This window comes from Corythoichthys intestinalis, chromosome 8 (assembly GCF_030265065.1).
Source record: "Corythoichthys intestinalis isolate RoL2023-P3 chromosome 8, ASM3026506v1, whole genome shotgun sequence".
NCBI classification, from domain to species: Eukaryota; Metazoa; Chordata; class Actinopteri; order Syngnathiformes; family Syngnathidae; genus Corythoichthys; species Corythoichthys intestinalis.
Genome location: NC_080402.1, coordinates 20,271,615 through 20,343,703, shown reverse-complemented (window position 1 = coordinate 20,343,703; position 72,089 = coordinate 20,271,615). Strand labels below are relative to the sequence as shown.

The 72,089-nt window shown below is 39.0% G+C and overlaps 2 protein-coding genes across 2 annotated transcripts; one reads left to right on the top strand and one right to left on the bottom strand.

The window, feature by feature from the left end:
- The first annotated feature begins 43,522 nt into the window (after nt 1–43,522).
- On the top strand, nt 43,523–63,596 carry adra1d (adrenoceptor alpha 1D). Its single transcript, XM_057843972.1, has 2 exons — nt 43,523–44,675; nt 62,661–63,596. Exons 1-2 carry the CDS (start codon nt 43,736–43,738, stop codon nt 63,185–63,187), a joined length of 1,467 nt encoding a protein of 488 aa, XP_057699955.1. The 5' UTR covers nt 43,523–43,735; the 3' UTR covers nt 63,188–63,596.
- Nucleotides 63,597–69,464: 5,868 nt separating this feature from the next.
- Nucleotides 69,465–70,520, bottom strand: LOC130920784 (trace amine-associated receptor 3). Its single transcript, XM_057844245.1, has one exon. The coding sequence runs from the start codon at nt 70,518–70,520 to the stop codon at nt 69,465–69,467; it is 1,056 nt and encodes a 351-aa protein (XP_057700228.1).
- Nucleotides 70,521–72,089: the final 1,569 nt, after the last annotated feature.

The following is a 72,089-nucleotide window of genomic DNA, read 5'->3' as shown; positions in this document are numbered from 1 at the left end:
TGACTCGCCACTTTTGGCTGCATTTGTGACACATGAAAAGTGTCGAATCATGTACTACCGTGTGACAGATAATTTTAGTGGTTTTGAAACCGCGACGTTTTCATACCATGGTAAACCATGACATCGGAAACCGGCACATGCCTACTCCCCCCCCCTTTAAAAAGTTTCGCCTCGGATCTACACGATTCACGTAGGTCACCCTTTTTTACTTCAGGACGGCGAATTTCGCCGAAAGGTGAGAGATTATGGAGGACCAAAGCTGCCAAAATTCAAAAGATTTTCATGCCTGAATAATAATAATACATTGTATTTCTAGAGCGCTTTTCAAGCCACACAAAGACGCTTCACAAGAGAGATGGAATCATAATACCAGCAAAACAATCATAAAAAAATTAGAAGCATAATGTCCATGGTATGAATGTTATAACAACAATTTAAAATTATTTAGGCTATACTCTGCACAGCACGGGCAATTGTCCACATAACCACAGGTGGGACTTAAAGGCAGCAATTAGTTTCTCAACAGGTCCAACTTGTAAAACATAAAAAAAAGATTGGCACGGCGGCCTATTTAGCTTACCATATTTAGTTGTCCAAAACATTCCTTGTTGTCATTGTTGCATTTTCTGACTACCGTTTGATCCTAATTTTTTTTTCGAATTCATGTTAGGGGCTGATTTGTTGGTGCAGCTTTTGAACGTATCAACAAATCTCTGACTCTTTCAAATGACGTAACATTGTTACCAGCATCTCCAAGGGGCCGCTGTCCCGTTTCAGTGTGACCGGCATTGCCAATTTGGCGTAGAAGAAGAAGTGGGTGAGCGTATGGGGGAGAGAAAGGAAGACATTGACTTTTACTATGGTTCGGAGTTGAAAGCACCGCTAACCAAAAGTGCAGATTGGAAACAACATGTAATTCTTGTGATATGTTCTATACATGTATCTATGCATCTTAATATTTTATCCCCGCGACCCGATCCCGGAGCAAACGGAAGATGATGGATGGACGGATTGACATTTTTTAAAAACGTTTTTATATTGTAGCATCACCGGGGCTGTCGCCGGCACGGTAATTCATGCGTCAACGCGGGGCTCCTATTGGTGCGCCAGCGCGACGCTCCGATTGGTGGAGTGCATAGCCGCCCGCCAGTGACTTGTTGTTTGTTTTGCATTAGGGTGGCGGAAAGAAGAATAAAATGAGGGGGTAAAAACCGTCAAGGTTTCTGTGTTATTTTGCTGCCAAGCTTTACTGAGCAAGTGTTACAATTTAAAGTGACTGATTTCTGCAAAGCCCAAATGCTTGATGAAAAGTTTGGGCAACCATGACTTTGAGTGGTGGTTTCCAGTGTTAATCGATGTGTGCTCCCATTAAGATAACGCATAGGTCCGTGGCGTCATGTATAGTAGGGGCGTCAGTGTGGCAATTAATGATAATGAGTTCATTGAACTCACCGCCTTACATTTACCTTGTTTCTGTGTAGCGCTCGGCACTATATTATATTGTTAATATTAGATCATAAGAATTGCTGGATTGGACTAATTAAGTTCCGGAGCACGTAGAATTCAAAATCAAGAGGTGCCGGAATATGTTCCGGCATGATCCGGCTCATATTAAGCCCTGATCTTAATCAATTTCTAGTCATCTCAAAATTTTATTGTCTTCGTCTAGTTTACTCAACTAATTTCATTTAGTTTTAGTCGACCTTTACTAAAAATGTTTTAGTCTGTAAAATCAAAAAAATATACTCGAAAAAAGTAAATGAATAAAGGTTTCCAACTATTTCAAAAATGAACATTGACAGACAAGCACATATTGTAGCATCTACAAGGGCAACAGCAACTTGGTGATAATACACACTCAGCTGGAAAACAGTGCATTATTTTCCAATTAATTATACCCACCTGGAAGCCACGAATGGCACATAAAAAGTTGTCTGAATGTTTAAGAGGATGCTAACCGTTAGCATTAGCCCAATGCTAACGTGCACGCAAATGCTACGCTAAGGCTACAAGTTTCATTTAGTGTGTAATGATCACTCAGCACACCGTGTGCGTGTGTACCTGGAGTCTCAGGACACTGGTGAATTGGGGGGGAGGGGAGTGCAGCACGTCACATGAGGACACAACCACACACTGCTACGATGCAGGCTAACTACACATGAAATGTCACACATTGGCTATGTTCATAGTGCAGGTCTTATGGCACAAATCCGATTTTTTTTGTCATATCTGGTTTTTTGGCGTACCCGTACAGACCGCTTTTGTCCATTGAGCCCGTTTAAGTATTACGCATGCACACTAATTCGCAGTCCGACACGCGTTGAGCAAACTGACTTGGATGCGCAGAAGCATTAGAGCAACACACGCCACGACACATGCTGGCTGTCAGCCATCATTCTAGGGTGATCATATTTTGATTTCCAAAAGGAGGACACAAGTAACAGACATTAATAATCCCCGTTTAGTCTTATATTCAAAGTTTATGTGGATTGATAGAACGCATGCACACGTGTGCATAAGGCACACATAAGCCTTATGTGTGTGCGTAAATTTGCCTTGACTCGGCCATGTAAGCAATACTTAATATTGCTTGTTTGGCGCACATAGAGAAAACCGAGCATAATCAGGCTCATCTTTTACTTCATTTTATTTTTTTTTATAACTGTGGTCAATCTTGCCTCCTGCATAGAGGCTGAGTCCAAGCTAGGCGCTGTGGTGCTACCGCTAATGCACAGCTATTGCTGCATTCCTGCCTGCTGCGCTTGCTGTTTGCTGACGTAATTGCTGCATGAATTCCGATTTGGGAGACTTGACAGTTCAGACCGCCGTGACATTCTGGAAAAAATGTGGCCCAGATTGGATTTAAAACACATACGAAAGTTAGCCAAATCGGATTTGAAATGGTCCACTTCTACGCGACTTGTCCCGTTCAGACCGTCAAGTTAATGCCTCACTCGAGTCGGAAAAACACGAAAAAATCGGATTCGTGCATTAAGACCTGCAGTATGAACCTAGCCATTGTGAACATGTGACGGAAACTATTGCGCATTTTCATTTCGTCAGACGAAAACTGGCATTGGTCTCCCTACACTCTTTTTTTAACACGTTATCGTCTCGGCATCGTCATGAAAAAAATTGTTGAAAAAATATTTTTCATCATTTACAAATAAAACACTGGAAGCAACTTTACCTTCTGTTTACCAAGAAGCAAAATTATTTAATTCATGTGGTTTTGGTGGGCCCCCAAATGAGTAGTAACAGCCTGGGCTGAGTCATTTCTGATCAACTCATACTGTAGTCTAGTTTTGGGTAACCGTAGTAATGGGAAAAAAAAGCAAACTGATTAAAGTAATTGGTCCTGTCCTTGACATACAGTAGGTAAAAAAATAAAGGCATTGTTGATAAACACCTCTATCTAATATTTTGTAAATGCATGGCATTGGATCTTATTTTGTGCTAGTGTGCCTAATATTTTGACCCATAGTGAATGTAGATTAAAAAAGGAACAGCCAAGTGCTCTTTCACGTATATGGATATGAGGTGGAGGCATTTTATGCCCCCGCAGCACAGATCTTCCTGGAATATCAATCAATTCCTGCCCATCACTTATTTAAACCTTACCTGCAGCATCAGGCACAACGCAGAAAGACAATGCACTGCACTGTCTGCAAAACACAAGGTTAGTGCTACAGAAAAGACTTCTCATAGTTAGGATCATTACACCTCCAGAGGGCTCAAAATTATTGAACAATGAGAAGAGCTTCGGGGTGGCGGCCAAAAATTGAGTTACTCAAACTCATGGGGCACAAAGTTAGTGCAGTAGAACAGGCTTCTCTCTGACAGTTGTCTTTGTCAAGGTCAATGGCAAATCAAAAGTTGGAATCATGCTGAAACAAGGGTGGAAGAACGATTCTTCTGACATTTTTGACATAGGCTACATTCAGATCGCAGCTTGAATTGGCCCAAATCTGATCTTTTTGCCTTTAATTGACTATCTTGAGATTCTTTCATTATTATCTCAAGTTTTATTCAACTAAATATTATTAATACAGCAAGTTAAGAGTAACATAAGCAACACTCTATACGAATATAACTCCAGACAATATATCTTAACGTAATTTAGGACGCATCCATCCATCCATCCATCCATCCATCCATCCATCCATCCATCCATCCATCCATCCATCCATCCATCCATCCATCCATCCATCCATCCATCCATCCATCCATCCATCCTTAGTAGATCAAGTAGGAAAACACACTTCCTTCTCACCAGCCACTTCAACCAGGTCTTCCAGCGGGATCCCAGGGCGTTTTTAAGCCAGCGGTGAGACGTAGTCTCTTCAGCGTGTCCTGGGTCGTCCCTGGGGCCTCCCCCCGGTGGGACATGCCCAGAACACCTCTCCAGGGAGGCGTCCAGGAGGCATCTTAACCAGATGCCCAAGCCACCTCAGCTGGCTTCTCTCAACGCGGAGGAGTAGCGGCTCAATGACCGAGCGTCTCACCCTATCTCTAAGGGAGAGACCGGACACTAGGGGTGTGACAAAATATCGAAATGGTGATATATTGTTATACTTTGTATCCCAAAAGGTTATCGATTCAATTCGATGTCATTTAAAAAAAAAAAAATAAATAAATAATCCATTTAGACTGGGAACGTTCGTTCTTTCAAAATCAGAGCATTCACAGTCATTCGGTCCGATTTTCAGGGCATTTACAGGTCACTTTCTGTTCATTTTAGGGCCTTTACAGGTCATCTCCTGTTGAGTTTGAGTCACTGCCTATTCATTTGGGTCATTCCCAGGTCACTTCCTGTTCTGTAACGCAAAATAAACTGCAGGTGACCCATAAATCAACAGGAAGTAACTGAAAATCAACAGGTAAATGACCCTAAATGGCCCAAAATTACTCATTGCCTGGCATTGGCTGCCACTGACGGCCATAGACGTTCAATCCGTTTGAAGCAGTTCAAACGGATTGGACGTCTACTAGTGATAAACTCATTCCAATTCACAGCAGAAGCTTGTTTTTCTGTTTATTAGTTTTTTTTTATAGAATATCCTAGAATGATTTCCTGACCAATGTATCGATAATCGATGTATCGCTATATCGTCATCATTATCGCGAGCTTTGTATCGCAAATCGTATCGTATCGTGAGGTACCAAGAGGTTCCCACTCCTACCGGACACCCTGCGGAGGAAACTCATTTCAACCGCTTGTATCCGTGATCTTGTTCTTTCGGTCACGACCCACAGCTGGTGACCATAGGTGAGGGTAGGAATCTAGATCGACTGGTAAATCGAGAGCTTCGCCTATTTGCTCAGCTCCTTCTTCACCACAACGGACAGGTACAGAGTCCGCATCATTGCAGACGCTGCACCATTCCACCTGTCGATCTCCCGCTCCCTCCTACCCTCACTCGTGAACAAGACCCTAAAATACTTGAACTCCTCTACTTGGGGAAGGATCTCATTCCCGACCCGGAGAGAGCATGCCACTCTTTTTGGACTAAGGACTATGGCCTTGGACTTGGAGGTGCTGATGTTCTTCCCAACAGCTTCACACTTGGCTGCGAACCGCCCCAGTGCGAGTTGGAGATCACAGCTAGATGAAGCCAACAGAACCACATCATCTGGGAAAATAAAAGATGCAATGCAGAGGCCACCAAACCAGACCCCTTCAACAGTTCGGCTGCGCCTTGAAATTCTGTCCATAAAAGTTATGAACAGAATTACTGACAAAGGGCAACCTTCGCAGAGTCCAACCCTCACTCGGAATGAATCACGACTTACTGCCGGCTATGTGGACCAAACTCTGGCACCGGTAGTAGAGGGACCGAACAGCCCTTATCAGGGGGCTTGGTACCACATACTCCCGAAGCACCCCCCACAAGACTCCCCGAGAGACACGGTCGAACGTCTTCTCCAAATCCACAAAACACATCTAGACCGGTTGGGCAAAGTCCCATACACCCTCGTGGACCCTGCCGAAGGTGTAGAGCTTTTCCACTGTTTCACGGCCGGGACGAAAACCACACAGCTCCTCCTGCATCCGAGATTCGACTTCCCGATGGACGCACCTCTCCAGCACCCAGATTAGACTTTACAGGGAGGCTGAGGAGTGTGACCCCTCAATTGGGATCAATTTAGACGCAAAACAAAGTAAAACAGAATAATTAATGAATGAATGGATGAAGAGCAAACAACATAAATAACCTTTTGCCTTTGTGTCTTTTAAAATCTAGTTAATGATAAGTCTTGAAATGTTTTGTGGGCTGCAGTTATTCAAAACTTGACATGCCTGATGAGGGAAAGCATCTTTGGAACATAACTGTTACAGGACTGAACAGTTTTCTGATCTATGAGCTTTGTTTTTGCCTCGGTAAACATAGATCTTATGTTAATTGCCACATAGTTCTGGTTTAGTCTTTAATCATCTAACAGAAGGGTACCGACAAAATTGTCCACCTGCGTATACAAATTTCCCAAACGATAGAGTGGGTCATAAAATCTGTTTACTGCAGGAAGTTTTACATTGTGATTTATTTGCATCGGAAGTGCTAAACATTTTTTGTAGAAATGTGAATTGGACCAGTATGCCAAGATAGGAAAGAACAACATTTTCATCAGAACCTCTTTTATTAAGGAGCAACACTGTGGACTTGAAAGTTTATTGTTTTCAGTGTAGCTATTTTGTCTCAACTGGGTACATCTAATTATACAAAGTGCTATTTCATTAGAATTTCTGAAGAAATGAAATGGACTCCTCTACCTGCCCATTATGGCTGGAAGTGTGCCTGCTGGAATCTCAATGACCTGGTCTATTTTTAGTTTCACTCATTTGGAGGGATTCGTCTTTGCTGCTAAACCGTTTCAGAGAAGCTATTTGGAAAAAAAGGAGGTGTGTGGACCATATTTGTCACTTTCAGATAAGAAAGAAAGAAAGAGAGAGAGCGAGAGAGAGAAAGAGAGAAAAAGAGAGAGAGAGAGAGAGAAAGAGAAAAACAGAAAGAGAAAAAGAGAGAGAAAAAGAGGAAAAGAGAAAGAGAAAAAGAAACAAACAAACACAAAAAGAAACAGACAAAGAAAGAAAAGGCATAGACTTCATAACCTATTGACATGACACGGGAAATGGGGCCGATTCGTAGGGGGCCTATTTTCAAAAACTTCAAATTCAGATATTTACAAAACCAAAGCTGCTACCAACCTAAAACCAAAACAGGCACCTACTTAGCCATATGTGAGTCTCCATGAGCAACGGCATAAAAGAATTCACAGTGGTTCCTTTATAAAATCCCGATTAATTATTTTTAATATAAGTATAACACAACTTAAAATGGCTATAAAAGTCTCAGATTTTACACCAGATGTACAAAAATGACCAAATACAGAGATAATCACCTATATTTTCAGGATCAATAGCAATATTTAACATATCAATGAAATTTTTGACCAAAATAGCAACTTTTTTTTTTTTTTTTTTACTGCAAGTTTTCAACAGCTAATAAATCACTCAATTTAACATCAGAAACTTAATACGTGAGGAAAACATGCAGACTCAATTATAAATAATGTGTAGATAGATTATTAATAAATTCTATATACAATCACAACTTATTATAGAATAGAATAGCCCTTTATTATCCTTATAAGCTATATACTGTTAGCGAATGAGGCTAGCGGCCGCCTGGCTGGCGTAACAGGAGCTTTTCTGGCTCAAGTTCTTGTGAATAAATGCTTAAATCCCCGAATTCTTCATTGATATGGACGTAAAACAGTCTCGATTCTTGGTTAAAAGCAAAGAAACCGTGCAGTTAGCATTTATGTTACGTATATTGACGAAGTACAATGCTACTATGGTCGCGAATGAGGCTAGCGGCCGCCTGGCGTAACACGAGCTTTTCTGGCAAAAATTCTTGTGAATTAATGCTTAAATCCCCGAATTCTTCATAAAGATGGACGTAAAACAGTCTCGATTCTTGCTTAAAAGCAAAGAAACTGTGTAGTTAGTGTTTATTTTTACGTATATTGACGAAGTACAATGCTACTATGTTAGCTAATTAGGCTAGCGGCCGCCTGGCATGAAAGGAGCTTTTCTGGTGAAAGTTCTTGTGAATAAATGCTTAAATCCCCAAAATTTTCATAGATATGGACGTAAATCAGTCTCGATTCTTGGTTAAGAGCAAAGAAACCTTGCAGTTAGTGTTTATTTTACGTACATTGTCAAAGTACAATGCTACTATGTTAGCGAATGAGGCTAGCAGCCGCCTGGAGTAAAAGGAGATTCTCTGGTGAAAATCCTTGTGAATAAATGCTTAAATCCCTGAATTCTTCATAGATATGGACGTAAAACAGTCTTGATTTTTGGTTAAAAGCAAAGAAACCGTGCAGTTAGCGTTTATTTTATGTATATTGACGAAGTACAATGCTACTATGTTAAGCGAATGAGGCTAACGGCCGCCTGGCATAAACAGAGCTTTTGTGGCAAAAAAATTCTTGTGAATAAATGCTTAAATCCCCGAATTCTTCATAGATATGGACGTAAAACAGTCTCGATTCTTGATTAAAAGAAAACTATGAGGCTAGTCAGTTACGAAAATTAGCCGGCTCCATGTGTAAACAAAGAAGAAAATGCCTGCGAATAAATGCTTCAATCATGCATGCATGGTACAAAAAAAATAATATTTACCTTAAATCCTCGAAAAAAATCACTCCAGAGACAATCCTTCCTCTTTTTATGTGGTACAGCTTTTGTAGTTAAATCCAATCGTAAGTAAATCCAAGCTTGACTCCGACATGAGCGTGTGCCATCTTCAGCTATAACTAAATGAAGCTCGGACCCCTCTGATAAGGCGTCGCGCAAAGAATGACGAAGTGACATGTCAGTAGTAATGATGTCTATGGAAAAGGACAATATTCTTTAAGCATTGTGAAGCCCAAAAAAGAGGTTATGTGAAAGACACCAGGGGCCTCAAACACTTTCTTATACTCCATTGCAAGATGATGTCGTGGTGGATAATTAGTATTCATTGTGCTTAATAGTGCACGGTATATACATGGAAATACGACGAGGGGTGGTGGGATGATCATGCAGTTTGTTTTAGAAAGTGTTCATCATATAGCTAAATTACATAAAAAACTGTATTACACATCACTGCTGAATGCTTATCAAACCAATATGTCACATGATGTATTTTAAACAGCCCAAAATGTTTATTACTTTCGTTTTGAATCGACTGTTTAAAAAGCTAAAATGTTCAGAGCCGTTCATCTTTAGAGTATCTTTTATGATGACTTTTTAGAAGAGTTAAATCCTGCTGAAGTGTATGGTTTGTTGCTAATCTCCTAAACACATACATTAATTGGTGAGTCGTATGTTTGCATTCTTATTCATGATAATGAGCAATATGGCATTGGTTGAGTCCACATTTTTCACTCTGGAAAAAAATAGTGTGAAATGCATAAATTTCAAAATTGTCTGGAAGTTAGTAAAAATGTGTTTACAAAGTCAATCAGTTTTGTAGCAAAGTACTCACAAGAATTAAAAATAGTTTAGTAAATAAAAATACCAATCTTAAAATGTTGCAGATGGTGCCAAAACCTGTCGGGGACATTTTTTACAATAAAGATAGAGGCGATTTTTTTGGTTGATAGACTTGTCTTTTGGTCATTAATAATTGGTCATAAATAAATATTGTGAATAAAGAACAAAATTTCCGTCGCTCTTATCCTCTCGAAAGTCTAACTATGGGTAGGAGGCAGAGTACACCCTGAACTGGGTACTTTCACACTCACAATCACGTCTGTGGAGAATTTGGAGTGTCCAATCATCCTTCCATGCATGTTTTCGGGATGTGGGAGGAAACCCACGCAGGCACAGGGAGAACATGCAGACTCCATATAAGAAGGACAGCGTCCGGGATTAAATCCTTAATCCACGGACTTCCTAATGGTATTGACGGGGCGCGGGGCCGATTAATAAGGGCCCTATATCTGTCAAAGCTGACCAAGTGGAAACAAAGACAAAGAGCTTTTTATGTTTAAAATTCTTGTGAATGAATGCTTAAATCCCTGAATTCTTTATAGATATGGGGGTAAAACAGTCTCGATTCTTGGTTAAAAGCAAAAAAAACGCGCAGTTAGCATTTATTTTACATAAATATGTCGAATGTGTTGCTAGTCTTCAAGCCACTGTGGCGCCGCCTTATCACCACAAAGAGCTTTTTACGTTGAAATTCTTATGAATTAATGCTTAAATCCTTGAATTCTTCATAGATATGGATGTAAAACAGTCTCGATTATTGGTTAAAAGCAAAAACAAACGGGCAGTATTATTTATTTTACGTAAATAGGTCGAATGTGCTTGTTTGATTTTAAGATATGTTTATGTACACCTAGCTTGGCTAAAAAGAACACGCAAGTCGATGTAGCTTTTGTGGAGGTTAGTAGCTGCTCCGCCCAGCTGCTGTGATCGCAGCCTTCTTTATTTAGGGGCAAACAATAGGATGGGAGGGGTCAGGAAGGCAACATGGGACATTGAGTAGACTACATGGGGGCCACATTGCCCAGAACAAAAGAAAGGCTAACTAGACAGAGGTTATCCTATCTGGTAACTAACTATAAGGAAAGCATAAATGTTAACTGTATGCACAACAATTCCAACAGTGTTGCTCGTCTTTAAGTACTGTGGCGCCGCCTTACCACAACAAAGAGCTTTTTACGTTGAAATTCTTGTGAATAAATGCTTAAATCCCTTAATTATTTATAGATATGGATGTAAAACAGTCTTGATTCTATGTTAAAAGAGCAAATAACCGGGCAGTTAGCAAATATTTTACATAAATATTGCGAACTATGATGCCAGTGCTGTAGCGGCTAATCTCTCCCAATGATTTTTTTCACGTTTCAAAATGCATGCATAGTACGGAAAATATAATAATTACCTTGAATCCTCGAACAAATCACTCTTTTGTATTTTTATCCTAAATCCGGCGTTGAATCGCTGCATGTTTCGCTGTGACCGACTGCGACTAACTAAAGTGGATTTTGGGATGGGCCCCCTGCTTGATGGTGTTGCGCAGTGGCTGGCCGAATTGACCCGTCAATACAATTATGAAGTCTATGCTTAATCTCAGAGCTGTGAAGTGGATGTGCTAACCAGTGGCGGATCCTGGTCTTCCAATGAGTGGAATCTCAAAGTGTGTCCGCTTGTGAGCGCTATGTCAAATTGGAGGGGCTCAGCGGCATGCGCTGCTCAGTAGTGAAAGAAAATACAGAGCTAGAAGTCAAGTCTCCAAATGCAAGCAGCTATAATAATAAAAAAATGATAATAATTTAAAGAAAAAAGAAACCCACCAAAAAAAGAAGCTCAATTTTTCGCCAGGCATTGTCAACAAAGTAAGTGTCACTCGTATGATATGAGTCTCTGGTTCAACTCAGAACAACTGAATGAAAATTGAAAAGCGCCTCTTGTCGATGTTAATACGACAAGATCACTGATTCGCTCAGTTTGCTGTCAATCTAAAAGGGATTCAGCCAAACGTGGAGTTTTTTTTTTTTTTTTTTGGGGGGGGGGGGGGCAATGCAAGTTATTTTTTATTTTATTTATTTTTATTTATTATTTTTTTAAACCTGTCCTGTTCAGCTGTTTGACACGGAGAATGGAAGTCAAGTCTGAGTGTCCGGTTGATCTGAACATTTTTAATGTTTCACATTGGAGTATGATGTACTCCCATTGTGATCATTCAACATATCTCGTTTATTAAAACAAAGCAGCGATCAGGAAGGGGTTATGGGGGAACAGAAGAAAAGAAGGAGAGAAAGAAGAAACACAAACAACAATAATAAGTACATTGAATGCCTACACTAACTCTGAATATGTTGGTGTTATCGTCAGCTAGATGTATTTCCGGTTGACACCATGTGGGGGGCCTGTTAAACAGGGAAAGGGGGGCAGGGGAGCCAAGACGATAAGTGTTTGGGAGGGATTGAGTGTACACAAATCAGCCCTGTGATCTAGAACCCAGTAATAGTGTGAATTCTTTGTGAGTGTGAGCCCGCCAGCAACCAACCCTAAGCCGCCCCATCGCCACTCCTGGCACCGAGGACCTCCACCCGACCGTGCCCATTCACATCCAGCCATGCGCGAATCCCACCAAACATGCGATAGCCATGCAGACGAGCGGAGACGCCGCCGCAGCCAGCTGTTGAAATTCGCCCCCTCCCCCTCCCCGGCCAAGACGCACGGAAACAGCGACAGCCAAAACAAGTGCCGCTAGGCCGATGCTGCCTCGCGTGCATCAACCGGGAAGGCGGAACTTCGCGCGTCCATTAACCCTTTGTACTGACTCCATGTTCCAAAAGTTTGAAAAAGACAAAGCAGGTTGACAATTTATTCGTCGACAGTGGTCAAAAACAAGGCAAAAACAGACGACGGAGGGACAATTCTGTATTCCAAAAGAAGGCTACATGTTTCCGAGCAGCAAAATCTGTGTTATCTCAGTGTCCAGTCTTTTTAAAGTCCGTGGTGAAGCGGGCCGTGCCGAAGGTGTGTCCGAAGGTGTGTCTGGGCGTTGCTTTTGTGTCTTCCCCTCTGTGGCCAGTTTTGGGCGGCTTAGGTTCTTGCGTGGATGGGACGCCCGCTATCAACTTTGTTGTCCGGGCTGTCTCTACTTGTTTTAGGACAAAGCGCTTTGTCCTTGGAGTTTGCTGGGAGAGCTGATTGCAAGAGTTGGTGCATCAATCTTGTTGTTGACGCACGCGTTGGGCTTCTGTGATAAGACGGCATTGTGTATTTCTTCTATTTCTTCTCATTAAACTATGGTGTGCTATTTATTTTATATTAGTAGTGCAGTCCTACCGTAAATATGAAAATGATACTATTTCCTGATTAATTATATTACGTGTGTTAGTGTAATGCAAACAGTTAGACGGTTCCTACGAGAAACTGTACCATTTTTCTCATCTCCCCCTCATTAGCCCGGATAAGGGGATTCACTTTACTGTGTCAAAGGGCATGTAGTGGAGTCTGCTTAAACAATAGTTAGATGAATGTGTTAGACTAATGCAAACAATTATATGATGTGTGCGATGACGGTACCTTTTCCCTTCACAGCGTAGCTCATTCCTTGTCCCGCAGCCCAGCAAAGGGGCTGTCGTCACCCCCCAGGGATTAAGGGTGGTTCCCTAGGCCACTCACGCCCCCATCAACCAGCCTTCAGGGATGGGGAGAGGGGACGCACCACCAACCCCCACGCCCGCCCCCACCCATTTTATTGCTGATACTGAATTGCGGGGTCATCAACATGTTTTGCCCCCCCTTCCCACAAAAGTCAAACTCCGCCTATGGATTCAGCTTCAAACAGATCATCCAATCATCATGCAGAGAAGCCAGTGTCCTGTAGACCGCCAGAGAAGCTCAGCGTCCAATGGGCGGATAAACCCAGCCTTTAGCCAATGACTTCTTTAGTTTTGCAGTAGTGAAACAATGTATTCTCAGTCCTGAAGATGAAGTGGAATCCACACTGTTTAAAGGACTGTGAAGCTGTGCGAAAGACTGAAAAGTAAGTCGTATTGTAACCAGAAATAAGAAGCTAATTCTGAGCAAAATTTGAGCACGTCGTAGTGTATAGTCAGTCAATGACATACAGTATACACACAACAGAATGCATTTGATCACTTATTTCTTGATATTTTGGGGGAAGGTCAGCTTCCCTTGCAATCTTTTGGAGCAATCGCCACTGGTTCTAACCACTGCCAGAACATTTGATGGTTAATTAAACTTAAAATGGTAAATTGACACAATCTTTCATCTTCAATATCTCAGATGATTCTTTTGTTTGCAAAAGTGACATTTTCGGTCTTTACAACTTGTAGTACTTTAGAAGTACAGATGCCTTTTTGTTGAGACTTTAGGTTGGCATGCGTATTGCCAATGTCTGTACAGTGTGGTTGACTGTTCCCTGTTCAGACAATTTTGAGGTGATTAACAAAAATGATTTCCTTCTTGCTATATTTTTAGGTGCCAGAAGACTTGGCAGTTATGTAGCCCAGGTGTATAATTGTGTGGGCCCACTTTTCCTTTGATACAAACGAACCCAAGCACCCACCATTCTCTGGTTAGTTGCCAAATAGAAAGGTAGCACGGGTGCTACAGTTATTAGATAGGAAGTACATATAAAATCTAAAATATACCCATTAGCTGCCAAAGACAAGAACAAAAAGGGGCAATTTGCTTTAAAAGGAATCGAACATTGGAATAGAAATAATGATTTTCCTTTTCTCTGGATTAAAAGCTTCAGTGATCACTTCACAGGTGATTGAACAAATGTGACCTGACACAGAAAATGTTTTAGAAATGTGATTTATTCTTTTTTTTTTTTTTTTTTTTTAACCCTTTGCAATGTATATTCCATGATAATGGAACTCCGAATCGATAAATGAGGTGTTATAGAATGTTTAATCAGGAAATGTAATTTTCAAAAGATTTCACCAAGTGAAACATTTTTAAGTTTATCTACAAATCTCTCTGTGCAACCTCTGACCCATTTTGTTGTGTCAGGTCACAAATACTTGCTGGCCTGATTGCATAGGTAGTAGTTATGTAGTTTTGCTATTTGAAAAACAGAAGTATTTATATGAAAACAAATGATAGAGAAAGCAAATTCCTTTCTTTTCTACCGGAAAGCCTGCGTTAGGCAAATTGAGGAATAGGAAAAAGCAGTGCCTACACCACACTCTGCCTCGACTGGAACCAGTGGACCGAGTGGCTAATGGAAATCATTGATTGTGACCACTCAAGTACAAAAAAAAAAAAAAAAAAATCAAATGAAAGACTGTGACCACTGAGTTGACATTTCATCTTGTCAGTCTTCTCTTATCCAGCCTTTTGTGAATTGTGGCGTTACATCTTCTATTGAAGTTTGCTAACATAGGTAGATGCTTAATTATTATTACAAGGTTTGTTAGAAAAGGAGTGAATACATTTTTGAGTGAAATAAATAGAAAGGCAAGCACTCAAGATCCAAAATAATTTGCTTTAAAGAATTTAGCTAAGCCAAACCTAAATTCCCATTAGTGTGAAATTTTGAGGAATATTCTTTTTAAACATCGAAAAAGATTCCAGACCGATGAAACAGCTGTATTAAATATTTTCACCAGTCGAAATTGCTCTAGGACAACAAGGGAAGCTCAGCTTCCTCCAAAATGTCAAAAAATAAGTGATCAAATGTATATTGTTGCGTGTACATGTCACTGACTAAATATGTGCTACAAAACACTCAACTTTTGTTCAGAATTGGGTTCTTATCTCTGGTTATGATGCAGCTTACTTTTCATTCAATCGCATAGCTGCATAGTCCTTTAAAAAGTGTGGACACGGTGCATTTCCAGAGTTCAGGGTGCATTGTTCCACTACAGCAAAACGGGACATGTCATTGACTAAAGGCTGGGTTTATCCCGCCCATCAGATGTTGTATATCGCTGGGGGTCTACGGACAGTGGTCGGGGCTCGGCTGGTCTGGACTTTCAGCTTCTCTGTATCATGATTGAATGATCTGTCTGAGGCTGAATCCCTTTTTGATTGACAGCGAAATGAGCAAATCAGTGATATTGTCATATTAACATCCACGGGAGACATTTTTTTCAATTTTCATTCTGTTGTTCTGAGTTGAATCGGAGACTTTCAGAATTATCCTAGCGACACTTCCTTTGTCAAAAACGACTGCCGAAAAATTGAGTTTCTATTTCTGATGTTTTTTTTAAATTGTCGCCTCTTTTGTTTGGTGACTTCTGGCACTCTAGTTACTTTCACTACTGAGCGGTGGGTACCGCTGTGTTACTCATTTCACCCACCTGTTTTACACACCTGATCGTCATCATAGCCTCCCTACTTATACACCCACAGCCCTCTGCCTCAGTGAGAGTTTGTTAGCACTTTCAGAAAATTACGAGCATTACCGGTTATCTTGCCTTCCCTGACTTATACTATTATTATTTTAATATTTTAATATATATTATATTATGTATATATCATATATATATATAGACCCTACTCACCAACGTCACAGAATGACGTGTCGCTGCATTGCCGCCATATTGTCCGTCATTGTCTATCCGTATTCTCAATGGTTTCAATTTTTCGTGCAATTTATAGTGCAATTCATGGAAGCCCCGGTGCTTTCAGACGCTGTAAACTCATTGGATGCATTGCATAAAAGGCGTTATGTGGAAAAGCTTCAGTCTATCCATTCACCAGATCCATATTTGATGCCTAAATCGATATTTTTCGACACGCTGTCTTCGCGGTCTCTGCCTGACATCTGCTACCCTGATATCTACAACTATCTTGTCCACAGAAACTCAGCCTATTCTCACGAAACTTTGAAAAACTTTAAGAGCAGCACTCTAAACAACATTACCCCGTGTAACCCTTTACTTCCAATTTTCTAAAATGGCGACAATCAAAAAAAAAAAAAAAAGTTGACTGCGATGGCCGACGCTTCAAGGATTGGTGGATATTGGACTATTTTTTTCAATAAAATACGCAACAACTGTGTCTGCCTCATTTGCAAAGAGACAGTCCCTGTTTTCAAAGAGTTCGATTTAACGCAATATTACCAAACAAGACACGCTGACATGTACATTACAGGGAAGATACGCAGCGAGAAATTATAGCAACTTGAAGCTAGTTTAATTTCACAGCAGCAGTATTTCGCAAGAGCCCGAGTGTCGAAAGAGAACGCCACGAAGACGAGACTGTTGAAATTATGAATTAAAAAAAATAATAAAGCAAATGTGACACACAGAAGGGCTTGCTAAAATTTGTTTAAATATATTGTTCTATGTAAATCAGCCAAGGTAGCCCCACGCATTTTTACTACACCAAATATGGCCCCTTTGCAAAAGGTTTGGACACACCTGTTTAACTGATGATCCGTAGACGAGGCCAGCTTCTTTCACTTGGTACCAGCTAAATATTATTCAAAATGTAATGATGGTGGAAGAAATAAGCATCTTGAATTTGAAACTGTATGTTGTCGGCGATTAGCCTCGCAATGATCTTAATTGTGGTTGTCAGCCCAAAACCCTCTAAATATATATTTAATGCATTTTACCAGATATAAAGTGACTACTACATAATCTGTGGTAATCGTTTGGAGCCCAGTTTTTTCGTCGAATTGCAGCAGTCCATCTCGCTCTCCTCTCCGGGTCTCTCGGAATACGGTAGAACTTCAAGTCTCTCCGTCTATCTTCTCTGTTATTGCAACCAACCGCCACACACGCCTACACCATTTTGATTATTAATGTTAACGAGCAGAAAAACACGCCATAATAGGAGGAATTTACGTAGCGGTAATGCGTCAACACGACGAGTTGACGGACAATATGGCGCGGAGGTGTTGTTGTGACATCATGTGAGTAGGGTCTATAGTGGGGCAAATATGTATTTAGTCAACCACCAATTTGTGCAAGTTCTCCCACTTGAAAAGATTAGAGAGGCCTGTAATTGTCAACATGGGTAAACCTCAAACATGAGAGACAGAATGTGGGAAAAAAAACAGAAAATCACATTGTTTGATTTTTAAAGAATTTATTTCCAAATTAGAGTGGAAAATAAGTATTTGGTCGCCTTAAAACAAGCAAGATTTCTGGCTGTCAAAGAGGTCTAACTTCTAACGAGGTCTAACGAGGCTCGTTACCTGTATTAATGGCACCTGTTTTAACTCATTATCGGTATAAAAGACACCTGTCCACAATATCAGTCAGTCACACTCCAAATTCCACTATGGCCAAGACCAAAGAGCTGTCGAAGGACACCAGAGACAAAATTATAGACCTGCACCAGGCTGGGAAGATTGAATCTGCAATAGGTAAAATGATTGGTGTAAAGAAATCAAATGTGGGAGCAATTATTGGAAAATGGAAGACATACATGACCACTGATAATCTCCCTCGATCTGGAGCTCTATGCAAGATCTCACCCCGTGGTGTCAAAATGATAACAAGAACGGTGAGCAAAAATCCCAGAACCACACGGGAGGACCTAGTGAATGACCTACAGAGAGCTGGGACCACAGTAACAAAGGCTACTATCAGTAACACAATGCGCCGCCAGGGACTCAAATCCTGCGCTGCCAGACGTGTCCCCCTGCTGAAGCCAGTGCACGTCCAGGCCTGTCTGCGGGTCGCGAGAGAGCATTTGGATGATCCAGAAGAGGACTGGGAGAATGTGTTATGGTCAGATGAAACCAAAATAGAAGTTTTTGGTAGAAACACAGGTTCTCGTCTTTGGAGGAGAAAGAATACTGAATTGCATCCGAAGAACACCATTCCCACTGTGAGGCATGGGGGTGGAAACATCATGCTTTGGGGCTGTTTTTCTGCAAAGGGACCAGGACGACTTATCTGTGTATCGGAAAGAATGAATGGGGCCATGTATCGAGAGATTTTGAGTGAAAATCTCCTTCCATCAGCAAGGACATTGAAGATGAGACGTGGCTGGGTCTTTCAGCATGACAATGAGCCCAAACACACAGCCAGGGCAACAAAGGAGCAGCTTCGTAAGACACATTGTAAGGTCCTGGAGTGGCCTAGCCAGTCTCCAGATCTCAACCCCATAGAAAATCTTTGGAGGGATTTGAAAGTCCCTGTTGCCCAACATCAGCCCCAAAACATCACTGCTCTAGAGGAGATCTGCATGGAGGAATGGGCCAAAATACCAGCAACAGTGTGTGAAAAGCTTGTGAAGAGTTACAGAAAATGTTTGGCCTCCGTTATTGCCAACGTTTGGAACGTTTTCTGTAACTCTTCACAAGCTTTTCACACACTGTTGCTGATATTTTGGCCTATTCCTCCATGCAGATCTCCTCTAGAGCAGTGATTTTTGGGGACTGTCATTGGGCAACATGGACTTTCAACTCCCTCCACAGATTTTCTATGGGGTTGAGATATGGAGACTGGCTAGGCCACTCCAGGACCTTGAAATGCTTCTTACGAAGCCACTCCTTTGTTGCCCTGGCTGTGTGAGAACTTGCACAATTAGTGGTTGACTAAATACTTACTGTATTTGCCCCACTGTGTGTAAGCTGCACACAGACTACCATATTTTTTGGACGACAAGGCGGACCTGACTATAAGCCGCACCCACCAAATTTGACACAAAAACAGCATTTGTTCACAGATAGGCCGCACTGGACTATAAGCCGCAGCACTCTTCACTGCATTATGAAATATTTACACTGAAGGATAGTAACCGGTAACACTTTATTTGACAGCGGCACCGTAAGACTGTCATAAGACCAAATGAACCACCATGAAGCTTTGAACCAATGGGCTGAAAAGCTTCATTGCTTCGAGAAGCTTAATTTGCCCATTACTGCTCCACCTGCTATCAACACTGTTGTCGTCCAACATGCCTCCTAGCATGCATTTCAGCACTACAGATATAAATAACAATCAAAATTCATGTTCTCTGCAAATTATTTCTTCAGTTACTGTTTCAGTTTCATTTATTGCTAGAGATGGTATTTGGTAACTCTTTATTTGAAAATGGCCCCATAAAACTGTCATTAGACAATCATAATTATGGCATGACACTGTTTTGACAATTAACTTATACCAGATGTCATTTAGTGTTATCCGGCAAATTATCTCACTTTTGAATGGATGTAAAAGATCCGAGCTGAACATAAATGGAGATAGTGACATAGTTTGCCGGATGACACTTAATGACATCTGTCATAAGCATTCAGTAATGCCCATGAAAGTGTCATGTCATAATTATGACGGTCATAAGACCAAATGAACCACCATTGCTTCAAGAAGCTTCATTTGGACATTACTGCTCCCTTGGAGAGACAGTCAACCTCTGCTGCCACCTGCCGTCAACACTGTTGTTGTCCAACATGCCTCCTAGCATGCATTGCAGCGCTACAGATGTAAATAACAATCAAAATTCATGTTATGTGCCAAGTATTTCTTCAGTTGCTGTTCCAGTTGTTTCATTAATTGCGAGTTATGGTATTTGGTAACATTTTATTTGACAGTCGTGCCATAAGATAGGATATTAATCATAATTATGACATGACACTGCCATGAGCATTAACGAATCCTTATGACAGATGTCATTTCGTGTCATCGGCAAATTATCTCACTTTTGAATAGATTTAAAAGATCCGAGCTGGACATAAATGGAGTTAGTGGAGTTAGTGACATAGTTTGCCAGATGACAATGACATCTGTCATAAGCATTCATTAATGCCCTTGATAGTGTTATAATTATGACGGTCTTATGACGCCGCTCTCAAATAAAGTGTTACTTATTAACCCAAATAAATAAAAAAATAAGCCGCGCTGCACTATAAGCCGCAGGATACTGAGGGAGGGAAAAAGTAGTGGTTTATAGTCCGGAATTTACGGTACTTTTCATTGTGTCAAAGTGTCATCTTGTCAGTGTTGTCCCATGAAAAGATATACTTAAATATCAACAGAAATGCAAAGGGTGTACTCACTTTTGTGATACACTGTATTCTATTTCAGCAGTTAAAAAAATACCACTGTACTGTAATTATCAGTCTTTGCTACATTCCCCACAAAAATAAATGAAAATAAATAATAGTGATATTAAATGATTAGCACTATGAAATTTAGTGAATGCTGTACATGGAACTGTGCTGAGTTGCCTTGGCAGTTTTGATCTAGCAGTGGAAGTCACACACAAACATAGAACAAAGCATGTGTAGCGTGAGAAAGGCAACGAGGGGTCCCAGTGTTTTGGAGAGGACACCCGAAGTACACAGAGCACGTCTCTGGAGATTCGCCTCAGTAAACTCAGCCGGTGGTGCATAATTACTGGAAGTGAGATTCACACAGTGTCAAACATAGGGCAACAAATGGAGCATGTGGAGTAGCGGCTTCTTGGTCATTTCAGGTCCGCGTAGTTGTTAACATTACTTGGGTCCATGCGTGGGGACAGGGCTGAGCTGTGATAAAGCATAAATATTCTGCTCTTGTCTTCAGTTCAGTTGAATTTTTGCTTTATTTCAGCTTCCAGCTTTGCATTTACTTACCCTGGGTTATACTCTATAAATGTCTGACCTGTCTCAGCACTCACAGGCCCCTTAGGACTGCTAATCAAAATCTGTCAATCATTCGAAAGTCTGAGTTTGCAATAACCGCAGAAATGTATTTCTTTCCCTTGTTTGGCAGTTCCGTGGCTGTCATTTGTCATTTTCCTAAACAGGTTTGTATAAGTAGATATGCCAACGTTTTGAATGAGCCATGATGGCCTGTTATACTTTTATCAGTCATAATTTCGATGCATTTACTGTTCACATATTACAGTCAGGGCTAAAAACGCTTTTGTTTAGCACTGCATATCTATAACTGTCTATATATTTCAATCTACTTGCTTTCTATTCCTCTTGTGCTTATCTCCATTGCTGATTTCAATTATTATTAGTAGTAGTAGTTTTTGTTTTATTTTTATTTATTTATTCTATTTGTTATTAAATGCGATTTTTATGTATAATTTTATTTCCAATTTTGTTTGTCTTGGTTTTTACGTTGTATTGATTTAAATGTGATTTTTATGATCTTCATGTCATGTAAAGCACTTTGAATTGCCTTGTGTTGAATTGTGCTATATAAATAAATTTGCCTTGCCTTGCCTTGCCTTGCCTTGCCTTGCCTTGCCTTGCCTTGCCTACAGTCGCAGGATTTAAAATGAGACTCAATTAGGGCTGCAGCTATCGATTATTTTAGTAGTCGATTAATCGATAAACTAGTTAGTAATCGGATAAGGAACATGAAAAATTAAAACACCTAAGCCGACCACTAATTGGTATTAAAAAAAACATAAATAAATGAATAAATAAATAAGGATCTATGTACAACAAAAAAACAATTGGCTAACTTACATAGCAAAAGTCCGCTAGCTTAAATGCTATAAGATACTAAAGTTTTTTTTTTTTTTTTTTTTTACAATGCTGTTAACAAATGGTTCAGACACATATTCCCACAAAAATCGGCTAAATATACTTTAAAACTAAATTATGAATGCATAAAAAAAAACTTTAGCTCAAACAAAAACTTAGCTTAGTTGGTCTTAACAGGGAGCAGCTGGATTCAGCCATGTGAAATGAGGCAAACTAGAAGGCAGTGTATCCACCCAAATCAGTAAAACTAAAAGCAAACACTATCAAAACAAACCATTACAACGCCACTTTAATTAAACGAATACTCGAAGCAGCAAAATTTAATTTGAATCTTTTTTTCTAATCGAATACTGGAGTTAATCGATTAATCGTTGCAGCACTAGACTCAATTGTATGACGGCGTGAATGAATGGAATCCAGGGGTTCACATAAAGCTGACTGTGACTGGCTGAATCATGTTCAACTTTGACCCATTCAGAATTTTGTTGTGATTGATATATTAAGTCCTTTCAGTGAGTTGCAGTGAACCTCAGCAACCAAGCAACCCTAAACAAAACAATTAGTAAGAAATGTATGATTTTTAGAGGCAATCGAACTTATGCACAGTACATTTTGAACTAAAATAATTATTATTATTTTCTATTTTAATCCATTAAATGATCCATCCATCAATAAACTAATTGCTTTTCATTTGAAGAGCCTGCAAAAGTTTAGCTATTCATTTCTCAATAAATTAATTTTTCAAGGTAAGTGATAAAAACGTGTTTGATGAGTTATAACCATCAAGTAATCAAGAGTCGCTCAATAGCTTTTTCATGTTTTCAGTTTTCCAGACTTTTTGTGCCTGATTCCAACATACCCAAGCATGGCCATTCGCCACTACGTAAGTATTGCACAGTTTCATTCCATCAGTTGGCACAATTGCCACTTGGGTCGGTCTATCATCGGTAATATCATCGCTTCACTGAACATTGTTGTACATACTGTATGTCCACATAAGAAAGACACCTCAGGGAAAGCTTTTACTTAAACACAACACCTAACATTTATTTTTACATTGTCTCAAACAATGTCAGTGAATTGGATTTAGACAAGGAGTTGCAATTAAACCAGTTTGAAGTGAGCATCATAAGCCAAAAATGATAGGTGACATTTATCCAGAATAAATGGCAGACAATTAGACTCCAGTCACAGGAACTCACTCGAGTCGCAAATATGATGTCTCGCAATTCGACCCGGACTTGAAAAAACAACACAGACTCGGACTTGATTCGCTTCAGCTGGAAGGGTCCGTGACTCAAGACTCGACCCGACCTGTGAGGCAGTAACTCAAGACTCGACAGTGACTCGACACTCGACAAGCTGACTCGAAAAACTTCTCGTAGATTGCTTCTCACCTGCCACTTAAGGCTTGATTGCCTTGGCCGGTCTCGCCGCGCCCACACGGAACATCATGGCAATCAAAAATCAACCAAATTCCCTACAGGCTATATTGCATAGTTTTGTTCTCTTTTATACATTGTCTTAAATCAACAGTAAGGTTTCCCACAAAGATAAAACTGAGTGCTTTGTGAGTAAGATGGTGAAGGCCTTGACTAACCTGTGACTCAACTTGACTTGACTCGACAACCGTTTTGACTCGACACAACTCGTCTTTAAAACTTTTGACTCGACACGACTCATCTTTCCAACCTTGTGACTTGGCTCAACTTGACATGACCTCGAGACTAGACTCACCTGACATAACCTAATGACTCGACTCGACTTTACTCGACATAGTCTCCCGACTTGACTCGACTTGACTTGACCACAACTTGTGACTCGTGAAATTGTCCGATAAATTGTGCTTAATCTACCCCAACCGCAACTTGTTTGTCTCAATGCACTTTTTCATAAGCAATGAAGGAGACAGTCTAACTGTTTGCACAACTCTAACACACTTAATATAATCAGTCAGGGAATAGTATCGTTTCTCGTACTTACTCTATGACGGTTTGTATTATCTTAACACACCCAAAATAGACAGCACTTATACCATAGTTTAATGAAAACAAGCAGAATTTCGGGCGAAAGAGATAAACATCGCCTTCTTATCACGGAAGCCCAGCACGTGCGTTATACAACTAACTGAGCAAGATCGACGCTGACAAGCCCACGTCTGCACCACCAAGTCTCGCAATCAGTTCTCCCGGACAGTCCACAACAAATGGCAGGATGGTCTGTCCTAACGCGAAGAACACAGGCGAACACCCGATATCCAACTGATAACACGACTGACAAGACTCCAAGAGCCCCTTTGACGCTGAAGTGGAAAAACCTACGACCCTCGTTGCCTGGAAAACAGTAACTCCCGAATCCTCCTGCCCAATTCACAAACTGACAATAATCCCAAACACACCCTTCTCCCTGCCCTCAGCCCGCCCCGCGTGACCCTTCAAAAGACTGAATGTTTAACTAAGCGTTGTCATTTTTCTCTGGAACTTTTATTGACGTACGATAGGGTGACCTTGCATCCCCGCCTGAGTGTTTCTGTTTCGCCTTGCCGTTTTGAGCTCTGTCGAGCCCAATAAAATGTCAACTTGTTCTCGGTGAGCCTTCTTTAAACCTTTCAAGATGGAGTCAGTACAAGGGGTTGAGACTAAGGTGAACGCGTGGAGGGGTCTGTTGGATCTGCGCCAGCGTGGGTCTTAACCCTTTGTACTTAAGGCAATATGTGCCTTGATACCAGAGTAGACCCATGACACATTCAAAAATGTCATCACTCTTCCAAGAGTGTATTGGGAAATTGTAGAGGCATTGATTAAGTAGAGTGAAGAGTGCAACCAACCTGGAAGGCCCGTAACAATACCACAAATGTATGCTATTAATCAAAGCTGGTAATAAATAACCAATGATAAGGTTACATTCAATTCATTTAGTAAGCAACAGAAAACACAACAATTGGATTAGTGTAGGGGCTGTCATGCCATGAAAAAAAAGATTAGAAATTCAAGACTTCTTTGGAAACCAATTTAGTATCTTATCCTCTTAAAATGCTTAGTTAATTCATACATTATGGAAAAAATTGCTGTTACTCTATCCGCAGAATGTTGTCTCTTAATACAGAACAAGGTTTAATGCAACACTTAAAGCAGTGAATGCAACTCTCAATGTCACCTTCTGACAAGAGGGCTCTTGATGACAAATGTACAAGCTATAAACACTTGACTATGCAAGATGGCGAGAAACCAGTTAGTCAAACCTGCTTAAAAATAGCATAATTTTATATTTCCGATATGCAAAGGGGCTTACACGCCCACGTTTTAATTCCAGGATTTATGGACCTACAGTATAGAGAGAGACCAATATTTATTTGTAGTTTGATTTAATTTAATTTCTCACCTAAATCAAGAAAAAATTACTTTCAAATAATGTTTTGAACAATATATGGCGGAAAACACAGACAAAACTGAAAAAGCAGTTTCTGCTCTTGCACCCTTCTTTAAAATACTGCTGTATCTTAAGCCAAAAAGAACTCCTGTGTTTGATAGAACAATTTGTCTATATGCTGCCATAGGAGATTCATTATGCCTCCGAACTATTTTTAATTTGTCCGTTTTACCCTGGAAACACCCGTTTACAGACATCGCGCGTTTGTTTCAACCTAGCCATAAAAAAAGGTAAGTAATTATATTTATTATTCAAAATGTTTGTCATTTTTAGCTTAGAATCATTAATTGATTTCTAATATTTCGTTTAAAAAAAAAAAGACTGAAAAATTATTCATTCACATATTTTAAAGTTTTAAACAAATTACGTCACAAAGAAAAAATTGGCGTCTGTAAAAAAGTCACTGATATCTACCTCAAAACTATCGCTTAACTGCATTTTTTTCATTACTGTCGCAGTTTCCCCAATATTTTAGATGATAAATAATCGATCCAAACAAAGAAAGATTGAAATAAGAAATGTTAAATAGGGTACATATAAGAAAATTGGAAAAGTCACACAGACACTCGAAGGCGAAGGACGCATTTTCCTGAGCTCCGTTATCTGTCTCTGATAACTCAGGCGCCAGCTGGAAGAGAAAGCCTCCCCAAAAATTGATATTCGATATTGTCTGCATCCTATATGATATACTGGGGATGGGTTTCAATAAGCTCCGGCTTCTCCCGTCAGCCCTTTTCTTTTCGGGTTGAATTAATTGTAAACACATATAAATGCTGTATGTTTGGATTTGTCATGCCTGAAGGGAAAATTAAAATTAAAATAAATAAATAAATAAATAAAATAAAATAAATAACATCTCAATTACTCCTTGATGTCTGCGATTTCTGCATCGCGACCCTTGTTATATTACCATGTTTCACCCATAAAATCCCCCCAAAATCCGGCTGTGGCCATTCACATCTGTGTCTTGACACTCGATGATGAAATGAAATGAAATGTTTATTGTCATCATCATCGGTATCATTGACAGTTGCAAAATTTGATATGATTAGCCCGAAGAAAGAAAGAACTGAAGAAAGACAAGGGCGGACGGGAGAAGCATATGCCTATCAAGACCCGTCCCCTTGCAGCCAAGGGCGCACAATCAGATATGGTAGAGTTGCATACATCATATTACATGAGCTTTTCTTTTTTCTTTTTTCATTTTTCTTTTTTTTTTTTTTTTTTGTTCTATACATGCTATATGGAGTTTTTGGATTGAAACGAGGTAAGTATGCGAGAATATCTCAGTAAAATCATGGCGTCTTTAATTCTGCTCTCGCGTGCTCTCACCTCCAGTAAGGGTTTTGCTGTTTAATAAGTATACAGTATATATATATATTTTTTAAATGCCCTCCTGTTCAAAATTTTTCTTCCAACAGAAAATTCACATTTTAAGCTTTCCAATGATGTATCCCACTTGCATATCGGACAATTTTGAAATTTGGACAAATTAGGGGTCTCAGAGCGGAACGTCAAGTCACCTAAGTGTTTTCCGCCATGTATTCTTGAATTTAGAGCATTTCTGACAAACAAGCTTTTTTTTAAGCTCAAATATACTAATTTAGTACTTAAGATAAGTGTTTTAAGCTTATTTTTAGTTTTGCAACTTTTCTTATTTCAAGAAATCTAAATTAAATCTACTTGAAGCACTGGCAGATAATTTCACTTATTTTTAGTTAAATTTACACTGAAAACAAGGGAATTTAACAAGCTTTTTGCAGTGTGGGGGTTTGTAGACCACTGTAGTCCATACAAAGATAATTAAAACTATCTGTTTTACTTTGAACACAATAATGCAATTTTCTTATTATTATTATTTATTAATTTCCTCGACCATTCGGTACAAGGAAGAGAGTACTTAGACCATTTGACCTTTTAAAATATTCAAGTCTTTTTAAAGATTCATGTATGAAATGATATCAAAGTACAAAATCACCTGTGGCAAACTAAATCCAAGTCACTCTGCCGAGGAGTGATAAGTAGGAACAGTCACAGTCTATATTAGAGATTACCATACTGAGAGAGTGAGAGGGAAAAAATAAAGTGCTCCTGCACTTTAGGGTATGGTTGGCAAAGGCTACTGGAATTGAATATAAATCAATCGTCGAGCTAGAAAATAGGAAAAAACGGACCTAAAACATCTATTGAACGTGATGTTTCTTTTTGACACAAAGCCACTCGCTGAAAGCTTTAACATACATACTAAGCAGTGAATGTGGAATCTTAAGCAGACTCGAGACCAAGATGTACAGCTAAAATATATATTGAATTAAAGGAGCTTGTGCGGTCAAAAACAAATAGAAATTGCACAAGCATAAGCAACACAAGAGAAAGCGGGTGTAAAAAAGAAAACATAAACCAAGAAACAAACTGAATCATACTACAGTAATTGACGAAATTATTAGCACCCCTGGAATTTTTCCAGAAAAGAAGAAATTATAAGTGGGCACTGGTCTTCAACCATTTCTTGATGCTATTTGAGGTATATTTTGAATCAATGTCCTGTTGGGACACCCATGACAGTGCAAGAAAAAAGAATGAGGCCTACAAAGAAAAGAACACAGTGCCTATAGTCAAACATGGTGGAGGTCCAATGATGCTTTGGGGTAGTTTTGCTGCCTCTGGCACTGGGTGCCTTGACAGTGTGCAAGGAGTCATGAAATATGGAGACTATCATAATGTTTTGGTCCGCAATGTAGGATGTAGTGTCAGAAAACTGGATCTGCGTCACAGGTCATGGGTGATCCAACAGGACAACGACCCCAAAAAAATACTTCAAAAAGCACCAAGAAATGGTTGGAGACAAAGCGCTGGAGAATTCTGAGGTGGCCATCAATGGGTCCGGATCTAAATCCTATTGAACACTATGGAGATATCTCATAATTGCTGTTGCAAGAAGGCACTCTTTAAATCTGAGTGAATGGGAGCAGTTTGCAAAAGAAGAATGGTCCAAAATTCCATCTGAGCGATGCACGAAACTTGTTCATGGTTGTAGGAAGCTATTGCTTTCTGTTATTTCTTCTAAAGGATGTGCATTTTGTCAAGCCAAGTTTTTGCATTTTGTGTGAAATTGTGTACATTTTGGCTTTTCTTTTCAGCTTTTTTGTGTTTTTCCAATGTAAGTCCAAGAAATAAACACATTCATACTGAAAACATTTGTAATTGCCTTAATTTCTGTGAGAAATACTGTATTTTCTGAAAAAAAAAAAAATCCAGGGGTGCCAATAATTTCGTCCATGACTGTAAATAGTAGTGATGGGAGAAATTAACAGAAACAGTTATAGGGCAGCCGCAAAGAAAAGTGTGGTATAGATTGTGGTTTGGTGGCGTAAGCAAAGACAATGTAGACAACAACAGTTAAAAGATTAAATAGGTAAAATAAGGATAATAAAATAAAGCAGCTGAAAATGCCTTTCATCAGCACATACAGTATACACTGCAATATGACAGGAAATTCCAGACATTTTGATAGAGGTCAAAAGCCTCTCAGCTGAGTATGTGGAAGACAAGGCTGTGTATCAAACACTCTTTCCTATAATTATCATTCATTGAGGTTATGGTATAAAAAAAAGTTCAGTGGATGTTGAAAAATGTGCATTGGTCTATGATATAATGAATTGATTACCGTAATTTCCGGAATATAAGGCGCACCCGTGTATAATGCGCACCCCAAATTTACTTGTAAAATCTAGTGAAAATGATTGTACCCGTTTATAACGCTCTCCCTAATTTTAGCACCAATAAATAGAAGAATACAAGAAAACAGAGCTCGTGTACAGATACAGAAATGTCATTTTACTGAATGGTGAAACACAGCACAAGCATAGCATATTGGTAGTTCAAAACATTACCATAAACTGACAATATTTACGGTAAAAATATGATTTGACAACTTCTCCAGTTTACCAGAATCTAGGAGAAAACAAAACAGATGTGACTTTTCTTTTAAAGGCTTCTGTATAACTTGCTCGTTTCATCATGATGAATAAATGTTTCTTCCATGGATTGATAAGGTAAAATGAAAGTGAGAACGTAAATCGGAAATCCGAGAGAGCTCATCGCTGTCGACACGACAGTGACAATAAGAATTATTGTTATTTGGGTTTGAGTTTCCCGAGGGACAGATATAGTTGACGGACACACACAGGAAGTTTGTGTTGTTACGTTTGTTATGGTCCGAGTTGCGGAGCTGCAATAAACGTTAACTCAAATGAGTTCAAGAAACTAAATTCTGTGCTTTATGAAGAGTGAAAAAAAGCAGAATTTAACACAGACGAAATCATTCGGCCGATCAGAGTGAAGTATTACCGAAACAAAATGGTGACGTCAAGTACTGTAATGGTCGGCAACGGATCGCCACATAGGTTTCGTCAACACAACGTGGCCGTGTCAATTATATATATTTTTTTCTGTCTCCATCCATGTACCCGTTTATAATGCGCACCATGATTTTACAAGTTGATTTTGAAAAGCTGAAAAGTGCGCGTTATATTCGGGAAATTACGGTAATTCACTCTTCTGTGCTGCTTATCCTCACAAGGTCCGTGGGGTGCTGGAGCTAAGCCCAGCAAATTATTGGAAGTCGGTGGGGTACACCCTGAATTGCTTGCCTGCCAATTACAGGCTATTTCCAGTCAACAAGTTTCACACACACATTGATACCAAGGGACTATTCAGAGTTTTCAATCAGCGTACCGTGCAATTTTCCTGGAGAAAACCCACACGGGCATGGGGAGAAACCACACCTCCAATAGCAGGCGACCGCGTGCCAGATCCGGCCTCAGCTCGCCAGATCCGCATAGCAATCACACCCGCTTAACGTCAATGCACCAGATGTGGCCTGGATCAACACTATGACAGTTTTGTCTTAGGCCATGTCCACACGTAGCAGGGTTTTTTAAAAATGAGGCTTCTGCCCTAATACGTCGGGGAAAAATAATTGCATCCACACCTGCACGTTTCTGTAGAAAAAAAAAAAAAAAACTTCCACAGCCAACCGCTGTCATTCATTTTTAAGTACATTCAAAACAATAAAATAATTGTCCAAAATACCCATTATTCAATAAGAAGCACAGCAAGAGTTTGTAAAAAAAATGGAAGCAAAAAAGCGCCTATTTAATATACTCCAAATGTAAAAATTGGTCTCATGTGTGATGTGAGGACAAAATTTGTCGCAGCCAGTGACGTAAATCTTCAGTTATCAGCGTCCACATGATAGAGCCACAAATGCAAAATTCGCAAATCTTCACCTTCCCCGTCGTTTTTAGGAACACTGGTTTAAATCTGCGTGCGCGTGTAGATTATAGGTCAAACCGTAGGAAAATATCTTCTTTTTGCGAAATACCCTGCTACGTGTGGACATGGCCTTAATTGTCACCTTGATTGCACAGATGGGTGAGCCTGGGACCAGGTGCCGCTGATCATCGTCAGCAGCTCTCTTAAACCGGTCCTTGGCCTCACATCATCGCCAGATCAACAACTCATCTACTAGTATGTGACTTTCAGCTAACAAAGAATCTTGTAATTCTGATGCTGAGCTCATTTTTGTGTTTTTGCCTACCTGTTCTATCACCAAACTGACAACCGGATTCTTTGGACACTATATGTCACTCCGTCTTATCGTTACTGAATTAGGTCCCCCGTTATCCCAGCAACTTAACAAATACAATATATTGTTTACAGTCTAAAAATGGGTCATCTTTAATGTTGAGTTGCTTGTTCCAATTAAAATATTTTATGAAAAAACAATGTTATATTGTTATGTTGTTGTATGTTGCATTAATTTGTTAGCATTAATAGATGGCATGAAAAAACTTGTCATTATTGCTTTTAATAGACACATTTAATTTGCAATATAAACACATTATAGTATGATACATTGAACAAAATGGACTCCAAATTTAATACTGAAAATGGTTTTGATACAAATCTGGCCCAGATTGGGTAACGTGTGCCATATCCGGGCCATACATTAATGCCGTGTCTGCTACTTTGGACCAGTTCTGGCTCAAAACTGGTTGCTGATCCAGCAAGTGACTCCTTACTGAGTTTCGGCCATTGTTCAAAAATACACTGGGGCGGGTCCGTTTCACGAACTTGGGCCGAACTTTGCAGTACATCTGGCACATGTCTGCTCCAGTTATATTTTATCTGTGACAGGAAGGCCAGGGCCATAGATTGAACTCCTGGCCTCAGAACGTGAGACGTGCTAATCACTCATTCACTCTGCCGTCTTTGATGAATCATGAGATAAATTCAATATTAGTATAACTTGAATGAGAGTGGGAAAGCACGTTTTGGACTGGTCATCAGTCAGATGGCGATTCATATTCACTAATGCCTCTACCATGTTACCCATCGGTTGCATTATTGTATGTTGTATACAGTATATATATATATATATATATATATATATATATATATATATATATATATATATATATAAGGGTTGTTCCGATCATGTTTTTTTTTGCTCCCGATCGTTTTAGTTTGAGTATCTGCCGATCCCGATATTTCCCAATCCGATTGCTTTTTTTTGCTCCCGATTCAATTTCAATCATTCCCGATAATTTTTCCCGATCATATACATTTTGGCAATGCATTAAAAAAAAATGAACACAACTCGGACGAATATATACATTCAACATACAGTACATGAGTACTGTATTTGTTTATTATGACAATAAATCCTCAAGATGGCATTTACATTATTAACATTCTTTCTGTGAGAGGGATCCACGGATAGAAAGACTTGTGACTTTGTATATTATGACTAAATATTGCCATCTAGTGTATTTGTTGAGCTTTCAGTAAATGATACTGTAGTCATGCCCAAATGCATGATGGGAAGTGGAACCATGACTGTGCATAGTGCTACCAATTCATATATCTTCTCTGCGTTGGCAAATAACATAAGGTGTTAAGATGAAGATCAATTGCTACCTTGCTTCCCCACATTGCTTCCCATGATATTTCTAATCGTAAGGAGAGGGATTGTAAGGTTTTAGCCAATTAAAAAAAGGCTCCAAAGGCTGCCAAAATTCACTCTACTCATTATACACTGCCTATTATTTCTCTATATAGGTAAAACGGCGCCATTACAGATTGACCGCGACAATGCGTGAGTGGGTCGTGCAGCGCATGCATTAATTGCGATAAATATTTTAACGTGATACATCTTTTAAAAAAATTAACGACCGCCGTTATTAGGATAAATTTGATAACCCTACCTTAAGCCTAAACTAAAGACTCTGGAAGAGTGAAACATATTATGTCTGTAACGTTAAATACAATTAGAAAATGATTTAATTAAACATTTTTTAAAAAGGCCGATATTTTTTTTTGCCGATTCCAATACTTTGAAAATGATGTGATCGGACCCGATCGATCGGGACATCTCTAATATATATACATATATATATATATATATATATATATATATATATATATATGTGTGTATATATATATGTATATATATATGTATGTGTGTGTGTGTATGTATGTGTATATATATATGTATGTGTGTACAGTGGGGAGAACAAGTATTTGATACACTGCCAATGGGTTTTCCCATTGGCAGTGTATCAAATAAATCAAATACTTGTTCTCCCCACTGTATATATATGTATGTATATATATTAATGACCCATTTGCTGTAAATCTGCATCGTGTATGTACAACTAGATTTTGAAGATTTATAAAGCCAGATTTAAAGATTTTAAAGATGTACCATTAAAGAAGCACGAGGTGACATTTCAGTTTGTCGATTTTAGCGACGCCGGAGGACAAAAGCGGTAGTGTTTTGCCTTAAGGAAGACTGCACCCGCAGTGTCATAAAATCATCAGTCAATCAAAAATCAATCTCCAGGTCGCCTGCAGATGGATTAAACAACATTTCTGTTTCCATGGGTTGTGTGAAGGATGAATAGAAATAAGGTAATGAGTCCAGTTGTGGCTATACAATAGCATATGATGGTAGCAACCAGAGGTGGGAATCTTGTGGCACCTCATGATTCGATTACGATTCAGAGGCTATGATTTGATTATGAATCGATTATTGATGCCCCCCTAGCTATTAGCTGCTTTTAATGTTTCGTACATTAGTTACAAAAATTGTACAAAAATCCTCCCAGGCTTAAATAAACTACTATTTCAGTATTAAGTTAACAGTTCAAAATAGTAAATAAAATACTCAAGTCCCCATTCTGTATCAACAGCTTTAAAATACATTCAATTAATGTAATGTTGTGAATCAACGGTTAAAGTTGTTAAAATTGCTCCCGTTATTCCACAATTTCCCTTCTGTCTACTTTCGACAAGTGAACGTTTTAGAGTATTTTAGATAAAAAGTTAATTAGGTTAGCTTGGAAGGTTCCCTAAACCAGCCTTCCAGAGAAGTCTACTGCTTTAATATGGAAGCTGTTTACTAACGCCGGTGAGTCAGTCATTTCGCATCTAGTTTTCTATACATGTGCTGCTAACACTGCCGAGTCTGTCATTTTGCATCTAGTTCTTTATACATGTGTTATCTACCGTAGCATTATGTGGGCGTAGTTTGTAGTGGCTGTCGGCCGCAGTTAAGTATTATTGTTTTTTTTGTTTTTTTATCTAGTGGCCTGAGTTGAGCTAGAGCCGTGAGTTGAGCATGATGTTTACTCTCAGTCCGTTCCTCGTTGCGTCCCGAAGACCGCGCTTACTGTGTTTTAGTTCCGCTTTACTTGGCATATTTCAGTAATTCGGAATTTGGATTTTTGTGAATCGCACTCAAATCGCGAATAACCTAATAATCAGAAATTTCGCACACTTCTAGTAGCAACCGTGTGGTTTAGTGTGGCTAACTCCCCCACCCCGCCTGAACTCATCAGCGCTGATGAGTTCGGTTGTGAGGGGGCGTCACACAAGCGAGAGATAGCTGGGCCAATGTTCATTCTGAATATCCTTGTAGCCTCCCTTTTTTCCTCCTCAGACAAAACTTTTTGTCTTTTTTGTCGCTTTGCCCTCTTTGCAGAATTTGCACGAAAGCGTCCGCATCGACTTTCGTCTTTATAATGAATGGGGAATTTGACAAATGCCGGAAAGCAGTCAGCACATTTGTAGGGTTTTTTTTTGCGTGTGGCAGGTTCCTGCCACCCTCCTCAAATGTAATTAGTGCAAGTGAAAGCGATACAGACCTATCAAGATATGAAAGAGGTGTCATTCAACTAGGGCTGCAGCTATCGAATATTTTAGTAATCGAGTAATCGACTGAAAATTCTGTCGATTAATCGAGTAATCGGATAAAACATTTTTTTAGGTAAAGAGCAATTATACATATACATGAGGAAAAAAAGACATTTAATCCAATATTGAACCATTTTCAGTCAATGTCTTTATTTTTGATGTACATTGTTGAAAACAGCCAACAATTGCATCTAGATGTGACTACAAAAAAAAATTGACTGCTTTCACTCAAAAAACATCTAGATCTTATTAAGAAAGTATATATTTCTTACCTAAAAATGTAATTACGCTTGATAACACACATCACTTGAAAGCTATGTGTTTTTCCCACGTGCTTCACTTTAATTTCCATTTGTGTCAAGCTATTTTTAAGTTCTATTTAAGTTTTAAGTTAGTCTAAACTGTAAGTAATGATAAGATTTTGAGTTTTTGCAGTGTGATAAATAAATGTATGATACCTGCTGTACTGGAGCACATTAGGGACCAGTGCTACTTGGTGACTACTGAGCTAAAACTGACAGTGATCTTTATTATGTTTTAATTTTACACCTTCATCACTCTACAGCACTGTGTTTTTACAGATTAAATAAAGCCTCTATGTAAGACACGTTAGCCACACATCGACAGTGGTCATCATCAATAGAAACCTAGCCCTCCGAGGGGCTAACATTACGTGATCAAGTGACAGTAATGTTATATTTACTAGCGATGAGAAGTTTACTGCTTAAAGATGGCGGCTGTTTACTAACGCTGCCCAGATGCGGCCGAGTCTGTCATTTCGCATCCAGTCCTAAATGCATGCGATATCTATGAGACGCATCGGACACTATCTGCTACCACACTAGCATCGTGAGGGTGTAGTTTTTAGCAACATCGGCATAGTTTGTAGCGGCTGTCGGCTGCGGTAAGTTTTTTTATTTTTTTTTATTGCTTCCTCCTCTACGCACGTGACATCAGCGCGTAGTCCCGCATTAAAAGTAGTCCGGGCAAAATGTGATGCTTAGAGCTGGCAAAATTAAACGATTCCTCGAGGTGAATAAAATGACTCAGATCAGTTTTTAAACTCGAGTTACTCGAGTTGCTCGAGTATTCGTTTCAGCTCTACATTCAACTAGTAAGCAGTCGACATATTATCACAAATGTCATGAAAATATTTTATAATGGTTGAAAAGTTACCTAGTGTTGCTTTAAATGGTTTTACCTCGCTTGCTTGTACAGTATGGGACCGATAAAGAAAGTTTGTCAGAAAAAAAAAAAGATCGCATTTATTCTTGCTGTGCAGCCCAACCGCGCATTAGCTATTGGGCTGCAATCGTTGACCAATTACGGTTAATGCAGCATCGACATCCAAGGCACATCGATGCAATCAGCGACTATGGCACATTACAGAGCGAGGCGTGATAACCACGAATCACCATTCGGTAAATGACTTGATTATGAGTCATTCATAGCCACTTCAAATGTGATCACCATGGATGACTGGAAAAAATTGCTGCAGCCAGAATGCTGGTACTCATTTTTTTTGTCACAGGACTAAGATGGTAATACTCTGTACATAGTGTTCTTCGGAAACAAATGAGTTCAGTCATTTGCTTCAAATGATGACCTCGCATAATGGCCCAAAAAGCATCTTTCTACAAAAAAATGAATCACCATCAATTCCTTGATGCAGAATCAAATGAGCTTCGCAGAGTGGCATCCAAGGTTCGAGGCCTTTCTGTAGCTCAAGAGTTTTATTTGATATTTTTTTAACAGAAGGGGATTCAATCAATTTTAACAACAGCATTTAACATGATGAAGAATTGATTGCACATTATTCCGTGATAATGTGTTTTTATGTAAAACCGCCGCACACACGCATTGACAAAATGACTTTGATTTGACTTACATCACAATAATTTATTCTTAAATATTAAATATCACGTGGCTCTCGAGGACCAGACTTGGGCACACCTGCCTTAGACTTAAGCCTAAGTTATGCTTCTGCATTGCGGTGACGGCGTAGCGACTACAGTGTCAATGAGCATTCTATAGTTCTGCGGCAAGGGAACACGTTGCTCTGTAATTCACCCCCAAGCCACTAGAGGGGTGTGGCGTTTTGTTTGTACGGTTTTGGGGGACTCTTGTCGACTTTCTCTAGTTTTCTTCCAGTTACACAAGATTGCCAATGGAGATGGAATGGCAATCTTTGTAATACCTTGACAAAACATTGTAAAGGTGGTCGTACTTGTGGACCTCTTGCACGATCCTCTTGTCGGCTTGGTCCATTTTTGAGTCTAGCGCAAGAATGTTTGTAAATGGCGGTGATTTTGTGCTGAACCGGAAACAACAGTCTGAGCAGACGAATCACAGTCCATTTGCGTCTCTTCACGACACGTTGACGCGACGCGGAGTCAGAATTTTGTGGAGGTGCACATCAGGCTATGGCGGCGGGTAAATCGGGTCTGCCTGTCAATCAAAACACAGGTTAAGAACCACTAAATCAAACTGTACTCAGGTATAATTGCATTTCTATGTATGATGTATCATTTATTAAAGATCATTGTTATTTATTTTTTCTTTCTTTCTTTTTTTATCATTTTCAGAGTACTTATTTATGCCTTCTCATAATATTTTGTGGCACTGGTTTTTAATTTTACTTGAGTCGTATTTTCCTGAATTAACTGTAATCTTACTTGAGTACATAATTTGGATTCTCTACCCACCCCTGAATAATTTGTTGCATTTTTATTCAAAATAGTAGTAATGTGCTGTGGATTTGACTTAAACAAGAAATTCCAAACAGAACTGTTTTTTTTGTAGATTGCATAAAATGGATAAAATAGATGCTGAAAAACAAAATGGCACAAAAAAAAAAAAAAATTTACATCAACAAACACATACTAAAAGCTGTTCGATGCAATAAAAAGAAAAGTGACTGTTAATACAATTACAAGGAATTGATATTAGAATTGTGATTGTAAATGTAGGTCAGTGCTTCTAATTGTGCTTCGACCAGCAGAGAATTTTTGGAACACATAAAACTCCCACGACCTCTGTGAGGATAAGCAGTATGGATAATGACTGAATGAATAACAAAAACACACAGTGGACAAATAACTGGAATCAGTTTATTTGTCTTCCAGTTTTTATTTTGAAGATAGGCGGTAAGCAGGATATATAAAAAAAACATGTGCATCACTGAAATATGTCTTTTACTTCTGTAATAAATTACATAAAGTGACATCACGGCATGTTTTTCATGATGCATCATTTTATGGAGCTCTTGAAGATTTATTTGAATGTTAGTGCCACAATGCATTAATAAACCCAATCAGCCAAATCAATCCATTTCAGTAAAACCATCCCTTTGGGATTTGTTACTGTCTTTTGCTTATACTAATGGATGCTGAATCACACTCGGGTAATTATCTCACATTTATGTAAACAAAAAATGAACCACTTGTTAAAAATCCAATCATGATGAAACATTTTTATGATACAAACAAGTACAATGTAGCTGCAGCTTATTAGGTGTCGTAATCTAAGGCAAACCTCTTTGACCTACATATATTCGGCATTCACTTTTTTCCAAACACTCTCACTGATGGCCTCAGCATTAGGTAAACATGCACAGTCTAATGAGATTCAATATAAGAGATCTGTACACAGTCCTTGTCCTCGTAGGGGTGACAGGCAAGCTGAAGTCAACCTCACTGATTCTGAGTCAGAGGTAGAGCACACCCTGCAGTGATCAACAGCCAATCACTTGGCACATGTTAACAAATAATCATTCAAAACAATGAGTAATTTTGAGTTCTCATTTTACCAAACTTGCGTGTTTATAGCACGTTAGATTATATCAAAGTAAGACAGCCCTGAAATTCTATACAAACATTGGAAAGGTAAATCGGAGGTAGAAATTTTAAAGCAACTCTTCATGATGAACAGTTTGCAGGTTGAATTCAGTAAAAAAAAAATTCCACTGGAGTGTACAAAAGTAGTGTATAAAAGTAGTGAACACAAGTAATGAATATAGTGTATAAAAGCAGTGAACAAAAGTAGTGTACAAAAGTAAGTAGTGTACAAAAGTAGTGAGCAAAAGTAGTGAACACAAGTAATGAATATAGTGCAAAAAAGTAGTGAACAAAAGTAGCGTACAAAAGTAAGTAGTGTACAAAAGTAGAATACATAAGTAATGTACACAAGTAGTGTACATACATAGTGAACAAAAGTGGTGTAAAATGTAAGTAGTGTACAAAGGTAGTGTACAAATGTAGTGAACAAATGTAGTGCACAAAGGTAGTGAACAAAAGTAGTGTACAAAAGTAGTGTACAAAGGTAATTAACAAAAGTCGTGTACAAAAGCAGTGAATAAAAATAGCGTACAAAGGTAGTGAACAAAAGTAGTGTACAAAAGTCAGTAGTGTACAAAAATAAATAGTGAACAAAAGTACATTGTTCATTGGGCTATTAATCTGTTTGACCTGACGTCTTTTGTATATATGAGGTGCTCATAAACCTAAGGGATCATTCTGTTTTTTACCGTCACTGGGGTGCATGTTTATGATTGTTTGGACAAGGTGATTGTCACCTTGCATATTCTTATTATTAAGTGACAGTTTTGCACTAATCATTGATTTATGTAAGAAAGACCAGAGAGAAATGTGACAGCACATGACCTTGAACCAGGCTGCCGACTTACCTCCCTACTTCACCTGGCTGGCTGGCTGGCTGGCAAGCTGGTTGACAGACTGATTTGAGGGCAGACTATTTGGTTTACAAACTGACTGACTCCCTTTTCTCATGTTTGATTTTGTTTCAGCTGATATATGCACTTTTTCCTTTAATTATTGCTTTAATTATGGACAAAGCTGGAGTCTTTTGTATAAATCAAATGCTCCCAATTCCAAGGGATTGTTCTGTGTGTATTAACAGAGTTAAATTCATTGGCACTTTCAGTTCTAATAAAGAAAAAAAAAGTTTAAATTGAAGAATTTCTGAATACTTTATTTGTCGTTGTTTTTATTTTCCCCAAGAAATCGAGAAATCGGGTTTGAGAGAAAATAATCGGGATTTTCTTGTTTGGCAAAATCAAACAGCCTCTCGCGCCAATCCAATCCATTTTGACTGGGAAAGGTGAATGAGAAAATTACAATAATGATTAATCATTTTAAAAATAATAATTAAGGCTGTCAAATGATTAAAATTCTGTTTGAGCGGGGCATGTGCGTTAAATGCGTCAAATATTTTAACGTGATTAAATAAAAAAAAAAATTACTGCCTGTTAACGCGATAATTTTGACAGCCGTAATATTAATAATATAAAAATAATTACTAGTGGCGGAACAACTGTGAACAAAGCCCGGGTGCAATGATGATAAACGTACTCCCTCCCGAACATCTAGTGGGTGGGGGTCCGTTTATTATCATTTATATCATTTATCAATTATTTGCAAGGCTTTCAAGACGATTGTCCGATGACGCATGCAAACCGGGCCCCATCGAGGACCGGGTATGGCCGGCAAGGTGGGGGTATATTTTAACACTTAAACACTATATTCTAGCTCCTTGCATCATCTTACGTTTCTGTTTGAACCTCGCCTCGCTCAATGACCCCTTTACGCCCGCAAACTAGGCCCCCTAGAGCAGTGTTTTTCAACCTTTTCTGAGTCATGGCACGTTTTTACAATGGGAAAAATCCTTGATTTATTTGGGTTAATAGGTAACTTTTTTTGACAGCGGCGTCATAAGACTGTCCTAAGACCGTCAAAATTATGACATGACACTACTATGGCCATTACTGAACGCTTATGACAGATGTCATTATGTGTCATCGGGCAAATTACCGTATTTGTCGGACTATAAATCACAGTTTTTTTCATTGTTTGGCTAGGGGTGCGACTTATACTCTGGAGCGACTTATAAGTGAAATTATCAACACATTATTATATCATTTCACATTTGATTTTGGTGTTTTGGAGTGACACTAATGGGTTGGTGAACTTGTTAGCATGTTGTTTTTGCTATTTTTAGCTGAATAACTCTTAATAGTGATGTTACGTTAACATACCGGCCATGTTTGTATTTTGTTGTTCCTGCATCATGTAACATTATCATACAGTACACTTTTTCAGCATGTTGTTCTCTATTGTATTTTTATTTTAGATTGCCTTTCAAGATGCCATATCTGTTCCATGTGTTGGATTTTATCAAGTAAATTTCCCCTCAAAATGCGACTTATACTCTGGTGCAACTTATATTTGTTTTTTTTTTCCTCTTCGTTGGGCATATTATGGTTAGTGCGACTTATACTCAGGTGCGACTTATAGTCCGGAAAATACTGTATGTCACTTGCTCCAATTATGTCCATCTCGGATCTTTTAGGTCCATTCAAAAGTGAGATAATTTGGCGGATAACATTAAAATACATCTGTTATAAGCATTCATTAATGCTCATGACAGTGTGATGTCATAATTATGATTGTCTAATGACAGTCTTACAGTACCACTGTCAAATAAAGTGTTACCAAATACAATCAATAGCAATTTATGAAAAAAACTGGAACAGTAACTGAAGAAATAATTAGCCCAGAACATGAATTTTGATTGTTATTTGCATCTGTAGTGCTGCTATGCATGCTAGGAGGCATGCTGGACAACAACAGTGTCGACAGCAGGTGGCAGCAGGAGGTTTATTGTCTCCCCCAAGGGAGCAGTGATGGCCAAATGAAGCTTCTTAAAAAGCATGAAGCTTTGCAGCCAATTGGTTCAAAGGTTCATGGTGGTTTATCTGACAGTCGTATGATGCCGCTGTCAAATAAAGTATTACCAGTTAATATCTTTTGGTGTAAATATCCCATAATAAAGGGAGGACAGCTGCGGCTTATTTTCCAGTGCGGCTTATCCATGAACAAATGCTGTTTTCGTGTCAAATTTGGTGGTGATTTATTGTCAGGTGTGCCATATAGTGCAAAAATTACAGAACTAATATTTAAGTATTTTTTTAATGAACCAAAATTGTGAAAAGGTTTTAAGTGTAAAAAAGTAGCCACTTGCTCAATAAAGGTTTAAGTCTCAAGTGCCAACTTTTGAATAGCTGTCCCTTTTAGTCACCATGGTCCCTGAAAAGCTTAACAAGTCTTGTTTAGCACTTTCTGTATAACTCATATTACACTGGCCAAAAGTATTGGCACCCCTACAATTCTGTTAGATAATGCTCAATTTCTCCCAGACAATAATTGCAATTACGAATGCTTTGGTAGTAATATCTTCATTTATTTTGTTTGCAATGAAAAACTACAAAAGAGAATGGGGAAATAAAACATTATATTTTGACACAAAACTCCTAAAATAGGCCGGACAAATGTATGTCAATGAATTTTTTACAATGCTCTGCTGGAATTTTAAACCATGTTCTTTGGTCAACTGCTCCAGGTCTCTGAGATTTGAAGGGTGCCTTCTCCAAACTGACATTTTCAGACCTCTCCACATGTGTTCTATGGGATTCAGGTCTGGACTCATTGCTGGCCACTTTAGAAGTCTCCAGTACTTTCTCTCAAACTATTTTGTAGTGCTTTTTGAAGTGTGTTTTGGGTCATTGTCCTGCTGGAAGACCTATGACCTCTGAGGGAGACCCAGCTTTCTCACACTGGGCCCTACATTATGCTGCAAAATTTGTTAGTAGTCTTCAGACTTCATAATGCCATGCACACAGTCAAGTAGTCCAGTGCCAGAGAAAGCAAAGCAACCCCATAACATCAGGGAACCTCCGCCATGTTTGTTTCTTTCTTTGAAGGCCTCATTACCCCCCCCTGTAAACTCTATGTTGATGCCTTTTTCCAAAAAGCTCTACTTTTGTCTCATCTGTCCAGAGAACATTCTTCCGAAACGTTTTTGGCTTTATCAGGTAAGTTTTGGCAAACTCCAGCCTGGCTTTTTGTGTCTCTGGGTCAGAAGTGAGGTCTTCCTGGGTATCCTACCATAGAGTCCCTTTTCATACAGACGCCGACGGGGAGTGCAGGTTGACACTGTTGTACCCTCGGACTGCAGGACAGCTTGAACTTGTTTGGATGTTAGTCTAGTTTCTTTATCCACCATCCACCCAATCTTTCATTAAAATAACTTGTCAATTTTTCTTTTGCGTCCACATCTAGGGAGGTTAGCCACAGTGCCTTGGGCTTGACACTTATTGATGACACTGTGCAAGGTAGACTCAGGAACATTCAGGTCTTTGGAGATGGACTTGTAGCCTTGAGATCGCCCATGCGTCCTCATAATTTTGCTTCTCAAGTCCTTAGACAGTTCTTTGGTCTTCTTTCTCTTACACACAAGGACACAGGACACATGTTGAGTCAACTTTAATCCATTTTAACTGGCTGCAAGTGTGATTTAGTTATTGCCACCACCTGTTATGTGCCATAGGTAAGTAGGAGGTGCTGTTAATTACATAAATTAGAGAAGCATCATTTTTCAAAGGGTGCCAATACTTTTCTCCGGCCCATTTTTGGAGTTTTTAGTAAATTATAATGATTTTTTTCCCATTCTCCCGTGATTTTTCATTGCAAGCAAAAGAAATGAAAATATTACTACCAAGCATTAGTAATTGCAATCATTTTCTGGGAGAAATTGAGCATTATTTGACAGAATTGCGGGGGGGGGGGGGGGGGGGGGGCAATGCTTTTGGCCAGCAGTGTATGTGAACTAATTGAAATAACATGGCAACAATCTTCAGTTTTTTAATTAGTCGTTGAAATAGCCGTGAAGTGTGACGTGGGGAGGCTTATTATTATGAGTTGTGTGACAGAAATTGTGCGCGTTTTGCGTGCGTGTGACGTGGGTGGAGCCGCAGGTTCGGATCTGCTCTCGCTGACTCTGGAAGCCAATTGATGGTCCAAATGATGTCGCCAGTGCACGACGCTGCACAGCCAAGAAGACATGCATACCCATGGCATAGAATTGGAGGCTCTTTTATGTATTTTTGCTGCCTCCTGAACTCCAAACGAGCTCTTGAGCGCATTACGGCCGTGCATGTTCCTGATGTTTTCGGGAGAATTTTACGCACGAGTTGACCGGCGAAGGTGATGACCCACTGAGTTTAAAGTTATTGTGACGTCTGATATTTCTTCAGTATGACAGATTCAAACTTAAGGAACGACAGCAACGAAGCTCTAAATGGATCGAATGTGGATCTTATCTTTCCCAACGACAGCACAACAGCGTGTTTGAACTTGACATTGGACTTTCGATCCGTGTGGCTGGGGCTTTTTCTCGCCTTATTTATTCTGGTGGCGATCGTGGGAAACATTTTGGTCATTCTGTCCGTGTTGTGCAACAGCCACTTGCAGACGGTGACCAACTTCTTTATAGTGAACTTGGCCATGGCGGACCTGCTGCTAAGCATCGTGGTGCTGCCTTTCTCCGCCTCTCTTGAGGTTCTGGGCTGCTGGGTGTTCGGCCGGGTGTTCTGCAACATCTGGGCGGCGGTGGACGTGCTGTGCTGCACAGCCTCCATCCTCAGCTTGTGCATCATCTCTGTGGACCGCTACATCGGCGTCAAACACTGCCTCAAGTACCCAAGCATCATGACCGAGAGGAGGGCGGGTGTCATCCTGGTTCTGGTGTGGGTGTCGTCGGTTGTCATCTCTGTTGGACCGCTCCTGGGCTGGAAAGAACCACCTCCCGTGGACGAGAGCATCTGTAGAATCACCGAGGAGCCAGGATACGCGCTCTTCTCCTCCCTCTTCTCCTTCTACCTTCCGCTCCTGGTCATCCTCATTATGTATTTTCGGGTTTACGTGGTGGCCCGTAGGACAACCAGAAGTCTGGAGGCAGGTGTTAAGCGGGAACGAGACAAGTCCATGGAGGTGGTTCTGAGGATCCACTGCCGCAGCGTGTTGGAGGATACGCGCGCGGTCAGCTCCAAAAGCAACAAGCAGCACCCGTTCAGGGGCTCGCTCTCCGTGCGCCTCATGAAGTTCTCGAGGGAGAAAAAAGCGGCCAAAACCCTCGCCATCGTCGTGGGGATGTTTATTCTGTGTTGGATGCCTTTTTTCTTCTTTTTGCCCATGGGTAAGTGTTTTTGTTAAGGTGTGTTTCTTGAACTAAGTGCCAGCAAAAGAAATTACGGTATTTTCTCTTTAAGTATCACCAACAATAAAATACAGTAGTGTAGAAGGTCTAGGTGTTCATTGACACGAGAATTGCTTCACCCTTATATTTAACTTATTTGCAGCTACTGATGGTGCTATATGTGTGCCAAAAAATTGATTATTAGATGCCTCGAGATTCGACACGTGACGATTTGATTACAATTCATAAATGTTTAAAAACGATGATTTTCCTTAATAACTTTACGACAGCCGCTAGTAGCGGAACAAAATTCAAGACACGTCTGGCGCCTGGACACCTTTAACTGACGCACGCACAATGTTATGATGGATGCAGCTAAAGTTAGTGAGCGAGAGATTTGTTCTTGTTCAAAAGACTTGAACATAAATTTGTGTACACTCAAAAAAATGGGGTGTTCAACTGACATAAAAAAAATTATGGAAAGAATTTGCACCTGATAATATTGCTTTCCTTCAGCATTTAGCAATTGTGTCCTTTTAACATAAAGCACACATGTCTAGCCAATATTAGGCACTCATGTTGCGTGAACATAAAGCACTCTTGTTGAGCCAACATAAGGCACTCATGTTCACCCCAAAATACATGTTCAACCGACATTAAAGAAATACATAATTTGCACCTGATTAAATTGCTTTCCTTCAGTATTTAGCAATAGTGTTCTTTTAACATAAAGCACACGTTGAGCCAACATACTGTAAGGAACAACTAGGGCTGTCAAATTTATCGCGTTAACAGGCGGTAATTAATTTTTTAAAAAATGATCACATTAAAATATTTAACGGATTCACGGAACGACCCACTCACGCATTGCCGCAAACAGAATACAATAGCGATGTTCTACGTATATACAGAGCTAAGAGGCAGTGATAGGTGAGTGGAGTGGATACAGGTATTCATTTGCACCGTGCTTTTAATTGCATAAAGCTTTGACATCTCTTCCACAACAATTATAACTACTGAGGCGAGCAACATGGGGAAGAATGACAGGAGTTGATCTTTTTCTTAACACTCTGCATTGTACACAACACAGAGAAGATATATTATTTGCAGCCGCCACACACAGTCATGGTTACCCACTTCCCATCATGCATTTGGGCAGAACAGTTTTGTCACTACATTATCATTTACTGAAAGCTCATCACATACACTAGATGGCAATATTTAGTCACAATATACAAACTCACATTTATCCTTTAATAATCTATCCGTTGATCCCTTTCACAGAAAGAATGTTAATAATGTTAATGCAATCTTGTGGATTTATTGTTATAATAAAAATATACAGTACCTATGTACAGTATGTTGAATGTATATATCCGTCTTATCTTTCCATTCCAACAATAATTTACAGAAAAATATGGCATATTTTAGAGATGGTTTGAATTGCGATTAATTATGATGAATTAATTTCTAAGCTGTGATTAACTTGATTAAAAAGTTTAATCGTTTCACAGCCCTAATTTTAACGTAAATGGCCGTCAATGGCATCAATTTATATATGCCTCAATGGAATCCAGTACATTGGCATCAATAGTAGTGACATTCATGATAGTCAATGGCATGGAAGTATATACAGTAGCTGTCAGTGGTATTGACTTATTTAGGTGCCACTTCAGTGTCAATGGGCTGTAATGGTAAGTGGTCAAAAATCACAACCACCTATGTTTTCCTGTCATTGAAAATGAAGGGAAAATGTTTGCCATTAAAAATGAATGGAATTCCGGTCATTTTGATATTTAAACGGTGCCGGTCGGTCAAACGGTTCGGAGTTTCCACTGCACCGAAAAAATGTGGATAATAAGATTATGAAAGAAAGAAAGAAAAATAAAGCTGAGGAATTTTACTAGCTGGGCCTTTGCCTTTCAAAGTCCCATCTAATAAAAAATCTCTTTTCACATACAAAATAATAATTCAATGGTGATGGTACCAATGAGGTGTCCCTTACTTTTTCAGGTAGTTGGCAATCCTTATTTTAAATCTCGCGAGAAATCACGAGGCTATTGCAATTAGTTGGAAAGACACGTTAACATTATGTTGCATCAACAATATCTAATCAAGCTCCTCATTCACTGTTCATGTTTATGTAGAGACTGCATGATTCAATCATGCTCACCTTGGAAACATGATGGTTTCTTGCTGAAAATGCACACTGTCTTTTAGTAAACTTTACAACCTGCCTGATTCATTTTTTTTGAGTGATATGAGACAGGCAGGGACCCGGCGGTCACGCTTTGGGTCCTCTTCTGTGCGCAAGTTATTTTTTAGAGCCAGAGGGGAAGAGAGAGTTGGTTGCTCCTTGTCTTTCAGTTGTCCAGCAGTACTTTCAAATCATGTCAATTGAAAGATGTCCTGTGCGTTTATAAGAGGTGAGTACACGAACCCTCTTGTACTGTTTAGCCTTTGTTGTTGTTGTTTTTGAAATGTTAACAGTTAGCGCCGAGCGCTAAGCTATCTAGCGAATTCGCTCACGTGTATTTCCATGTCCATTTGTGCGTTGTTTGTTGGTGTACAAAACTTACTCCATATGCAGAACGTGTAAAACTATGATTAAGTACAGCAGTAACACTACAAACATGTGAAATAGTACAGAAATCTGTGAAAATAAAGTACTAGTATATTGGTTAAAAGAAGTCTTATTTCTAAAGACACTTTGCTTGTTTACAGAAAATGTGGAATCCATTCCACCTGAAAATGTGGAATTCATTCCACCTGTGTAAATTTTATTGTACTGTTGAGAGAAATAAGTACTGCCTTTAAAACAGCTAATGTTTTTGCACCTTGTTAAAAAGAGCATCTCAAGGTCAGCTGTGTGTTATATAGGCATTTTGAGAAATAAGTACTGCCTTTAGAGTTGAATCATTAAGATATTTTAGATAAATAATGAATATAAACATCTTAAGCTACTTTATTAATTGGTAATATATAATGCATCGATAATCGTGATCATCGTCAATACCGTGATCATCGTTCAATAATCGAATCGTAGCACCCTGAATCGTAATGGAATTGAATCGTGGGGTGCCTAAGATGGCACACTTCTAGCACTGCTATATGATCATTTCCAGCCATAGGCAGAGTTTGACTTTTGTGGCGGGGGGGGGCAAAACATGTTGATGACCCCGAAACGCAGTGTCAGGAATAAAATTAACTTACAAGATATATGCTCCGATAGTAGCTTAGTCCATGCTCGTACATACAGGCACCCCAGCTGTGTGTGCGTGCGTGCGTGAGCGAGCGCGTTTGTCTTACCCAGTGGAGCAGTAGAAGCCGCATCCTATTTGACTGAATATTCCAGCCAGGAATATTTATAATCATATGTTGAAAATGAGCAGGGTTTTTTGTTTGTTTGTTTCATATCTTTTTTTAGGGGAATTTTAGATCAGGCTGCTTAGGACAGCTATACTTTTGGCCAAGATCGTCGTTCATTTAATATGGCACGTCCGGTGGTGGCTCTGTTGTACAATTAACATCTTTAGAGGGGCAAACTGAAAAAACGCACACCATTTCAGCGGTGCTCTCCGACATTTCATGGTCCACATCTTCAATCCTTGGTTCTCACTCAGTCATTAGTGTCGCTTTTAAAAGCTTAGGTTTGAAAAAAATACGTGTATTCATCTTGCATCTTCTGTGCCCAGGTGGTTTTGGCTTAGCAAAGCAAATGACTGTCTCTAAGGTGCTAGTCACATGATCCGTTTGGAAAATAATTTTGACCTATTATAAAAATATTTTTTGTTCATTTCATTCATTTTTGTTGTTTGTTTTGTTGCTTTAGAACTTTTATAGACAAAATTTTACCAGCAAAGTCTTAATTTTAAATTAATATATTGGAAAGTCAATTACATGCAGGGACATTTTTGGCCACCGGAGGGGGGGCTATACCCCCTGGCTCCTCCTTAATCTCCGCGTATGCTTCCAGATCTTCCAGTTTTTTGTTTTTGTTTAAATTTTATTTTTAATTTTCACACAAAACCACAGACACGACACTCCCCGCAACAGAGCAAACACCAACACGAAACATAAAGGAAAAATATAACTAGTGAGCACCAAACGATCCTGTTTTCCCCTCTATCGTGATAAGTCAGATTTCCAAATTATACACCTTTTCCCCTGTATGTCAGCCAATTCCCCCAGTTTTTCCAAAACAAATATTCTTTTATCTTTAGCCTATATGTTAGCCGTTCCATAGCCCTCCCAGTTTTAAATGGAAATCTATCACCATCAATTGCAGTAACAGAGTTAATATTTCTGTAAACTACTGGAAAATTATGCACAATTTGAACTGCACTTAAATCCTGACACAAAACATTCATTATTCGTGCTGCTTGTCATCTTAACTGTCCTGGGAGTACTGCAGCATATTTTAGCTGACTATGGACAGGAAATAAGGTATAGTACAACATGAACTGATTGCCATGCAATTTACCTTTTGCAAAAGCTCTGTCTCCTTAGTTACATTTGCTAAGTTGACAAACTTTGTCACTTCAATGGCACAGCCATTTCTGTCAGATATATAGCAAAGTATTTAAAGTGATTTAATTTGGAGCAGTATCACTGCATCCTCTAGATTAGTGGTTCTTAACCTTGCATTTAAAAAAAATATATATATCTAAGCTAGCAAGCTAATAATTTAGCAAATTCCCATTCAAAATTCTCCTCATATTGACAGCATGTTATATAAACAGATCAAAACTTAAGACCATGCTGCCCATTGGTCTGTTGTATTCCCTCATACCAAGTGTGAGTCAACCTTCCACTGAGCAAACCAGTTCCTCCTCCCATCAGATCGAGGTCTAGTGGTTAAAAATGGATTAAGCCTGTAAATTGGGTGCAAACCAGTCCTAAACCTGGTCTAAAAATGCACTTTGCCTGGATTTAATCCGCGTACGAAAATATGGCTCTGTGTTTCTTTACCTTCGCCGAACCTCTCAGACTTACTCACCTAACCCCTGAGGTTTGATTGTACCCGATTAAAAAACACTGCTCTAGATTGAGGCAAAAGGGTTTACAATATGCATTGGTGGGTTACACTGAAAATATGAAAAATTGCTATTGAGGCAAAAGCATACAGGTTCAACACTTACAGCAAAGCAAAGGGTTGTGATACTAAGGTGTCCATTCACAATGTGTTACGTGAAAATAACTAAACGAGTTCAAAGCGCTTATTAAGACCCTGCGTTTACTTTAAAAAAGGAAGTGTCACTTTAATGTTAGTGCACTCATTGAATAGACTGCGGACGAAGATATGACGTTAACTAATTTAGCTAATGAAACAGCTATACTGGAGTGTTATAGACATTATAGCAATGACATCCTAGTAATATATTCGATGACAGTAACTAAAACTTTAATATCTAGTTTTGTGAATGTTCTTGCCTTTACGTGCAAGTTAATAAATTCTCCTCATCCCACTCCTTTTCAGGCATTTTGTTTGTTTTGTTTCTTGTAATGTAAACTAGTTGAAAACTGATGAACTGTGCATGCATGGCATAATGAATGCAACTGCCTGAAATGAATAAATAAATAAAAGTTAGGGAAGACGGCTCACTAGTTAGCCTCTGGCGTTGGCTTAATTCTACCTTAAGAGAACACGTCTGAATGCTTGTTTATTTTTTGAGACATTTAGCTGGGAGTGACGCCGTACATCCCGACTTCGTAACCCATTGGAATTCAGTTGTTTTTATCGGCTTTGGGAAGGGAAAGAAACACATTTATACTGATATACCGTATTTTTTGGACTACAACTCGCACCTGAGTATAAGTTGTACCAGCCATAAAATGGCTAACAAAGAGAAAAAAAACATATATAAGTCGCACCGGAGTATAAGTCGCATTTTTTGGGGAAATTTACTTGATAAAATCCAACACATGAACTTGAAAGGCAATTTAATATGAAAATACAATAGAGAACAACATGCTGAAAAAGTGTACAGTATGATGTTACATGATGAATGAACAACGAAATGTGAATATACTGTCCTCAACAGGACGCTACGGCTCTGTCCTGGCTATACAGCGAGCTAAACTCCCAAATGACGATGCTGGACGTCCGTATAATTTGCTGAATCAATTTTGTCCTCGATACCAAACAGGTTCGCATCAACGTAAATACTGTATTTTTCCGACACAAAGTCGCACCTGAGTATAAGTCGCACCAGCCATAAAATGCCCAATGAAGAGGAAAAAAACATATATAAGTCACACTGGAGTATAAGTCGCATTTTGGGGGGAAATTTACTTGAAAAATCCAACACATAGAACAGATACGTCATCTTGAAAGTTAATTTTGACTAAAAATAAATACAATAGAGAACAAAATACTGAATATGTGTACCGTGTGATAATGTTACATGATACATGAACAACGAAATGCGAACGTGGCCGGTATGTTTACGTATTACATAGCTATTAAGTTAGTCAGATAACTATAGCAAATAGAACATTCTAAGTAACATTCTAGTTTACCAAACCAATCAGTATCGCTCCATAACACCAAAATAACATGTGAAAATGATATGATAATGTATTAATAATTCAGGGGTCACGTTAACCGAATATTTTCCGTCGTTGACCGGTTTTTTAAAACGGTGACGGAAAGTCCGTCCGTCATTTTGACAGGTTGCAATTCACACCCCAGACCACAGGGTGGTGAGTGAGCTTATTAATTAGCTATTGTCTCTCTTAATGCATGACGTCGTTGGCTATTCTGTCAGAATATTGTAGCGTCACCGGGGTCTGGCGGCGGCACCGTGATTGACACATCAACGCGAGGTGCACCCGGTGTGCCAGCGCGTCATCCAATTGGTGGACTAGATTGCCGCCTGTGTATAGACCCCAATCACATGACATCACAACTCCGCCCCCCTGACTGGAGCCGCCATATTGTCCGTCACCTCGTCGTGTTTACACATTACCGCTAAGTACATGCCTCCTATTGCGGCGTGTTTTTCTGCTCGTTAACATTAATAATCAAAATGGTGAAGGCGTGTGTGAAGGTTGGTTGCAGTAACAGAGAAGATAGACGGAGAGACTTGAAGTTCTACCGTATTCTGAGAGACCCGAAGAGGAGAGCGAGACGGACTGCTGTAATTCGACAAGAAATCTGGGCACCAAACGATCACCACAGACTATGTAGTAGTCATTTTATATCTGGTAAGATGCATTTAATATATATTTAGAAGATTTTGGGCTGACAACCACAATTAAGATCGTTTTGTGACGTTGGTGATTGGGGTCTATATAATTGCCTCTCTTTCTTTTGGGGGGTGGAGTTGTTGTTTTGTTGGTGTTGTTGGCCGTAAGCAGAGTAAAAAGAGGGAGAAAAATACCACGACTTCCGTGTCTAATTTTTCGCCGCCAAGCAAGCGCTACAATATTAATTAAAAATGAATGAAAGCTAAATACTATTGAATATGTCATCATTATCATTTTAAAAATTTAAGTGACGGGTAAAAATAGATTATGACCGGATTTTTATGACCCTGGCAGTCAAAATGACAGACAACGAAAATGTCTAGCGCAATCTCTGTAATAATTTCACAGATAAGTTGCTCCACAGTCGCACCTCCAGCCAAACTATGAAAAAAAAAAACCTGTCACTTAAAGTCCGGGGCTGTTTTTCTGCAAAGGAAACAGGTCGACTGATCTATGTAAAAGAAAGAATAAATGGGGCCATGTATCGAGAGATTTTGAGTGAACATCTCCTTCCATCAGCAAGGGCATTGAAGATGAGACGTGGCTGGGTCTTTCAGCATGACCATGATCCCAAACACACAGCCAGGGCAACAAAGGAGTGGCTTCGTAAGAAGCATTTCAGGAGCAGGTCCTGGAGTGGCCTAGCCAGTCTCCAGATCTCAACCCCATAGAAAATCTGTAGAGGGAGTTGAAAATCTGTGTTGCCAAACGACAGCCCCAAAACATCACTGCTCTAGAGGAGATCTGCATGGAGGAATGGGCCAAAATACCAGCAACAGTGTGTGAAAAGCTTGTGAAGAGTTACAGAAAACGTTTGACCTTCATTATTGCCAACAAACGATACATAACCAAGTATTGAGATGAAGTTTTGGTATTGACCAAATACTTATTTTCCACCATGATTTGCAAATAAATTCTTTAAAAATCAAACAATGTGATTTTCTGTTTTTTTTTTCCACATTCTGTCTCTCATGGTTGAGGTTTACCCATGTTGACAATTACAGACTTCTCTAATATTTTCAGGTGAGAAAACTTGTACAATTAGTGGTTGACTAAATACTTATTTGCCCCACTGTATTTGCATAAAAGCGAGGGGTGTACTCACTTTTGTGATACACTGTATGTACACAAAACGGGAGGACAGTGGGAAAGCCAAAGTGCCAGTTTCACCTAAAATTCCTATTCATGTCAGTCAAAGAAAAAAAATGCATACCATAGTGGTATAGTAGTAGTAATTCTCTCAGTAGGTCAAAACATGTTTTTCACGTTCATTTTGTTAAATGTCTTTAGGTATGAATGTGGATGTGAATGGTTGTCTGTTTTTTTATGTGGCAGTCCTGTGATTGACTGGACTGGTGATTGAGTCTATGGTGTACCCTGACACAGTTTGGATTGACTTATGCTTTGTGTGTGTGACTCTGCATAAGCAGTGGGTTATAGTGAAATAGGATGGGCAGGTAGAGTGTAGATTGTACCTGGGATGACAGAAATAGATCAATGCTCCCTTTTTTCTTGTGGGTGCTGTCCTTCTTTTCCATTTTATGTACAATTTTAACATATGTAAGAAAATAGAAGAACAGTATTTGTGTGACCTTTAAGGTAAATCTATAGACAAGTGTCCGAGGTACATCCGCTTTACTTCCGCATTTCAGCTCGCAACTTCCGTTTTACCCTTTCACCATCCAAAACAACAGTGGAACTCAAGTAACATTACTCATTAAAATCCCTCAAAAAAAAAAAAGGGAAATACCACATCCATCTTCCATCGTCACGACATGGGAGGGCAACATGTTCATGAAGGCAGATGTGGAACCAAGCCAGTGCCACCACAAAGATCGGGTGTTTATGTACCCATGTTGCCGCTGGTGTTATGGAAGGTTTGTTATTCCTATCCCTGCACTTTCATATGTCTGGTGCTTAAAAACTACTAAAGCTAAAATCTTGCACACGAAACAACTTGTTGTCTTTAATGTCTTTAATCATGATGATGTTTAATATTAATTACTATAACCATTAGCGGTGTGACAAAATATAGAAATGGTGATATATTGTGATACTTTGTATCCCAAAAGGTTATCGATATGCTCCTGCCAAGAATGAAGATATCATTTTAAAAAGGTGTCAATGTCTAAAATATAAAAAATAAAAAGGAACCAACAATTTGCTACCAAAATCTTCCACCGTGATAGTGTCTCAGTTAACTCTAAAGCCTGAGTTATACTCCCGCGTTGCGGTGACGGCACAGCGACTACGGCGTCATTCGACATTCAATAGTTCTGCGGTGAGGGAACACGTTGCTCTGTAATTCACCGCCAAGCCACTAGAGGGGTGTGGCGTTATGTTTGTACGGTTTTGGGGCATGCTTGTTGACTTCCGCTAGTCTAGTTTAACGGAGAAAAAAATAAACAATGCAAGATGGAACTCTTGAAAGCAAATATTCTGCTCATCAACACTGAATAAATATTGAACATACAAATGTTGAGGGGCAAGCGACGCAGAAGACGGTTTCGAGGCAGTCTGGCCGACTTTTGATGCCGCACAGAGAGTTTTAGACTTGGGTGGAGAGAGCTAGCTGTGGCGGCTAGCTTCAAACTGGCGTCGAGCACTGCGTTCAAGGTCTGCAAAGCCCTCCAGCCTGATTTGTTTGCCCTGTCCTACAACCAGCCTGTGGGAAGCCATAGCAGATTTCTGGCGTCTATGGAACTTCCCAAATTGTGTTGGGAGCCTTGATTTTAACGCTATCATAAAAAGCACAGAGGCACTCTCAATCAGTGATGATGTATCGCGTGTGAACTGTCTGTTATTGAAAATTAAAGATCAAAACAACTCTTTTGACACCAAATCTGTGCTTTATTCTTCATATACTTGAAGTGTGACACGTAAATAAGTCACAGACTCACAGCAAACATATGTACACAATAAATGATGAAGTGCACTAACCAAAAATACGACATAAAGTGATAAAAAGTTGGCAGTTTTTGGCCGACTGGGTCACCGCTTCGTGTGGCCGCTCGATTCCGAACACACACGTCTCGGTGGTTCTTCCATTTTTTTGTTTTTTTTCAATCGCCGGCCTTGCCATTTGGCAATCACAATAATGCCTTGACGAGACTTGCTCTTCGATGATACTCCCGTCGGCTTGGTCCATTTTTGCGTGTAGAAAATAATGTTTGATTCTATTCTACAATGGCGGTGATTTTGCACTGAACCGGAAACAACAGTCTGAGCGGACCAATCACAGTCCGTTTCTGCGACATCATACGCGTCTACGGGACGCGAAGGTTAGAAAATTCGAGAGGAGCGCGTCAGGCTACGGCGCAGGGTCGTAACTCGGGTCTTCCTTGACGGCGCAAGTCTGACGCGGAAGTATAAGTCGGCCTTAAGGCTGCATTGACGGTGCATGACGCCCAATCCTTTTAGACTGGGGGTTTTCAGGGCATTTACAGGTCACTTGCAATTCATTTTCATTTCCTGTTGAGTTTGAGTCACTGCCTATTCATTTGGGTGATTCCCAGGACACTTCCTGTGCTGTAACTCAAAATCAACAGGAAGTGACCCATAAAATATCCCAAAATCAACAGGAAGAAACTCGAGATCAACAGGTAAATTACCTTAAATGGCCCAAAATTACCTCATTGCTTGGCATTGGCTGCCACTGACGGCCATAGACGTTCAATCCATTTGAAGTGGGAGGGATGAACAAATGTTCATTCGCTGCCACCCTCCCATTTCAAATGAATTGGACGTCTACTAGTGATAAACTCATTCCAATTCACAGCAGAAGCTTGTTTTTCTATTTATTATTTGTTGATCAGAAAATCTTTCTAGGATATTTTACAATACTGTATCGATAATCGTTATATCAGCATATCGTCAGATCATCGTTATCATGAGCTTTGTATCGCAAATCGTATCGTATCGTGAGGTACCAAGAGGTTCCCACTCCTAATAACCATTGTACTGCTGTCGCTGCAACACATGCTATCTGCTGCTAGCCTGTTGCTAATCAGTACGTGTAGGATGGCACACGTATGGCGAGGTAGATCCACAATGGCGCTTTGAAGCTGCACGCTGTACAAAACATTCCACTTGCAACCCTACAAATAGGCGCTTCCAGGAGTTCACGCACAGCACAGAAAGTCTTGTAGTGTCATCTACGTCGCGCTGAATCCATTTTTGGAGATTCCTTGTGTTCCTCGGGTTTGATTTTGCAGTTTTAACTTTGTCAAAACACTGCTTACTTCAACCGCACTTCATGTTGTTCTGTCTAAACTGGGAGTTCAGAGCAGAAATGATCAAAGATAGCGCCGCCTATGTTTCACTCGAGAAACTTGTCTATAAAAATTCAGAACAAGTGGCTGAAGGCGAGCTGGTTTCCAAGTTTACAAAATTTTGTAGGTTAAAAAATGTACAGGTATATTTTCAAACTGTAAAAGTTATGTGTCAAGAGTGCAAAACCATATTTTTTTTCCCAATTGCATACATTACCTTTCTGTGTATAGGTGCTTATTACTGGACTATTTTCTTCCAAGGAAAATGAATAATTTCAGGTTGATGAAAGGTTTGTGTATATTTGTGAATTTATTGATTAACCTGTCCTTTTTGTATTGATAAGATAAAAAAGAAAAAACATTTTATGAATACCCACCCCCTATAAACATCAAATTATTTCAAATACTATTTCAAATGCATAGAAAATATGCACACATTTTTTGCAGTCATATGTTAGTGAAAAGCTGTTGAATACCTGAAGTTCCCAGGATTTTTGTTTATTTTAATTTAAAATATACCAAATTTTAAAAAAAATCATCATATCAGATTACCTATCAGTCAAGTGATTATTTGTTGCATCTCTACTATAAGTATTTTTCTTGTTTCCAATTTCCCATGCCTGTGATTTATCAAAACTGATGACGGATGAAAAATGTTCTTACAGCAGATGGCAGGAGGCACATATAGTAATAAACCTGCATTCCCCACAGCATCTGGATATCTGTCAAAGTCATCGTGTTAAATTGAGCTCAAAATTTGAAGTCCACACTGGTACAGGCAAGTTTGAAAATATGAGTTCCAATGGGACTAGTCTGTTCTGCACAGCTTCAAAATTCTAAAGCCACCCATCTCTATTAACTCACAAATTGATGAATGCAGGCAAAGTGTTAGTCACACAGCAATTAGTCACCTTTTGCCAAGAGGGCGCAGACATCTAGTTTAAACACCTATTTATGTCAATCAGGCCTTTTGTTTGGGAAAATGTAGACAGAGTACTTTGACCTTTCCAGTAGCATTTGCCATTTACTAAGTACACTTTGTCGAGGAGATGGGGGAAAAAAATAATCCATCAAGCATCCTGATTTATATATTTTCTCTGTAACCGGGAAAAATAATGAAATGCTGTATGCACATAAATGCACTAATTGCACATGAATTAGGTGAGACTAAATCAAGTTACTTCGGTAACACTCTACAATAAGGGTCCATTAATTAACATTAGTTAATGCATTTTTTAGACAATAACTCATGTTTAAGTAACATGACAATAATTCATTTAATCCCTTATCTAGCATTTATTACCGTAATATATTAATGAACATGAGTTAAATCATTAGTTAATGCATTTTAAGACAATAACTAATGTTTAAGTAACATTACAATAATTAATATAATTGCTTATCTAACATTTAATAATATATTAATTAACATGAGGTAATGCATTAGTGAATGCATAACCAGACAGTAACTAATAGTTTGGTCAAATTAAATATATTTGGGCCTTTATAGGGCTAGGGTTTAGGGTTAGGGTTTGTTAACTTAAGCATTTATAATTTCTTAGTTAAGAAACATGTGTTACACTTTACAATAAGGGTCCAAAAAGCACTCAGTAATGGTTAATAAAGGTTAAGGGGGGGAACTTAAGCTTTTATAATTTCTTGGTTAAGTGATACTTGTGCTACACTTTACAATAAGGGTCCAAAAACATTCAGTAATGGTTAATAAAGGTTAAGAGGGGAGAACTTAAGCATGTATAATTTCTTAGTTAAGGGATACTTGTGCTACACTTTACAATAAGGGTCCCAAAAACATTCAGTAATGGTTAATAAAGGTAAAGTAATACTTATGAGGTACGTTCACGTGAAATAATGCCATACTTAAGGTTAGGTTAGGTTAGGTTATAATATATCATATATATAATACATTACTTAACATTAATTCACATATACATAAGTGCATTAATAAATAGTTATTAATAGGGCTGTCAAAATTATCGTGTTAACGGGCAGTAATTAATATTTTTAATTGATCACGTTAAAATATTTGACACAATTAATGCACATGCCCCGCTCAAGCAGATTAAAATGACAGCACAGTGTCATGTCCACTTGTTACTTGTGGTTTTTGTTGTTTTGTCGCCCTCTGCTGGCACTTGGGTGCGACTGATTTTATGGGTTTAAGCACCATGAGCATTGTGTAATTATTGACATCAACAAGGGCAAGCTACTAGTTTATTTTTTGATTGAAAATTTTACAAATTTTATTAAAACGAAAACATTAAGAGGGGTTTTAATAGAAAATGTCTATAACTTGTACTAACATTTATCTTTTAAGAACTATCCACAGATCGCTTTAACAGAATGTTAATGTTAATGCCATCTTGTTGATTTATTGTTGTAATAAACAAATTCAGTACTTATCTACAGTATCTTGAATGTATATATCCGTCTTGTGTCTTATCTTTCCATTCCAACAATAATTTACAGGAAAATATGGCATATTTTATAGATGGTTTGAATTGCGATTAATTACGATTAATTTTTAAGCTGTGATTAACTCGATTAAAAATTTTAATCGTTTGACAGCCCTAGTTATTAATGTATACTGGTGCTAGTAAGTGATTATGTTATTTTAAAATGAGAAACATTGCTCTGTGAGTCCTTGGGTGCTGCTAACCTAACTTTAAGTATGGTATTATTTCACGTGAACGTACCTCATAAGTATTACTTAACCTTAATTAACCATTACTGAATGTTTTTTGGACCCTTATTGTAAAGTGTAGCGCATGTGTCCCTTAACTAAGAAATTATAAATGCTTAATTTCCCCCCTCTTAACCTTTATTAACCATTACTGAATGCCTTTGGACCCTTATTGTAAAGTGTAGCACATGTGTCCCTTAATTAAGAAATTATAAATGCTAAGTTAACTAAACCTAACCCTAAACCCTAACCTTAACCCTATATAGGCCTATATACATTATATTTCTAATTTTACCAAACCATTAGTTGTTGTCTGGTTATGCTTTAACTAATGTTTTAACTAATGCATTAGCGAATGCATTAACTCATGTTAATTAATATTAAATGTCAGATAAGCAATTATATTAATTATTGTAATGTTATTTAAACATTAGTTATTGTCTAAAAATGCATTAACTAATGTTAATTAAGGGACCCTTATTGTAAAGTGTCAACGTTACTTCACTATTGTCTATTTCAGGCAAAGGCTTGAGAAGATTGAAAAGTAGGTGGTTTGTTTCTGTGAGTCCCTGGTGTGACCACTGAATTAAATCCAGCATTCTACTTTATATGAAAGTCATATTCAGAGTATTTTACATACTAAACATTTACCTCCTGAGCCATGCATCTCATTTCCCACATTCTCTTTCATTCTCCGCTCAAGCAAATCCATTAGGATTTCATGCGACAGCACAGCAATCTGGTGTGGAGGTTGCATGCTCTCCTAGTTCTTGTGTGGGTTTACTCCAAGCTGATACAGCTTCCTCTCAAAGTCCCCAAAAGAATCACGCTTGAAGACTTTAAATGAGTGGTTCTGCTTGCTATTGGTACCAAACCCCATGAGTTTCACACGTGCATTAACCGAACCCTTTAGAATGAGAAAAATATTTTTTGTTGTTGTTTTCTAATTCAAAATCGATGTGTTTAAGCTAGCAAGATAAAACCTAAGTGAATTTCCATTCAAATTACTTTTCATTTACACAGCATGTTTTTAAACAGGCCAAAATGTATGTTTTTATCTTTATTCCTTCAGCATCATCAGACCACTAAACCAATGTGCATATTTTAGAATATATCATTCAAATTTGGAGGAACATATATGATACCGCATTGTTCAACATTAAACCTGCTGAGTTGCATTAACCTTGACCGTGCAGTTTCTGTCATGTTTACATCTCAAATAATATCAAATTTAATGAAAAACCCGAACAAAATGATCGCCAAATTTGTACACAAAGTCATTATGTTAAAAAATAGATATGAATCTTCTCACAAATCCGATAAACTGTGAATTAACAACAAATATTTTTTCCTTTTGATTTGCCTTTCACATTGGAAAATGAAATGAAGTTCGGTTCATTTCACAGTTTCCATTTTTGTTTTCATGTCAACCTTCGCATTCTATCACATCCTTACCTCACATACTATTTTCATGGTGTACAATGTACAAATAGTGTCATTTTATGTACACGCAGTGCAGGTTGGTCTGTTGTACTTCCTCATACCAAGTGAGTCAACATTCCACTGAACAAACTAGTTTCTCCTCCCATCAGATAGAGGAATAGCAGTTGAAAGAATTGGAATGAAGCTTGTAAACTGGGGATTAACCAGTTCAAAACCTGGTCTAAAACGGCACTTTGCCTGGATTTAGTCAACGTCCAAAAATAGGGCCCTGCATGTCTTATAACCCTTCCCGAACCCCTTAGACTGACCGAAGCCAGGTGAAGAACCACTGCTTTAAATTGTCATTTCATGTGAATCTGACTGTGAATTTTTTTTTTTTTTGTCTATATGCACTAGGCCTGAGTAATATATCGTTTAAACATCGCCATCGCAATGTGCGCATGCGCTATAGTCCCATCACAGGACGTGCGATTGTTTTTTTGTTGGTTTTTTAAATGTAAATGGCTGTTTTTCTTCACAAAAGCAGCAATTGTGTCAAATAAACCCCCTTAACCTACACTGAACGGTATTATAAGTATGCTAGGGATGTCCGATTGCATATCTTTGCACCCGAGGCCGACTCACCTGATTTTGAGAATGTGCTGATAGAGTCCCGATTCAATACCACTACTTTGACGCTCACACTCCCGAGAACAGCCTCTCACTTACACAATGAATGAGTTGCCACAGCACAGTTCAGACTGTGTACCAAGCTGAACGATGATTCACACATTTGTGCCTTTGATCGTAGAGCTACCGAGGTTTCTGTGGCCAGATCAAAGCTACAAACCTGTCAATCATCGTTACCTTTAAGCAGAGGTGTGTAGTAACGTTTACATGTACTCCGTTACATTTACTTGAGTAAATTTTTGAGAAAAATGTACTTCTAAGAGTAGTTTTACTGAGCCATACTTTTTACTTTTACTTGAGTAGATTTGTGAAGAAAAAACATTCTCACGTCACTACTTTGGGCTACACAAGAGTCGTTACATTTTTCTTCTTTATTCAACGTAATAGATTTTTTTTTTTTTTTTATTGCCAGCGATGTCAAGAGTAGCGCTATTAATTTCACCAATGAGACATCGCAACAATAATCAAATGACTCCATTTCACCAATCAGACGCAAGGTTGCCGTTCTACGAAGCACCATAAAAAATGAAGTATTTAACATAGAGAGATGCCCTTAACATAACTTGAAAGCGGAGATTGAAACCTTTCTCCCAGTTTTTATTTGGCACTGATTGACCACGGAAAACCGCAGATATGATCCTTTTAATTTCGTAGTAGTAACTATGAAGAAACTACAGTGTTCACTATTCAAACTAAGCACTATTTTTTCGCTAGAGGGCACTCATTCTTTTTGGACAAATAATGCTTCATTTCTGTCTTTTTTTTTTTTTTTCTCTCTCTCTTGCCGGAATTCAATGATTTCTTTTTTGTATTTCTTCGGCTTAATGTGGTTATTTTAATGGGTTATTCTAAAGTATCATTATAACAACAGTTCATATAGATACGTTTGGGCTGATAGAAAAAAATACCATTGTTTAAAAAAATAAAATCAAACAAAAATAAGCAGTTGCAGTGTTACTCATTACTTGAGTATTCTTTTCACTTGATACTTTTTTCTTGTACTTGAATACATTTTTGTATGACTACTTTTACTTTTACTTGAGTAATATTATTTTGAAGTAACGCTTCTCCTACTTGAGTAAAAGTTTTGGCTACTCTACCCATCTCTGCCTTTAAGTACCAGGAAAATAGTTTGGTCGCACTGCTTTTGAGGAGGGAGGGTGAGAGAATGAAACGGAAAAACAAATATATTGTTTTTAATTAAAAACCCGATCCTTTTCACCCAATTCCGATCCTCTGAAAAATGTTGCCATTGGCCCGATTTCTGATCATGACATCGGATCGGGACATCTCTCATGAATGCAATGTGGTCATAGTGAGTCAACCAAAGTCTTCCCAAACAGAGCTATTCAAGTCTTGTGAAAATTATTCTTGTTTTAATATCGCAATTTATCGCAACCTCCCACCAAAAAAATCGCATTGTCTGTTTTTTCCAATTTCGTTCAGCCCTAATATGCACCCTGCGATTAACTGGTGACAAATTGAGACTTTAATCAGAAGTGAATGAATATGTGAAGACAGTAAAAATCATCAATTTTAGTCAGTATGTTTGTACCATTTTGGCGTTTCTATCAAACTATGCACCTTTAGAAATGTCTTACTATAAAAGTTCTGGTGTTTTACAACATCTATGTATTTCCCTTCTTTTAGGAGCCTTCTTTCCAGCGATGAAGCCATCAGAGACAGTATTTAAGGTGGTCTTTTGGCTGGGCTACTTCAACAGCTGCATCAACCCCATGATCTACCCTTGCTCCAGCAAAGAGTTCCAGCGGGCTTTCACCCGCCTCCTCAGGTGTCACTGTCACCGCAGACGAAGGGCTCTGCGTCGCTTCTACGACCAGAAGTGGCGCTCGGCTGTCAAGGGAATAGCATTGGAACAAACAGGACAACACGAGTGTGGCTATACCGTGCAAAGCTCCTGTGGCAGCTCTTTGATAAGCAAGCCAGGGGGGAGTTTAAAGAGATGGAACCTGTTTCCACCGCTGCAAAAGTCCTCTTTTCAGCTCAAAGAAACAGTGAACAATCTCTCAAATAAAATCAAAGGAGGCACAGGGCGAGGCGGCACACCTGCAGTGGTCGATGGAGTTTCAAAGGGGATTTACAACGTGTGTGAACAAAGCAGCTACAGCATTTATGACTTGACTGAGTGTTACGGCCTGAAAGAGACGAACATTTGATGGACCATAAAAGGGTGGTTTATTTTCAAAAAGGCCTTTTGGACCAACATTTGTGGTTCAAAATCAAAACGAACACAATACACGCTGAATAGGGATCAATACAAGAGCTGTATCAAAAATCTGTCTTCAGATAAGTATGGCCAGTTTTTACAGTTTTTGGGTACAGTTCTTTTATTTTTAAAATGGTAATTTTCCTGTGGCCAGTATGTGTAGATGACAGGTGGTTTTAGAATGACAGCAGGATTCCAGCACAAACATGAATTTAAAAGTAAATTCTATCCTTCACATCCATTATAGATTCAACACATTGCTTCATCTTGCTTGGTTCATATATCATTTTTTATTATCGTTTTAATGTTGGTTCGTGTTGACAATGCAAATAAAGACAAGGTGGCTGTGTGGAATTAGATGCTGCAAAGTATTTCTTGTAACTGTTGGGTTCACTGCACAGGTTTTAAATTATACATTCACTTGGCCCTCATAACTGTAAATTCATGTGCAGTGTGCTACTGTTTTGTGCAAATTAAAAGCATTATAAAAAAACAAAAATAAGCTATTTTCTTACTTTTTTCGCCAATTTCAACATGATATCTGCATTTATGAAATTGTATTTGTAATTGAACAAATTACCTGCACCTTCCAGCAGATGTCACTATGGTCCATTTGTTTCCATTTTCATATCACAGTACTTACAATGTTAGAAGCTTTATGAATCATAAGGGTAATTCAGGTGACAATATACACTGGCAGACAAGTTTTAAAACAAAAATAGAATCAGCCAGTGTGAGTAATTTTCCGGGCATGCCACAAATCGAACCTGTTGGACAAAAATTAAACTCACTTTACATAATTTATGTTATTATTATTTTCTTATTTAATTCCACTCTATGGCTGGGACTTGATTATCCATTTAGCATTTATCAATGTGAAAAACATTTTCATAATTATCTCTAGTACAGTAAAGACATATAATTATGAGTCAAAGTACTTTTTAAATTGAATTTTGTGGTTGCCAAGCAGTACTAATTAAATACTTCATGATTCAAATTGAACACAGAGCTAACTGTTGTCGAAACAAACAAAAAAATTATGCGATTAGATTAGATTATCGTTGTCCAAAGAGACGCAATATAAGAAAACTTTTAAAAAAAGACAATACTGAAAGAACAGATGTTATACAGTATGTGTGGGAGAAAATGTCCATTGTTACAGATGCATGCAGTTCACACCGTTTCATATTTTCCAGGCAATTTTTTCCCCATTTTGGCCAGCCTGGCAAATTATGCTAAGGGACGACTTCTACTGCTTTGCTTTATTTTGTTTTGTTTTTCACACTGACAGCTGCAAGAAGGGCACTCTAGGCATGCCCTCCACTTCTGGAATTGGTGGATTGTTCAGAAGTGATACTGAAAATGAAGTCTTTACTAGATTTGGTAGTGACTTCGAGTCGGATTAGGAGTTTCGTAAACAAGTTCATACTTTGTTGTTCATGCTATAGTTACTGACAAGGGCGTAGGTTTACATAGGGACGGTAGGGACATAACACTACCAACTTTTCAGGATGCTCAAATTGTCCCCACCGACTTTTACGCAACTTTATATGCATGATATAATGAGTTCAGTAATACAAATCATTTAGATTGTCTTCCCATATGTTGTCAGGATAGAATTGGCCCTACCATTATTAAGTGAATTATTATTCATTATGTTCAAACTTACATTTACCCCTTTTCACTTGCTGAATCCGCCGGTCCATTTTCCCCTCCCCCCTCACATTCACACAGCCCCGACAGAAATACATGTAGACAACATGCCGCCTCCTCCGCCCACATTGAAGAGGAGGGATATGAGAAGTTGTTGTTTTTTTCTTTTTTTCAGCCAGTAGCAGCAGCAGCCACTGTAAGTAATGTAAAAAATACATCAATGTATTGGAGGTGGGGAACACACCACAATTTTTGCTACTGAAAGTCCGACCTGCATCAGAGTTTGCATAACATTAAACTGTGTGAATTTGCTAACCTGCAAAACTCGAGTAGGAAGATGCTTAGAGAGAAGTGTCCTTCTGTTTGTGTTTTCTACTGTTAACGTCAATGAAACTGTGAGAAATGTTGTGAATTCTGCTGGAAACTATAGAACCAGAAAACGTGAGCAAGAAGCTGCTTAGAGAGAGACGGGTGCTCCATAACCTCATATGTTGCTCACACAACACAACATGCACAAAACATGATCACCAAAAACTTTTTGGGATGCCGCGAGCTACTCACACTAGCATTGCGATCGACTGGTCGATCGGGATCAACGTAATGAGCACCCCTGATTTTGCCTATCAATTAATTAGGTTCATATTTGTTAGAAATGTAGCCATGAGCCATAAGCGGATTATAAGGGGGGGGGGGGGGCAGCAATAAAACTGCAACCAAAATGAATGAAATGAACAAAAAATATATTTTTAGAATGGGTCAAAATTATTTTTCGAACAGATCATGTGACTAGCACCTTAGATGGTCATTTGCTTTGAATATGATCCCCCCCCCCCCCCCCCCCAAAAAAAAAAAAAAAAATTAGGGGAGGGAAATTGTATTTTTCAAATGATTTTTTTTTTCTTTGATTGAAAATATTTTTTGGGATTGAAGCAACTTTTTGGGGATTGAATGACATAGACACAAATGTCCTACCCATAATATGGCTCAAACACAAAAAGGATTGCTTCAATCAAAGAACATTTTTTCAATGAAAAATGAAGTGTTCAAATGCAAATTTTTCAATCTCAAATATTTTTTCGCTTTCAAAAACGTTTTCTTTGATTGATTTTTTTTTTTTTTTTTTTCATTGAAGCGACTTTTTGGGATTGAAAATATATATAATGATTGAAGCAACTTTTTTTTAAAAAATTGAATAATAAAGACACAAATCTACCTCCATATGGCTCCACACAGGGGATACAATTTTTGACAAGGGTAACTACATTGGCACAACACCGGCAGGCGTACTATATTCAATGGATGGCGATCTTGGTGAAAGTTATTGCCTAAGCAGCCTGATCTAGAATTCCCCTCAAGAATGATGGGAAACGAAAAAAAAAAAAAAAGAAACGCTCATTGTCAACTTATTATTATAAATATTCTAGGAAGTTAATTTTATTGCTGACGCTGCGTTTCGGGGTCATCAACATGTGCCCCCCCTGACCCAAAAGTCAAACGCCGCCTATGGCCATGACCCATTTTTACCCAATCTGTTTGGTCTTATTAATGTGCCATCCTGAGGAAAAAGTGTACATGCAGGGTATGCTGTTATATCGTCCCTGCCAATGTTGAGACCAAACCTACGTCCTTGGTTACTGAACAACTGTTAACATGTTATGTTCAGTCGGCATGGTGTATGAGTTGTTAGCACGTCTACCTCACAACTCTGAGATGAATGGTTCAATCCAGGGCTTCAGCATGTTCTCCCGTGTCTGTGTGGATTTTCTCCGGGTTCTCCAGTTTCCTCCCTTGTGTATTAGGAGTGGGAACCTCTTGTTGCCTCACGATACGACACGATTTGTGATACAAAGCTCACGATAATGATGATATGACAATATGGCGATACATTGGTCAGGAAATCATTCTAGGATATTCTACAAACAGCTAATAAACAGAAAAACAAGCTTGTGCTTTGAATTGGAATGAGTTTATCACTAGTAGACGTCCAATCCATTTGAACTGGGAGGGGTGGCAGCGAATGAACTTCATTCGCCGTCAATGACAGCCAATGCCAGGCAAAGAGGTAATTTTAGGCCATTTAAGGTCATTTACCTGTTGATTTTCAATTACTTCCAGTTCATTTTGGGGTATTTTATGGGTCACTTCCTGTTTATTTTGAGTTACAGAACAGGAAGTGACCCGGGAATCACCCAAATGAGTAGGCAGTGACTCAAACTCAACAGGAAATAACCTGTAAATGTCTTAAAATGAACACCAAGTTACCTGTAAGTGCCTTGAAAATCGGACAGAATGACTGTGAATGCTCTGGTTTCGAATGAACAAACGTTCCCAGTCTAAATGGATATAGCGTCAAGCACCATCAATGCAGCCTTAGAGTTAACTGAGACACCATTATTGTGGAAGATTTTGGTATAACTTGTTGGTTCCTTTTTTTTCCTTTCATAATAAACATTGACACATTTTAAAAACTATATTTGAATTCATGGCAGGAGCATATCGATAACCTTTTGGGATACAAAGTATCACGATATATACCGTTTACCATTTACCGCATTTTTCGGACTATAAATCACAGTTTTATTCATAGTTTGGCTGGGGCAGCGACTTATACTCAGGAGCGAGTTATGTGTGAAATTATAAACACATTATCATATAATTTCACATGTTATTTTGGTGTTTTGGAGTGACACTGATGGTTTGGTAAATTTGTTAGCATGTTCTTTATTCTATAGTTATCTGAATAACTCTTAATAGCTATGTTACGTTAACATACCGGTCACACTCGCGTTCTGCCTTTGTCAATGTGTGTTCAAGTGTATTATTGACTTTTTCATCTTGAAATGCATGCTTTTAGTTTGTGGCGCTTTCACACCCAAGTAAGGGCGCACTCGTAGTTGTTTACACGAAGAAGAGCGCTCAGACGCCAGAAGAAGATGGACAGCTACGCAGCTCTGAGCGAGTGGGCGAGTTAGCGAGAGAGAAACACGGCACCGAACCTTCGTTCACTGTTTATGCTTGTAAAATATCTATACAGAGGCAACGCCTGTGTGTATCATCTTTTCTGTTGTTGTTGTTGTGTGTTTTCCGCCCGCGATCAGACACTTAGAGCCAGTTGTGTGGTTGTTTGAACGATGTGTTAATGCTAGCGAACGCATGCTAACCGTTTGTGTCATTGCTGTAATAGCAGTTAATCATCATTTATTTACATTGATGCGATTCTGTTTGGTATAGAGGACGAAATTGATTTGTATTTTTAATTTTTAGTTTCACTCTTCAAATGATGGTGTCATAACGACGGCCAAAACAAAGTCAGCAAATTATATGGACGTCCAGCATTGTCATTTGGGAGTTTAGCTCGCTGTATAGCCAGGACCGAGCTGTCGCAACCTGGTGAGGACAGTACATTTCGTTGTTCATGCATCATGTAACATTATCATACTGTAGACTTATTCAGCATGGTGTTCTCTATTGTATTTTTATTTTAAATTGCCTTTCAAGATGACATATCTGTTCTATGTGGTGGATTTTATCAAGTAAATTTCCCCCAAAAATGCGACTTATACTCCGGCGCGACTTATATATGTTTTTTTCCTCTTCATTGGGCATTTTATGGCTGGTGCGACTTATACTCAGGTGCGACTTATAGTCCGAAAAATACGGTAGATATTTTGTCACACCCCTAATGTGTATAATTGATTGTTTTTCTCAGTGGTCCCTGTGATTGGCTGGCAATTGATTCACTGTGTACCCCGCTTACTGCCCACAGTCAGCTGGGATAAGCTCCAGCACCCCCACAATCCATAAATATGTTTTGCCCTCTTCATTGTGCATTGTTTTTGTCTACTGCGGCTTACTGTATATTCCAATGTTCCATATAGTCTGAAAAAAAAAGGTATCTAATCAAGTGATTTTACGTTTTTTTGTGAAAAACACCACAAGACTTCAGGAAGTACCGTATTGGCCCGAATATAAGACGGCCCTGATTATAAGACGACACCCTTTTTTCAAAACTCAAGTTTGAAAAAAGACTTTTTGAACACCAAATTAATTTTTATACAGAAAATAATCAAAGTACATCCAAAACAAATGATTATAACAATATATTTGAGAGAAAAAACATGTTATTTTGCCTCATTCAAATCTTAATATCTGAACATTTAAACATGTAAACTAAAGTGCAATCACATTCGTAAATGAATGGCTTCTGGTTTTTGAATGTAAATAAACCAAGCTATTGTGATAAAACAACAAAATTGCAATAACTGCATTAACCATCAAAGTGAAGTCTAACTGTAACTGTAGTCTTGAAACAAATCTGAAAAAGGAAAAACATTGTATTAAAATAATGCAAACTGGTTACACTTGAGAGTAGCTGAGATCTGTCATGACAGAACATCGCTTCAATGATATCTGGCACCATCTAGTGTCGTGAATGGGTATAACGTCTCGACCGCGAATATAAGACGACCCCCTCTTTTTCAGTCTTATTTCAATGCAAAAAACACTGCCTTATATTCAGGCCAATACGGTAATGGAAATTAACTTCAGTCAATTTTCATTTTTTATCTGCACTGTCATTCATTTGCTTCTTTCCGGGTGTGTGACAATTCCATTCCAGGGGAGATCCCAGGTCTACACACTCTACAACCCATGAACATGAGGAATGCTCTCCGAAAGGAGCGATTAAAGAAACCATACAGGAAGGGATTTAGTGATGAGTTGATGTAGCCCAGCCATAAAAATATATCCCAGATGACCACTTCTGTGCTGTAATCAATAAAAGGGTCCACAATGTTGACAGTAAAAAATGGCATCCAAAAGATGAGGAAGACTCCCATGATGATGCCCAAGGTTTTTGCTGCCTTTCGCTCTCTCTTCATGGTGTTGCGGTGCTTTTTCTTTTTGCTCGAGTCTTTTCCTACTCCAGCGGCCATCTGGCTTTCCATGGCGCTGATCTGCCTTGCCTGTCGTCTGGCGGCTTTGAAAATTTTCCAGTAGGCCACCAGCATGATAGCCATGGGCAAGTAGAAGGCTATTAAGGAGGCCATGACAGCGTAGAAGCGATTGACCAATAAAATACATCCGTCTTCAGGGAGTGGGATATCAACACCAGCCATATGGAGGCCCAGCATTATGGGACCAAAGGAAATCAGCATTGGCACCGCCCAACATGTGACAATGAGGAAAGTGACTCGTCCTTGGGACATTTTTAAAGAATAAACAAGTGGGTTGCAAACGGCATAATAGCGATCAAAGGCAATGCAACTCAGGTGGAATATAGAAGCAGTACACAACATGACATCAAAGCTGGAGTGAAGCTGGCAAAACAGGGAGCCAAAGTACCAGCACCCTTCAACTGTCCGAATCATACTGTATGGCATTACGATCAGGCCCACAAGGCAATCGGCCACAGCTAATGACATGACGAAGGTGTTAGTAGGTGACTGCAGCTGTTTAAAGTAGGAAATTGAGAGGATTACCAGAAAGTTGCCCACCACTGTGCAGATGATGCTGATAAAAAAGAAACCGTACAAGACGAAACGAATTGCCGTGTTCCTCAACAAGGTGCAGGAATCCAGATCAATCTCAAGTGTTGTGTTAGCAGCGTCTTCAAAGCTACTGTTGTCCATCTTCTTATTCAACCTGTCAAGACACGGGCATGATCAATAACACTAATCGTGAGTAGTTGCTTTACAAGTCATCATAAGATGAAGAAAAAAAGCATACTTGCCTAAATATCATAAATCACTGGTTTTGCAAAACAAGAAAAACATGTTTGCCTGGAAACAAATTGGACTTTTTTTTATTAATATTTATAAAACGTGTTGTAATTGGCCAAGGACATAAACAGAAAGGCAGGATCAGGGGCGTTGGAAATCACTCAATGCAGGCGGTGCAGAGGATCTTTTTCTTCAGTTTTTCCCATCCAAAAACATCCGTTTCGGTCCAAATTTGTCATTCCTGCATTTTCTCCATACAAGGAATGTACAAAGCAGTACACACACACGCTGGATAGTTTACGTACTACTACTAGGCTACTACAAAGACAGCGTTCTATTTCACCTACAGTGTGTGTTGGAGTTTTTGTATTGGAAATAAAGGCGCCTGTGTATTATAAAGCAATCCCCGCAGCTAGACGGCACGATGACACACAAACACATTTGAAACCTAAAAGGGTCCAATAAGCCTCGGTTTATGGCCAACTTTACACAAATAGCATCTTATTCAACATGACCCAGTACCAAGCAAGGTGACCATGTTACTATAAAAAAATAATAAAAATAATAATAATTCAACATAGTGTATTTAAACCCCAAAATATGGTAAATGGAGAGTACTTGTATTGCGCATTTATCTGCATGGTTACCATGCCCAAAGCGCTTTACATTAGCACACATTTACCCGTTCACGCACACATTCACACACCAATGGGGCTGCTGCCATGCAAGGCGCTGTCAACCCATTGGAGGCAAATCAGGGTTCAGTGCCTTGCCCAAGGGCACTTCGACAGTGGGCAATCATAGCCAGGAATCGAACCACTGACCCTTCGGGCCAAGGACAACTCCAGCCACCAACTGCGCCACGGCCGCCCAAAATATAATATTAAATTCACTATTTTTTCAATGTTTTATTTATTCCACCACCCCCACCCCCCCAAAAAAATTTACAAAACACTTTTTTTCTTACTCGCCAACACCACACCCCACTTTGTGCATCACTGGGCAGGCTTATGCATTATTGAAATGTGCATAAATGGTAAATGGAGAGTACTGGAGGTAAATTAGGGTTCAGTGCAATGCCCATGGGCACTCAGCGATGGCCAATCATAGCCGGGAAACAAACAGCTGACCCTTTGATCCTAGGACAACTCGAGATACCAACTGTGCAACGGGCCGCCCCATAAGGTTAGGCAGATATCACTATTTTTCCCCAAAAAATACTTAGGCTAGGAGGCTAGGAGGCAAACAATATGGAGCATTGATTGAAGTTTTTTTCATAAACTTGATAATGATAGATGGGTTAGATTCCACCTTCACTGCGCAACGCCTATAAGTTGGGAGCCGCACTACAGTCCGCTTCAGTTATTCGCAGTCAGGCGCAGAGTCAACACATGCAGTGATCCAACGCCTGATTTAGGTTGAAAAAGTACGAAAACTGTACCGCATGCAAACAGGAAGGATTGTCTCAGGAGTGATTTG

Excerpts from the sequence above, each read along its gene's own strand:
- adra1d (XM_057843972.1), top strand. The coding sequence starts at position 43,736 with ATGACAGATTCAAACTTAAGGAACGACAGCAACGAAGCTCTAAATGGA. Across the intron at positions 44,676-62,660 it reads TTTCTTCTTTTTGCCCATGG|GAGCCTTCTTTCCAGCGATG; the intron begins GTAAGTGTTTTT and ends CCCTTCTTTTAG.
- LOC130920784 (XM_057844245.1), bottom strand. The coding sequence starts at position 70,520 with ATGGACAACAGTAGCTTTGAAGACGCTGCTAACACAACACTTGAGATT.